The 60,948-nt window shown below is 49.9% G+C and overlaps 1 protein-coding gene across 1 annotated transcript; it reads right to left on the bottom strand.

Moving 5' to 3' along the window:
• Window positions 1-6,825: 6,825 nt before the first annotated feature.
• LOC144139066 (uncharacterized) lies at window positions 6,826-36,202 on the bottom strand. The gene is made up of 3 exons (XM_077671552.1): window positions 36,043-36,202; window positions 32,160-32,502; window positions 6,826-7,364 (listed from the first exon to the last, which is right to left on the bottom strand). Coding segments are annotated over exons 1-3 (468 nt in total). The 5' UTR covers window positions 36,045-36,202; the 3' UTR covers window positions 6,826-7,241.
• Between the last annotated feature and the right edge of the window lie 24,746 nt (window positions 36,203-60,948).

The following is a 60,948-nucleotide window of genomic DNA, read 5'->3' as shown; positions in this document are numbered from 1 at the left end:
CGCAGGTCTTAGAGACGCCCGAACGCAACACCTCCGAGGCACAGGGATCCATCCTCGGAGACCCCCAGGTCTCAAGTGCTGAAATGGGAGCCTTAGCCCCGGTCTCTTCTTGGATTTTTGCGCGTTGAGGGTGCAGTGCTGTGCATATGAAAAGTTTTTAACGACGATAGTCTGTCTTGGGCTACTTAAACCCAGAAAGTTTGGTCTGTGTCTGTCTGTCTGTCTGTCTGTCTGTCTGTCTGTCTGTCTGTCTGTCTGTCTGTCTGTCTGTCTGTCTGTCTGTCTGTCTGTCTGACTCAATTCATCCACCCGACCAAAGTAAAACAAGGCCTGCGCAATAGTCTTGTATAGTCACAGCTAAATCTACCCATCTAAGTCCGGTGTAATGTTCATACTTGTCAACATTGTTGAAGAAGAAAACGAGATTAGGCAAATATAAAACAAATTATTACAGAAGTAATATTTGCATTGTTTCTTTATTAAAAATCATACATGCTTGTTTTTTGCTAAATTAAATACTTCAACCATTGGAGAAAAAAATTCACTCCGCCGTCGCCTGCTGTCGCCAGCACCACTACAGCTTCTGGCACCATTTTAAGAAATCAACCGGCAACAGTTACGAAAGGTTCTACGAGATAGGTTCCACGTTCTGCTTGGAACGCACGTGGAGTAGGGCAACGTGGTTCTATCAAGGTTGAAGTAGGGCGCCTCGATTCACGCGCGTCTCCGCCGTACGTACGGCAGCGTTGTCATCGGGGCACCCGGCCTGGAGCAGTGGAACGCGGTAAATTTAATGATTTAAGCAAACCTTTGGTATCTTTACCTTGGGAGGAGCGCGACGCCAGTGGAACAACATGAGAGGTGAGCGAGGAAAGCGAAGGAAGGCATTTACTTGGCAAAAGTCGATAAAGACTATCGTCTTTTGTCGACCTTTGCAACGAAAGGAGCAGATACGCGGCCAATTTTTTCTTGTGCCGTAGGGCAACCTCTCGCACACACAAAAAAAAAGAAGCATCGCCTGCCGCAGGAAAGGTCCTTCTCTCCCTACCCGGTTTACTGCTCGGAAGCGCTTCCTGTTCGCTTGAATTTCCCGGCCAAAGTGTTAACCCCTTGCGAACGATAGCGCTACAACTTCACTGTAAAGCATCCCACTAGGTCTGGCAAAACGCACCTTGGTGTCCGGCACTGTTGATGGGGACGGGGCCTTGTGCGGGGCGGCCTGTCGGTTGGAGGGGTCGGACGTGCTCATCTGCGGCTCGGGACTCGTGGGCAGCGACGAGCCGTCGTCGGTTGGCGACGGGGCGGGAATGCAGAGCTTGGGTGGCGAGCACTCGACGCTGTCCGCCACCTGGTGCCAGTACCTGCGCGTGAGCAGCCACACCAGCACGGCTACCAGCAGGCCGCCCACGAGGACCAGGCCGAGGGCGAGCAGGTCCCAGTACAGCTGCGTCTTGTGCATGGGCGCCGCTGCGCTGTGAGGCCTCTTGCCGACTCTTGTGCACCTCGATCCTCGTCATTAAATGAGCTGTCCACGGTATGATTCTTCACGGGGATGATGATGATGATGATGATGTCCTCAAATATATTGGTACACACCCACAAAGGGGGATTGACCAGGGCTAAATCGGTTGTTGAAATACGTGTGGTCTTCAAAATACTAAATTATTTCCGGAAAGAGGCTGTAAGAGGAAACTTAGTTATGAATAAAACCCGAATTACCAATTAATTACCACCCTTCAGCAATTCAAACGACCTGAAGCAGAAAGAAAATTTTGAATGCAATTATACATATCCCTTTTTGCAAACCCAAAATTTGATGCGCCAATAGATAATTTTAGTGGAATCGATAAAGTCAACCCCAAACGCTCAATTGGGTCCTTCAAAAGCAGTTGTCGGGGAACGAACGCTTGCTTCCCCCGAGACGGCGATTTTCGTTCTCTTTGTCCGGCCGCCTTGGGCCACGAGTGTTATGGCGCATACCCACGTGGGGGATTGGCCATGAATGGGGCTTAAACACGGATAATGCGCCTGCGTGAGACAACTGAGATTAAGAAAGCTAACATTTTTATGCAGAAAGAGCGCATGATTACAGGAGACAATTGGTGAAAAATCGAAAGTAGAGATTGGAAGAGAAAAATGACCTTTTAAGGTAAACGCAATAAAAGCTAACAGGACCGACGCTTATTCCGGACAGGTATGCATCAATGGCTACAGGAACCCCTCTAGGATGCCCCAAACGATAGTAGTACGGGCATGGAAATTGGAAGACTAATTTGTTGTAATGGCGGGGCCAGGTTACATTGTCTCATCGTTGAAAAACCGCAGAAATACAAGAGGAAGTTCTCTAATGTTTCATTTTCAACGCGAACAGCACACAGGACCCCCGCACGGGGCACCTTGTCTACTCAAGCTGACGGTACTGGCGACACCGCAGACACCGAGCCCCCTACTCTCGTGTATTCAACCGTGGCAGGGAGTTTTAAGGTGAAGGGTAGAAGCCTTTAACGGTGGCCGTCGGAGCCCTGGTCAAGCTCCGGCAAATGGGCTCCCTGTCTGTCTAGCATGTAGGAAGCTCCGGGACCCCTGTGGTCATCAAGGTAACGCCACCAAAGAAAGAACCCAGGTCCCCTGCTTTTTTACATGTCATTTGGTTCTTTCAAAAATTTCCAAACCAAATGATCGGATCCCAAAAAGGGCCCGCACCGAAGAGATTTACCACCTGTTATCTACAATAAAATACCCCGAACCCGACAAACTTTCCTCGTTTTTTAAACAGGAAATCTGCAGAAAAATCTGAACCACTTACTGCTACGTCAGCCTTTCTCATTTCCAAGTTCCTTGAAAGCATTCCGGGAAAAACTACAAAGGAACAAAATCTATCCACTGGTGAAATTCTTGTGGAAATATATAATAAACAACAGCCCATAATCCTCCTCCAACAGAGCATGATTGGCTACTTGCAAATTAAGGTTACTCCTCACCGCAGGCGAAGGTATTATCACGGAATTCAACCTCAAATTCGAAACGGACTCTGATTTGCTGGAAGGACTGCGTGAGCAAGGCGTTACAGCTGTCACACCAATCACCATCCGTAGAGACAGCTGGGAAATAAAACCAAAGCATATCGCCCACACTTTCGACCGTTGCAACCTCCTGAATATGTAAATGCAGGCTTTATCTGTCGCGAAGTCTATCCGTATGTCCCAAATCCGCGTCGGTGCTTCAAGGACCAACGGTACGGGCATAGTAGCTACAGTGTCGAGAGAAACTGACGTAGGCCAAGTGTTCCGATCATGACCACCCACAGACAACTGGAAAGCCAGTAAAGTAGCACGGAATGCCGAAATTGTGCAGGACTCCATACTACATACTGCGTATACCTGTGATAGGTTCAAACTTGAGAAAAGTTTCATCAGTTTAAAGGTAACAGAAAACATGCAGTACCCAGAAGCCCGAAAAAGGTTTGCTTGCTTTGGTGCACGAGGGTACGCCGACGCAAGTTGCCGGGGGGGGGGGGGGGCGGAGCGGCGTCTGGTTTCCACAGCGACCCAGTTCAACGAGTGTGACCTGGTACGGTCCCCGGCCGCCCAACCAGTTGCCACACCACTTGCCCTACCGGCAGTGGATGCGGTATCAACTGCGCCTGTCGGGAGCGCTGCCGCTCCTACCATTCCCACTCCGGCGTGGAGGAAATGAACACGGAGGGGCCGCAGTATCTCCCGAACCTGCTGCACCGCCTGTGCCGCCCGTGGCACCCGTGTCAACCGCGTCGATGGCGGGTGCAGCTGTACTCAGGGACAACGTAAGAAAGAGAACGAAAATTGCCCCTGCGCCTCTTCCCCCCAGCTGTCTGTTACTCCGCGCCCCTCAAAAAGTGCTTTACTGCGAGAAATATGAGCGTAACACGAGTGGTTTCCTTGATTTCTCGCAATTAATCTGCTTTTAAATTCCTGCAGCAACTGCAAAAAGACTAGCTGCGAAAAAGAAGACGACGTTCCGCATTACGCGCAATCTGGTTTCAAAACGCGCGCCCGCGTTGTTAACATCGGGTCCGTCGCGTCGGCGACCTGATACACTACATGAGCTATTGCCGTTCTGAACTTGCACCCCCGTGTAGGAGCACTCAATTAGGTACAAAGTCGAAGGGGCCCGATTCGTCGGTCCCTTGGAGAATAACAGACAGCATGATGGATTTCGGTCCGTTCTTACCTGCGTCGCAGCGCAGGGAACGGGCTACGATGTCCAAGCCTATAATGAAACCACGGAAGCAGAGTCACAGCCCCGAAAGACATTACTACATGAACATACATTCCAGTCGGTCATAAAACAAAAGAATGGGAAACGAAAACATAATCCCATGGAGCTGTAGGGGCCTTATCAGACACCTAGATGTTGTACATGAAATATTACCGCCCAATTCAATCATTCCAATCAATCGCCCCGAACTAAGGTAAGAAACGGACAGCGCAAGCGACTACTCAGCCATTGCCTCCTGTTGTTCTGTGAAATATAAATTTTATGCAAACGCAAACACCAGATAACGAGAGAGAGAATCAGTAGGTGTGGGAGCTAACGTGTTATACAGACGTCAATTGCCCTGCACGGGAAAGAATGCAGTATTTTTAAAACTTTCGTTCTGAAAAGACGAGGCTGGTGTCGAGTTGTAACCTGGTTCGGTAGTCGGTTTGTGTCATTGGAAATTTTGAAGACGTGGTGACTAAAATCTGTTTGTATATAAAACAGTGTGTGTTAATTTAAAAAATGAGTTGAAGGACAGTGCTCGTCCAATCTGTTTCCTTCGCCTTTGGTCTCTGCTACTTCACCCTGTTCCCCACAATGATAGTACACCAACTCGTCCAATTAGACAGTCTGCACAACATGAATAATGAAAGATAAAATTTAGTACTTATAGGAGTGAAAAATTAAAACAAGTTCCACCCAGTGTGAAATCTTCTGAAACAGCGGAGTTGTGGTTGGAATTACCACCAGGCGAAACCAGGATAATATTATTGTCGTCGAGGTCCACGCACCACGAATGTTGGATAGGGTGCAGCAATCCAAATCGAAGGTGAGACATATATAAGCTCTCACCGCGTAGGTTGATAGCAAACATCGACCCAAACGGGACAGATGAGGATTGTTTGATTGATTGATTGCTTGCTTGATTGATTGATTGATTGTAGGGTTTAACGCGCTGACGCAACGCAGGCGATGAGGCGCGCCGTAGTGGAAGGCTCCGGATTAATCTTGACCGCCTGGTATCTTTAACGTGCGCCGAAATCTCGTACACACGGGCGTTTTCGCCTTTCGCCTTCATCAGAAAAGCAGCCGCCAAGGCCGGGAATCGAACCCGCGTCCCCGTTCAGCACAACGCCTTAGACAATGTGCCACCGCGGCGGGGGTACCCTAAGCAAGGGGACACGTTCTGCTCGTAGACAGGGAGTTCGCAAAACTGCAGCGGCAGCCAAAACGTTCTCTGGCAAGAAGGGTCTCTCTACGTGAAACACCATGGCCTCGAAACAACAAGTTATGTATAAAAACAGCTTAGCGGACGTGTGTGCCGACCGAGGAGCGAAAGTTTGCGAAAATTGTAAAAAAAAAAAAACAAGGGCACGATCATACGTGCGACGTCAAATGCGATATGCTACAGGAAAACAACACAATTCGTAACAAGGTAGGCGAAAATTCTAGAGCGCGCATATACTAACAGCAGGGGGAAGCCGCGCAAAACACGAGAGACCCTGGACCATGAACACAGGACGAGACTCACGTACACTTAAACTTCTACTTGTGAATAATCCATGTTCTGCCTTTTGAAAACTCACCTGAGGCTGTTCTTCAGGACGCTTTGCCGTGCTAACTTTGCGTTTGCGCACGAAACTGCCGACGGGTGCTTCGCGTGCCGGGAGATTGAGAAAGGTTGCCGAAATATCTGGACGACTACGTCGCTCGAATGCGCACGTTGCGAAGCTAAGCCAGAACACAGCGGTTCTGGAGGCAATGTACCGGAAACTGAAGTTCCAAGGCATCCCCACTTCATGCGGTCGCACAGGTAACACACTTGGTAAAAAGCTCACGTCCAAAGTGCTGTATGATGCCATGCAGTAATAGTGCTTGTCTTTTTTATAAAACTTTATTTGTTTCCACATCTAGAACAACACACCTGGCTAGGCCAAGAACGATTAAATCTAATCGAATCGAATCCAGTCCAGTCGAGTCCAGTACAATCCAGTGCAATTCAACCAATCAAATCCAATACAGTCCAGTCCAGTCCAGTTCAATTCAGTTCAGTTCAGTTCAGTCCGGTCCGGTCCGGTCCGGTCCGGTCCGGTCCGGTCCGGTCCGGTCCGGTCCAGTCCGGTCAGGTCCAGTCCAGTCCAGTCCAGTCACTGCTCCTCGCGCATGCGCAGCACGGCTCTCCAGGAGCCACGTGAAACGGCTATCAACGGCTCCGGCGCAGCTTCAGACTTGGCTACTGCGCAACAGAGGCGCACAGCTGTGCACGCGCCGGCGCCAGTACTTCTGCCGCGGCTATGACGTCACTCCTCTGGAATGCGCAGACCGGCGAATGTGCAGACCCAATTCTCTACACAGCCGTACTCCAATTGAATTGGATTTGAATACAATTTAATTTAAGCCAATTCAACCCAATGCTTCTCGCGCTTGTGCAGCACGGCCCTTCAACGTCCACGCGAAACTGCTCAACCTCGGTCAGTGTAGCTTACGCTACAAAACAACGACCATTGGACAATAAATGCTGTTTATTCACGTCTATTTAGTGGCAACAAAACAAATGTTAAGACGCAGGCAGTCCTAATACTCTTGCTGGTCAGCTTAGCCTAACAATAAATATACGTGAGTAAAAAAAGGGAAAATTCTTCTCCTGTTCCTATATTCTTAGTTATTCTTCAGGCTAGGTATATTTTTAATATTCTTAAATATTTTTCAAACTTGGTAGGCTTCCCAGGTCTCGCAAAAATGAGCGAGACAAACTACATCGGTCTCATTGAAAGGCTGCAATGTTCGTAGAAATGCACATTACAGTGTACGCCCAAACAAAAAATACCCATTTCAATAATACACGTGGAACCCAGGTGCATTCCCTAAAGCTAAAAACGTAGAAAAAGTTTTTTTTAGGCATAGCAAATTAAATTCAATTCGGAAAACGCCCCTTTCGCACTACTGCTCTGTCAACACCATTTACAGCATGTTCAGTCGTGTTTTGGGCAGTTCCTCGGACGTCAGTTCGTTGCCCCGGAGGCAGCTGCTGTTGGGCCCGCAACCACAGTGGGCACTGGAGCCGGGGGTGGAGACTCCGCCATGGACGAGTGCTCTCTAGAAAATGTATCCAAAGCAGGTGGAACCTGGAACAATGGGAATCTTTGTTGAGCAGAGCTGGAGATGATTACCCAAAGCTTCAAATAACCGAGAATGATTACCTCTTCCAGTCACGTCATCTTAAAGGGGCCCTGAAAGGCGTTTTGAGCACACTAAATGAACTAGCGCAATCGTTCGATTGGGTCGTACCAAGGGTTGGGTCAGCTGTACCAAGTATTACTCTCTTACGTGCACCGGAAAGCTCACACTTTTGTTGCAAAGTTTGTCGCCCTTTGCTCACCCTTCCCTGCATGTTTTTGGACGCCGCCATCTTCACATGTCTACCTCATCGATTCACAGATGTTCATCATGAGGTAGACATCCTGCTATTGGGCGGCTTTTTCACGCACTCCCGGCAAAGAGATGTGCCGTTTGCTCAGCGTCGGCTTGCCGGCTGATCTGCCAGCGGAGTGGCGGAGTGCTTGGACATTTTACGACAAACGATTGATTGATTGTAGGGTTTAACGCGCCGACGCAACGCAGGCGATGAGGCGCGCCATAGTGGAGGGCTCCGGATTAATTTTGACCACCTGGGGATCCTTAACGTGCGCCGAAATCTCGTACACACGGGCGTTTTTGCTTTTCACCTCCATCAGAAAAGCCGCCGCCGCGGCCGGGAATCGAACGCGCGTTCTCGTGCTCAGCAGCACAACGCCTTAGCCACTGAGCCACCACGGTGGGTAAAAAAAGCAGTTCTCAAAGAGAGAAAACTGCAGAAGAAGCAGAAAAGATGATCGCTGGGCGAATGGGGCAGTGTGATGTACCGGCCTGCCTTTCTGCACGTGTCATCTGCTTTATTACTATTTCTACTCCCAGACAACGTCGATGGCTGCAGTTTCTTGCCAAGGGATTACGTGCGCACCTTAACAGTTGTCCATGAAATATCTGTTGTTATTTGTATCTGTAAAAAAACTAAACTTGTCCACTGTACTGTCCTCAAAAACTGACCACGGAACTCACTTCCTTCGCATTGATGACACGTTTGGTTGTGAAAGGCAGGCCAAAGAAAAGTATAGAGCAATATCCACGTTTTGGTGCTTTTTTTTACTTATTCAGATTTACTTACTTTTTGCGTAATATTTTAAAACAACGTGGTTCGTCTTTTCTTTTTGTTGTTTTTCGTTTAAACACATTTAAAAAATTGGTGCATTTGATGCCCCGTGCTATATCTCTGCTCCGAGGAGCAGCTTATGATTCAGCCCGGCAGGCTTATTTTAACAAACGTGGATCAAAATCTCGATACACGGACATTCTCGAGTTCCATGTAGTTCATAAAAACGGTCATGGGGAAGCGAGATTGAGGCCGCTTGTGGTCAGCCACTGAGCAGCTCCTGCGGTTACACTTGTCAAGTATTAACAATCTGCAGGTGTCGGACCTTTTAAACAAATTATGAAATGCAAAAAGTTTGCACACATCGGGTGTGGGCTTTCGCTGTTGCGCAGTGGAGCACTCCTACAGCCTGATTGCTCCAAATAAGTCACAGCTAGGGAAGGGCAAAGTCGTTTTATATCCCCTGCAAGCTGCCAACAATGACATTTCGTTTGGTCAGCTTGCACTACGCTCGCGCTTCTAGCAGTAACAGACCATTGCTAGATTGGTGCTCATTCATTTCCCCTGTTCTTACATATATAAAGCGTGATAGTGTTCAGTTGTCTGGAGGGGAAAGTGTGCGAGCGGGTACGAAGTTGATGGTACGTGAGAGAAAAAAGGCGTGAATTGCATTGACTGTGAAATATCAACAACGGAGGCTCGAACCGTTTCGGCATGAACCGGTAACCGTTATTTTTTTTGTCGGTTCAGTTCCGGTTCTGGTTCAGCGTGCTCAAAAAATAACGGTTCGGGTTCGGGTTCAGTTCGGGCAAAAATACCGGTTCAGTTCCGGTTTTCGGTTCGGTTCGGTTCCGGTTCGACACCCTGCTAGAAAGGAAACTGAGTCATGCAGACTCCGAGCAGCACGATACGCAACGAAGGCATACGGTGACAAGCAACGGCGCCTACAAAAGCTGGCCTCTGCTTGTAGGTGACGTCGTGAGGGTTAGTAAACCCCGTTGTGACGTCACGAACTAGTGACAGTGCGGGAAAATATAGATAATAAATGTTAAAAAAAGTATGTGAAGAACTACCAAAACTGAAAATAATAAATGTAAAATAAAGCACCCAGGTTAGTTACTAGAGCGCAATGGTAAGCTTTATCGTGTGGCCTTGCGTAAACACCCATACCGATGCTATCCAGAACCGTCAAGACTTGGGACGTAGCCCATTTCTGTTCACGCTTACTCAGAAATACGGGCCTAATTGAAACATGTTTTACGCTGCTACACAGTAAGAAAAGGTGTTTTTAACAGCGGATTTGTTCTAGGGCTGGGCTTTGCCGACAGCCGGGAGTGGAATGGTACCGCGTCGCGCTTCTTTCGGAGAAGGTTTTTCCACCCGGAAAAAACCGGATCCCAGTGAGGAAAAAATTTATAAAAGCGGTCCTACGGCCTTCATATTTTATGGAAGATGGCTTATATTTCCCCTAAAGAAACCTCTGCGAACAATGCATTTGTGCTTAGATGAGAAGCCGCCTTTCAGAAGATCAGTGTAATCTTGGTCATTGTAGGCTGGCTTTCCCACATTAGCTTTTGCGCCGCGAAGCATGGCCATCTACTGAGGGAGAGAGTGAGAAATTTATTTATTTTAATTTTGTTCATTCATTTATTTATTTATTACTGTAAGCTTTCGTCAGGTTTATACAAGGTGGGCGTGCAAGTATGCACATGCGCGTACAGATAAAGTAATATAGCACATACAGAAACAGAAACAGAAATCGCTTCATTTTCCGAGCTAGTTGGCTTAGGAAGGCGTTGTGGCCGCCGGCAGGCGGCTGCCGGCGACGGTGGCGGCTCGGTAAACCTGAAGTAACTGCACCCCTACTTGCAAGTTGCGATTTTCGTCCCACGTCACGTCGTCCCACGTCGCGCGTCGTCCCACTGCTCCATGCTGCAGATTGCGGAGGGGGGGATAGCTTGAGACTCGAGAGGACAGGCTACTTGGCATGTGTGAGAGTGTCACGGGAGTCACAGAGGGTACAGTCAGGGGAAAGAAGCTGTGAGGGATAGACCTTGTGGAGCAGTGAATGAGTGACGCGGGAATTGGTCTTGAGGTGTCACCATAGGCGCTGTGTGGTCAAGGGGGATAGCGGCGGCGGAAGAGACGGTGATGATCCGTGATTTCTTTGTATGAGAGCAGTCGATCGCGGGCCGACTGAGAACCGGAATGAGGAGCGGGAGCTAGCCCAGCATGGCTAGAATGTTCTCGTGCTGCTTGGTTGGCCGCGTCGGGTATGATTACAAAAAATTGCTCCAAATTTGGTGTTATTGAGCTAACAGTAAATCTGTAAACGGTACAGAATTACTGTCTGCTATCCATCCACGGAGGAAGTATGGTTACGTGGCCATCCACGGAGGGAGGTTGCTTACAGAACACGGCTGTAACTGTTGCTTTAGCGGAACTATCCGAAAATAAATTATATGATGTGAGGCGGCGCTTTTTGAAGGCCCGTAAGAAGCGAAGACGACGAAGTGCTAGCCGAGGTTGGAGAAAAGTACGTGGAAAAAAAGAGGAAGAGGTGGCCAGCTCTGGAGGCAGGAAGGAGCAGGCGGTTTCAGAAGCGTTCGGCAGGGCGAGAACGCCTAGGAGATCTTTACGGAGCCGTACATTCCTCCTGGAAGCCCTCGGCTGCCTGTCAACGCTCAGGAGATCTTCGAGCCGGGCTACGCCGGGTCTCTTCCAGTCGAGACCGGCCACGGAGCACCCTGGCCGAGTCTGACGTGTTGTTCATCGGCCGCAACATCGGCATCGACAAGCGTGCCGAGCCCTACACACTGAGCCAGCTCACCGATGGGAACCCACACGTGCGCGCGAACAATTTGGAGTGGGACTGTTTTCATGGGACTTTTTGTCATAGGACTATTGTTGTTAGATTAGCTTGATTTTCATTGGTCCACCTTACTTTATAATTTGTGCCGTCAATATAATTTGGCCCTTTTCCGTCGCCAAATCTGCCTCGCTGCCTTTCCGCCGGGCAAACTTTATCCTCCTCAGTACAAAAACAACCTGCTTCACAGAAATGGAGTTCACAGCAGGACGTCGTGGTGCGAGCACCTCAGACGTTATTAGCCCCCATAAGCTCATTCCTGTTTTCAATGACTCCAGAGATGACCTGGACGCTTATATTCAGAGGTTTGAGCGTGTCGCTGGTGGTCAGGGGTGGCCGAAAGAAAAGTGGGCAACCACAATAAGTTTGTGCCTGACTGATGAAGCCCTGAGTGTAGTCGGTCGCATGTTTCTAGAAGATTCAGTAGACTACGACAAGGCCAATGCAGCTTTACTGCAAAGATTTCGGTACACCACAGAAGGCTACAGAGAAAAGTTTCGAGGGTCGGTGCCGCAGGAGGGTGAAACTGGTCGCCAATTTGCAGCTAGGCTCTGCGGATACTTTGACAGGTGGATGGAGGCAGGCCGAGTTGAAACGACTTATGCGGGCCTGCGAGAGAAAATTATCACCGAACAGTTCATGAACAGGTGCCCTAAAACCTGTTAGTCTTCCTGAAAGAAAGAAATTGCTCCAAGTTGGAGGAGATGGTGGTAGCTGCCGATAACTAACGACGCACAAGAGCACCGGAGAATTGGCTCTTGGTCGGCAGCGAACGCTGAGGACAGCCTCAATCCTGAATACCGCGGCAAGACCCTTCCTCAGAAGAGAGTTAACTCGCGACCGGAAACGTTATGTTTCCTGTGTGACAAACAGGGGCCCAGAGCTGCCGAGTGTTGGAAACGAACGAAAGCTTGTTTTAAGTGTGACCAAACTCGACATAGTGCTGATAAGTGGTATCAGTACAAAGGTGAAAAATTACAGTCATCGTGCGTAGTACAGCCTTGAGAAGAAAGCCGGAAGTTCGTCACTCTGGAGAGTGTGGAAAAGATTCCAGTCGTAAGCGCGGTCAGAAAGGAATGTCTGACATCTCTCTGCAACCTGCCTGTTGGTAAAGGGTGGCTAGCAAGCGAGAGTATCAGTGTGCTGCGGGTCACCGGTTGTAACACCGTGATCGTCACAAAGGAGTTGGTTCCTGCCAAAAACTTTACAGGAAAAATTACCCCTGTCCTCCTCCTAGACAGAACTATCAAGTTTCTTCCAAAAGCAGACATCGAGGTCGAAACTCCGTTCTTTTCAGGAAAACTCGTCGCAAAATGAATGCAAGATACTCTATGACTTTGTCATAAAAAAATGTGGCGGGTGTGTCGATGTCTAGCTCCTATGTGGAAATGATGTTTCTTCCTCACACGACAAGGGAGCAGGCCCATTTAACGAAAGACAAAGAAACACTAAAGGAGCACGTTCCTCAACCTGGCGTATTTAGGTCAGGAAGGCTTACACCAGATGGTGTTAAACCTGATCCGGTAAAATCGGTCAAAGAACAGCTAACGAATCGGCTGGAAAATTGCTCTGATGTCAACCGAAAGCCGGTGATCGCGCAGCCTAGACCAGAGGGAAGATCCTTTCTTCAGGCGACACAAAGTACCTTCTGAAGAAAGGCTTAGCCACTTGGTCTTGCCCAAGCCCCACCGAGAACGCCCGAAACGGTTCGGACGGGAAAGTGTGTTGGCGTGCCGCAAAGATGCCCAAAAGACTGCATACAGAGTTAGGACAGAATATTAGGGGCGAGACGTGCACACTGACGTGAAAAGATTCCTCATCTGTCGTGACATGAGGCTCAGCACTCTACCGGAATTTTCGGTTCGATGGGCGCCGTTTCGCACAATGTTAATAACTGGTGCATCATCAGTTTTTGTCCTGTATGAAACTTGCTAGCCTTATGTATTACAACGACGCTAGGCTTCACCCTTTTCTGGTCAGAATATGAATTCTGTGTCTTGAGTCTCAGGGTAGTAACGTGGGTTCGGATTAGTTAGGTCGTCATCAATGAGGGCATTGAACGGTTCCAGCCCGTAGGACTGTTGTTGTTTGTCAGTATTTCTGTGCGTTCTTAGTATTTCCAAGCATTTTGAGTTCATTGCTATAGTGTGATTGTGATGAAAGTGATAGTGTGGGACCTAGAAGTGTGGTAGTGCTACTAGTGACTGGAAGTAAAGTGTGTGTGGGCAAACAGACCAGTACCATCAAGGACCGTTAGCAGCCAACCAACCGATCACCGGAAGTGTTTTCCCCCAAAACACTTCTATCGATGAGGGCAACCTGGAGAGAGGCACTGAGTATCCTGTTGCGGACAGCCAGGAAGTAGCAAAATGGAGCCCGGGGCAAGAAATCCTAGAACAGCTTTGGGAGGAAGGAAACCAACTACTCCTACTATGGGCCCCAGAACCAGGACAACCAGCCAGCCAGGAGCTACCAAAATGGAGCCCAGGGCAAGAAATCCTACAAGAGCTGTGGGAGGCAGAAGACCAACTACGCTCACTCCAGACCCCAGAATCAGGACAACCAGCCAGCCAGAAAATACCAAACTGGAGCCCAGGGCAAGAAATCCTACAATGGTTTGGGAGGCAGGAGAGCAACTACTCTTACTCTAGCCACAGAACCAGGACAACCAGCCAGGCAGGAAATACCAAAATGGAGCCCGGGGCGAGAAATCGTACAATGGCTTTGGGAGGCAGGACACCAACTACCCTTACTCTGGGCCCCAGAACCAGGACAACCAGATAGCCAGGAACTACCAAAATGGAGCCCAGGGCAAGAAATCCCACAATGGCTTTGGGTAGCAGGAGACCAACTACTCTTACTGTGGGCCCCAGAACGAGGACAACCAGCCAGCTAGGAAGTACCAAAATGGAGGCCAGGGCAAGAAATCCTACAACGGCTTTGGGAGGCAGCAGACAAACTACACTTATTCTGGGCCCCAGAATCAGGACAGCCAGCCAGCCAGGAACTACCACACTGGAGCCAAGGGAGAGAAATCCTACAATGGCTTTGGGAGGCAGGACACCAACTACGCTCACTCCGGGCCCCAGAACCAGGCAACCAGCCAGGCAGGAAATACAAAAATGGTGCCCAGGGCAAGCAATCCTACAATGGCTTTGAGAGGGAGGAGGCCTACTACTCCTACTCCTATTGTGGGCCCAAGAACCAGGACAACCAGCCGGCCAAGAAGTACCAAAATGGAGCCCAGGGCAAGAAATCCTACAATGGCTTTGGCAGGCAGGACACCAACTACTCTTATTCTGGGCCCCAGAACCAGGACAACCAGCCAGCCAGGAACTACCAAAATGAAGCCCAGGGCGACAAATCCTACAGCGGCTTTTGGAGGCACCAGACAAACTACTCTTACTCTGGGCCCCAGAACCAGGACAACCAGACAGCCAAGAACTACCAAATTGGAGCCCAGGGAAAGAAATCCTACAACGACTTTGGGAGGCAGGAGACCACCTACGCTCACTCCGGGCCCCAGAGCCAGGACAACCAGCAAGGGAGGAACTACCAAAATGCAGCCCGGGGCGATTAATCCTGCAACACCTTTGGGTGGGAGGAGATCTACTACTCTTAGTCTGGGGCCCAGAACCAGGACAACCAGCCAGGCGGGAAATATCAAAATGGAGCCCAGGGCAAGACATCCTACAATGGCTCTGGGAGGCAGCAGGCAAACTACTCTTACTCCGTGCCCCAGAAGAAGGAACTACGACATTGGAGCCCAGGGCAAGAAATCCTCCAACGGCTTTGGGAAGCAGGAGACAAACTACGTTCACTCCCGGCCCCAGAACCAGGACAACGAGGCAGCCACGAACCACAAAAAGGGAGCCCAGTGCAAGAAATCTTACAATGGCTTTGAGAGGCAGGAGACCAACTACTCTTACTCTAGCCCCAGAAACAGGACAACCAGCCAGCCAGGAACAACCAAAAGGAGGCAAGAAATCCTACAACGGCTTTGGGAGGCAGGAGACCAACTACGCTCACTCTGGGCCCCAGAACCAGGACAACCAGCCATCCAGGAACTACAAAAATGGAGCCCAGGGCGACAAATCCTACAGCGGCTTTTGGAGGCACCAGACAAACTACTCTTACTCTGGGCCCCAGAACCAGGACAACCAGACAGCCAAGAACTACCAAATTGGGGCCCACGGCAAGAAATCCTACAACGACTTTGGGAGGCAGGAGACCAACTACGCTCACTCCGGGCCCCAGAGCCAGGACAACCAGCAAGGGAGGAACTACCAAAATGCAGCCCAGGGCGATTAATCCTACAACACCTTTGGGTGGGAGGAGATCTACTACTCTTAGTCTGGGGCCCAGAACCAGGACAACCAGCCAGGCAGGAAATATCAAAATGGAGCCCAGGGCAAGAAATCCTACAATGGCTCAGGGAGGCAGCAGCAAACTACTCTTACTCCGGGCCCCAGAACCAGGAACTACGACATTGGAGCCCAGGGCAAGAAATCCTACAACGGCTTTGGGAGGCAGGAGACAAACTACGTTCACTCCCGGCCCCAGAATTAGGACAACGAGGCAGCCAGGAACCACAAAAAGGGAGCCCAGTGCAAGAAATCTTACAATGGCTTTGAGAGGCAGGAGACCAACTACTCTTACTCTAGCCCCAGAAACAGGACAACCAGCCAGCCAGGAACTACCAAAAGGAGGCAAGAAATCCTACAACGGCTTTGGGAGGCAGGAGACAAACTACGTTCACTCCGGGCCCTAGAAACAGGACAACGAGGCTGCCAGGAACCACAAAAAGGTAGCCCAGGGCAAGAAATCTTACAATGGCTTTGAGAGGCAGGACACCAACTACTCTTACTCTAGCCCCAGAAACAGGACAACCAGCCAGCCAGGAACTACCAAAAGGAGGCGAGAAATCCTGCAACGGCTTTGGGAGGCAGGAGACCAACTACGCTCACTCTGGGCCCCAGAACCAGGACAACCAGCCATCCAGGAACTACCAAAATGGAGCCCAGGGCGAGAAATCCTGCATTGGCTTTGGCAAGTAGGAAACCAACTACTCTTACTTTGGGCACCAGAACCGGGACACCCAGCCAGGCAGGAAATACCAAACTGGAGCCCAGGGGCAGAAATCCTAAAATGGCTTTGGGAGGCAGAAGACCACTTACACTTACTCTGGGCTTCAGAACCAGGACAACCGGCCAGGCAGGAGAAAACAAAATGGAGCAACCTACAATGGCTTTGGAAGGCAGGAGGCCTACTACTCTTGTTCTGGGCCCCAGAACCAGAACAACCAGCCAGTCAGGAAGGACCAAAATGAAGCCCAGGGCCAGAAATCCTACAATGGCATTGGGAGGCAGGAGACCAACTACTCTTACTGCGGGCCTCAGAACGAGGACAACCAGCAAGCCAGAAACTGCCAAAATGGAGCCCAGGGCAAGAAATCCTACAATGGCTTTGTGAGGCAGAAGACCACCTACGCTTACTGTGGGCCTCAGAACGAGGACAACCAGCCAGGCCGGAGATACCAAAATGGAGCCCAGGGCAAAAAAACCTACAATGGCTTTGGGAGGCAGGAGACCAACATTGCGCACTCTGGGCCCCAGAACCAGGACAACTAGCCAGCCAGGAACTTCCAAAATGGTGCCTAGGGCAAAAATTCCTGCAACGGCTTTTGGAGGCAGGAGACAAACTATGCTCACTCCAGCCCCAGAACCACGACAACCAGCCAGCCAGGAACTACCAAAATGAAGCCGACGGCGACAAATCCTACAGCGGCTTTGGCAGGCAGGAAACCAACTAATCTTACTCTCGGCACCAGAACCGGGACAACCAGACAGGCAGGAAATACCAAAATGAAGCCCAGGGCAAGAAATCGTACAATGGCTTTGGGAGGCAGGAGACCAACTACGCTCACTCCAGGCCCCAGAACCAAGACAACCAGCCAGCCAGGAGCTACCAAAATGAAGCCCAGGGCGAGAAATTCTACAGCGGCTTTGGCAGGCAGGAAACCAACTAATCTTACTCTGGGCCCGAGAACAAGGACAACCAGCAAGCCAGAAACTGCCAAAATGGAGCCCAGGGCAAGAAATCCTACAATGGCTTTGTGAGGCAGAAGACCACCTACGCTCACTCCGGGCCCCAGAAACAGGACAACCAGCCAGCCAGGAACTACCAAAAGGAGTCCAGGGCAAGAAATCCTACAACGGCTTTGGGAGGCGGGAGACCAACTACGCGCACTCTGGACCCCAGCACCAGGACAACCAGCCAGCCATTAACTACCAAATTGGAGCCCAGGGCGAGAAATCCTACATTGGTTTTGGCAGGCAGGAGGCAAACTAAGTTCACAAGGGGCCCCAGAACCAGGACAACCAGGCAGCCAGGAACCACCAAAATGGAGCCCAGGGCAAGAAATCGTACAATGGCTTTTGGAGGCAGGAGACCAACTACACTCACTCCAGGCCCCAGAACCAAGACAACCAGCCAGCCAGGAGCTACCAAAATGAAGCCCAGGGCGAGAAATCCTACAGCGGCTTTGGCAGGCAGGAAACCAACTAATCTTACTCTGGGCACCAGAACCGGGACAACCAGCCAGGCAGGAAATACCAAAATGAAACCCATGGCCAGAAATCCTACAATGGCTTTGGGAGGCAGAAGACCAACTACGCTTACTGTGGGCCTCAGAACCAGGACAACCAGCAAGCAAGGAGATACCAAAATGGAGCCCAGGGCAAAAAAAACCTACAATGGCTTTGCAGGAGGCCTACTACTCCTGTTCTGGGCCCCTGAACCAGGACAACTTGCCAGCCAGGAACTACCAAAATGAAGCCCAAGGCAAGAAATCCTACCATTGCTTTAGTAGGCAAGAGACAAACGAAGTTCACTCGGGGCCCCAGAACCAGGACAACCAGGCAGCCAGGATCCACCAAAATGGAGCCCAGGCCAAGAAATCGTACAATGGCTTTGGGAGGCAGGAGACCAACTACGCTCACTCCGGGCCCCAGAACCAAGACAACCAGCCAGCCAGGAGCTACCAAAATGAAGCCCAGGGCGAGAAATCCTACAGCGGCTTGGGCAGGCAGGAAACCAACTAATCTTACTCTGGGCACTAGAATCGGGACAACCAGCCAGGCAGGAAATACCAAAATGGAGCCGAGGGCCAGAAATCTTACAATGTCTGTGGGAGGCAGGAGATCAACGACTATTACTCTGGGCCCCAGAACGAGGACAACCAGCGATGCAGGAAATACCAAAATGGTGCCCAGGGCAAGAAATCGTACAATGGCTTTGGGAGGCAGGAGGCCTACTACTCTTATTCTGGGCCCCAGAACCACGACAACGAGCTAGCCAGGAACTACCAAAATGGAGCCCAGGGCAAGAAACCGTACGATGGCTTTGGGACGCACCAGACCAACTACTCTTACTCTGGGCCTAATAACCAGGCCAACCAGCCAGCCAGGAACCACCAGAATGGAGCCCAGGGCAAGAAATCGTACAATGGCTTTGGGAGGCAGGAGACCAACTACGCTCACTCCGGGACCCAGAACCATGACAACCAGCCAGCCAGGAGCTACGAAAATAGAGCCCAGGGCAAGAAATCCTACAGTGCATTTGGTAGGCAAGAGACCAACTACTCTTACACTGGGCCCCAGAACCGGGACAACCAGCCAGCGAGGACGTAGCAAAATGGAGCCCGGGGCAAGTAATCCTACAACGGCTTTGGGAGGCAGGAAACCAACTACTCTTACTCTGGGCCCGAGAACCACGACAGCCAGCCAGCCAGGAACTACCAAAATGGAGCCCAGGGCAAGAAATCGTACAGTGGCTTTGGGACGCACCAGACCAACTACTCTTACTCTGGGCCCCATAACCAGGACAACCAGCCAGCCAGGAACTACCAAAATGGAGCCCACGGCAAGAAGTCCTACAATGGCTTTGGGAGGCAGGAGACGAAGTACTGTCACTCTGGGCTCCAGAACCAGGAAAAACACCACAAGGTTCGGGGAGCGACCTGCCCGACGAGAACGTTCGGGGAACCTCCGGTACGAGCCGCATCTTCCCCGTTGGGATCGAGGCAGCTCAGCCGAGGCTGGCCACGGAGCACCCGGGCTGATTCGCTCATCGGCCGCAGCACCGGCATCGACAAGGGCACCGCGGCCGCGCGCCCAGCCTAGCGCACGGGAAAGAGGAACCCGACTTCGCGGAGGTCAGCGCCAATGTCAAGGAGACAGCGCCTACGGCCATCACACCAAGCAAGTGTACCGCCACAGCTCACTGAAGCCGACTAGTGCCAGATGTGAGCGGGAACTCTTAAGTTAAGAACTTTGTTTCGTCGGACATCCAGTCGTTTGATTAGATTAGTTCATATAATTTGTGTATCTTTCTAATTTTGCTGTGTGAAGAGAGTCTGTACTTGTCTGGCGTCACGTGCCTCGCTTCTTTTCCGTTAGTTAAACTTAACCTCCTCATCCACAAAACAACCGGCATAACAACAAATGACAATTAGCCGCTAGGACGACTCTAACATTACGCACTACAGCTCCGCTGGTCCCCCTTCTTCACAGATGGTAAGGGCACTGAATTTTTATTAACTCCGCGTGTCGACGCATAAGCTAATTAATTTTTTCTTACTTAACCATCGACATTGCAACGACAAAGGGTTTAATGAAAAGCTGTAACCTTTCTTAACTGATAGATGGCGCTCGTTAGAAATAATAACACCAGTTTTAGTGAGGAAATCAAATATGCGCTATGTACGGGCAGGTGTTATAGAAGGCATTGATTGCAACTATTCTCCTTACAGTTGTCTAACACAGAGAATTTCTACCGCATGGGCATTTTGCATTTTCTTGGTTAAGAACAGACCTGAACTGAGTGGCAGCAATAACTTGGGAGAAACCCAAAATGAAAAAAAAATGGTGATTGAGTTCGATTGAGATTTTTTTTTTCGACCTATGGTCTGCACAGGTTCGTCAACCCCCTAGTTATAAGGCGAAAGGAGCCTTTTCTACTACGTGTACCTGAGCATGCGTTTGAAGTCACCGCTTTTACTTTTTCTGGGTCTCTTTTATCGGAGTGTCCATTTCTGTCTCATGTCGTGAGCACGGCGGGACCAACCCCACACACGTTTTGCTTGGTATTCCCTGGCCGCAGCCAAAACGGTTCGTCATCGTGCGACCAAGATTTAGCATTGAAAAACGTACTTAATTTTGTCAGCAGTGCAATGAAAGAGTTCACCCATGAACCTAAAAAAACATCCCCCTTGCGAGGGGCACGGTCAAATGCAGAGCAATTTCGGGGGGCGCACGACGTTAAGTAGGTTGGGTTACGTTAAGTAGGTTAGGTTACGTTAAGTAGGTTGGGTTACGTTATCAACCGGTGTTGCGACGTTGGTGTTGGATTGGGTCGCATCACTGGTTGAAGGTCTCCATTTCATCCCGTACAACGCTGACTCCGACGACAGCATCTGAAGAGAGCGCAGGCGATGACTGAATTGGAGCCCCGCACATACCCGATTTTATCTGGTTCGAAAGAAATTGACAGCGAGAGCGAACGCCGAGAACCGCCCCATCACGGCACGACCGCGCCACGACCACGTCACGACTACGTCACAATCACGCCACAACTGTTGCTCCCGCGCCAAACTACGACGCCTGCGCGCCCCACCTGTTGCTGAACGCGATTCGAGCACGCAGAGAACACGCGAGGAGCAGCGGAGAGCAGGCGAGGAGGAGTGGGGGAGAGGGCGCACCTGGAATGGCTGTTGCGGACGCCGAGGCACGCCAACGCCGGGTGACATCGTGAGTTAAAGAAATGCTCTGCATTTAAAAAAGGATAATGTTGGAAACGGGATTTTTTTTACGGATAACAAAAGTTTCTGTGAATATGCTTTGTATATTGTCCAGGGCAATTTTGTTGTCGGATTACAATGAATTATATCGCAAAGACATGCTTTGACAGACCGAGGCGGCCTACAATTTTATCCCTCCCTTTAGAGCCCGCCACAGGCACGTTTCCGAGCTCGCCTAACTTGGTCCAACTCAACAGCGGCAGATTCGGTCACCGGTGATGCCTGCGGGCGGGGCCTTAGTTCAGCCACCGCTTCCGCGCTGCGTTTACGTCTGCGCTGACCTGTACAAGTCGCGGAGAGGGAAGGTGCCGACTGCTTAAGAATCTACTGCTGCACTTGTGACCATATGGCCCGTAGTTTGACACCACAAAGATGAGATGACGTTCCCTGGACCCTCCAAACTGCGGCCAGTCCCGTGCTTTCATCTTCTGTACTTCGCCTGTTCAAACTGTACCACTTCAATATGAACACTCACCAAGTTGAGCAACTATCCATTTTGTTGGATTAATGATAATTTAAAATTGTCTCCAAATACCGTTTTTCTCTCTCATAAGGCCAGGAATGCATTTCCACATCTTCATAAACTGCACAACGTCACTTTTTTTTGGAAATCGCACGTCATTGCCAGTGCCCAATTAGGTTGCTGGCAGAGGAGATTAGGAAGACGTGACACGGCGGAATTGTTTTAAATGTGCTTTGACTATTGCTCCCCTTTCCGCTATTCTATAATTTCAATTATGCAATCTCGATCGTTAAACTGATCCAAATGTTTTCGCTAGATTTAGGCCTAAAAGGGAAACGCCGCCTAGCACTGTGCTCCACTCACTCGACGGAGATGAAAAACTGTAAGAGGCGTGGCCTGGCTCAGCCTTGCTATTGCCGCACTGTAAATAGACGTTTCACCAGTACTCACTAAGGTTTGTCGAAGTTTTGCTGTCGCCACGTAACAATATTTGCCGCATGAGTGAATTTCCCGCTATACTACGGCGGGGCAGGACGGTAGTATGCTGTTCTTGTTCTCTTTTCTTTCCTTATCACTGAAAAAGATAAAGTAATGGTTAACAACGTCAGAAACAACGTGCGCAGCACCTTGTTTATGACGTTGTTCTGACAGTCGAAGTTGAACATAGAAGTTGACCTCGCAGTTGCGCAATGTAGTGAGCCCTACCCGTGGGAAAGCCACTTTTTTTATTTTTGTTCTCTTCTCGTAGCGCCGCATATCTTCCACTGTAGCTCCTAGAAGACATCCACTGTCGTGAGCGAACCACCAGTTGTTACGCAAGTGATTAATACCATCGACGTTACTACCGCTGCGAGCACCACCGGCGTCCTAAAATTAGCTTTTCCCTACGGTTGAGTGCGTATTTGCCTTCCCGCCCACAGCGTATAGAACTGGTTGCCGCTAACGCTGATTTTCTTTTTCTTCATCCTCTGCCCTATCGCTGCGTCCTTCAGAGTAATAATCTTCAACTAAGTGTCTTCTCTCGCTCACTGAGTCTGTGAACGATTTTCTCCACGATTCATTCTTTAGATTTTGTCGCACATTCTAGCTTCATTTCCGTAGGGAGAGTTCTTGGGTACCCTCATCGAGGGCTTCACTTTCAGGCGTAGCGTTATTTTGGGCCAACGCTTTCGTGCGTGATCGCTTTGGCAACGGGTGTTCATACTTTCGCTGCCGGCGACTTGCAGCAATTGTAGAGTACTAACGAAATCACTTTCTGCGGGTAGCCGACGATTATTACATCTCGCGTTTAAGTGTTGGAAATGGCCTTAGACCGCTGACGCTGCATTGTTGCAAATAACTGTGGTTGATTCCTCTGTCACAGGAATCGGTAAAACACGAAAGGGAGCGAAATATGCTGCTGAGCATGATTTGCGGCGGGTCGGCGGCTGTCTTGGGGGTGTGCTTGGTGAGCGACGTCCTGTTGTCGGGTCGCTTCGGCAAAAGTGTACTGGCGTCATTTCCGTGACAGATATGACACCAGTGAAATCTTGGTGTATCCCGGAATAACACACTTTGATGTTAAAAAAAGGTGTCAACCACTGCGATCAGTTCTGCTTGAGTTCCTCCATTTTCGCTTCGATTGCAGGCACTGCCGTCATTTCTCTGCCATGGTCTCTGATAGGAACTGATGATGATGATAGTTGGATTTTATTGGCGCAAGGCCGACTATGGGCAAAGAGCGCCAAAGAAGAAGTTACTGAATTGTGATGAGACCGTACATACTAAAAGATGTGAATAAAAGTAAAAGTGATGCAAAACAAAAGACAATAGAGATGGCTGGTGTATAGGGCCAGGATGATTACACGTGATATGACAAGAGCTGCAGAAAGTTCACCTCAGCTAAAAACTTAAAAACACGCTGACTAGAAAACATTGGTTCGTCGGCTAAAAAATATGATGGGTGCAAAGGAATGTGTCGTCTGCATAATTCAGGGAAATGTTTGTGTCGTGTTGTGTCAAGTGCCTTGCATGTGATTAGTATGTGGACTACAGATAGGCCCTTTCCACACCTGCTACACGTGGGTCCCGAAGTTCCAGTGAGCAGGTGGGAGTGTTTCGCATGTGTGTGGCCTATCCGCAGCCTAGCCAGGGCGACTTCGGTGTATCTGTTGTGTGAGTCAGTTATGTAGCGTCCCAGTTGTTGTTTTATTACGTGTAGTTTGTTGTCTGTTTGTTGACTCCAGTGTAATTACCATGTGTTACGAAGCTGTCGTCTGATGTGTGTCTTTAGGTCGGTGTAAGGTACTGTTGTAATGTCAACTGTAGTCATGAGAGCAGCAGCGCCAGCCATTTGATCAGCGGTCTCATTTCCAGGGATCCCACAGTGACCTGGTACCCAGCATATAGTTATTTGAAGATTTGAGGCATATGCAGTCATTAGTACCTTGAAAAGAACATGTATCACATAGTTTTTAGATGACTTTCCGGATGACAGTGCCTGTACAAGGTTTAGAGAATCTGTGTAGATGAGGGACTTTGGAATTTTATGTTCGAGGATGTGGTTTGAAACGAGTAAAATGCCATAGGCTTCTGCCGTGTAAATACTGCTATGAAAATCCATTGTTTTAGTTACGGTAAAATTTGGTCCGTGCGCTTCACAAGATACAGTAAAACCAGTTTTCGACGCGTCGCTATAGAATTCTGCGCACCTGTACTTGTCCTGCAGGAACAGGAAGTGCTGCAGAATTGCACTTCTGGGTACCCTATTTTTTTCTACTAATGTGAATGATAGGTCGCATGATATAGGATGTAGATGTCATGGTGGAATTAAATTATGGATGGGTGTCTTGTGCGTGTCTGAAAGAGGGACCGTGAGTGCAGAAGCCTCCTCCCTAACTCTGAGAGAGAAAGGTAAGGAAACGGATGGCCTGTTTAAAAAGAGTTGCAAGTTTGATGTATTGTTCATGATGGGATTAAAAGGATGGTAGGTAAGGGATACAATCTTAGATGCATATAGCAGGTCAACATACTCCCGCTGATGCCCTAGACACCACTTGTCGCACTCGACATAAAGGCTTTCGACAGGGCTAGTGCGGAAAGCGCCGCATGAGAGGCGAAGGCCAAGATGCAGCACTGGGTCGAGCATTCTCAGTGCGGTCTTTGTCGCCGACCCATACACGACACTGCCGTAGTCGAGCCGAGACCCCACCAACGCTGTGTACAGGCGCAGCAGGAGTTGTTTGTCGGCCCCATAAGATTGATGTGAGAGAACCTTAAGAATATTCATTGTTTTTAGGCATTTACATTTGAGCTGTTTGATATGAGGGATGAATGTAAGTTTTTCGTCGAATAAAATGCCTAAAAACTTGTGCTCCTTGTTCACAGGAATTGGCACATTCGCAAGAGTGATGTCTGGGTCCGGGTGGACCCCACGCTTCCTGGAGAATACAACACAAGAGCTCTTTCCGGGAATAATTTTAAAACCATTCTTGTCTGCCCAGCCGGCAAGCTTCTTGACGCCGAGCTGGACTTGACGTTCGCAGATGGACATGTTACATGATTTAAAGGATATCTGGACGTCGTCGACATACATGGAATAAGAGATTGTAGGTGGCAATGCCTTTCCAAGAGAGTTCATCTTAACTATGAAGAGCGTGCAGCTCAACACTCCACCTTGCGGTACGCCATTTTCTTGCACATGTACCTTTGACAGTGCAGAACCAACTCTGACGCAAAAGGTTCTCTCCGACAAATAACTAGCAAGAGTGTTAAACATATTACCAGAAACACCGAATGACTTGAGGTCAGTAAGGATTCCAACACGCCAAGCGGTATCATAAGCCTTTTCGAGGTCGAAAAACACAGTTACGCAGTACTGTTTATGCACGAAGGCATCCTTAATATACGATTCAAGAGCTACGAGTTGATCATTCGTGGATCGCCCCGCCCTGAAGCCTGCCTGGCAGCTCTCGAGAAGGCCGTTGTACTCCAAAAAGTACACGAGCCTCCGGGGTATCATCTTCTCGAGAAGCTTGCACAGGCAGCTGGTCAGGGCAATGGGTCGATAGCTAGCGGGTGAAGAAGGGCCCTTCCCTTCTTTCAAGAATGCTACAACTATGGCATCCCTCCAAGACTTTGGAATGTGCCCCGAAAGCCATATCTTGTTGAAAAGGTGAAGAAGTGTTACAAGAGTGTCTGTGTGTAAGTTCTGTATCATTGTATATGTAATGTTGTCTGGGCCTGGAGCTGAGGGTGTACACGTGCTCAGAGCACCCCTCAGCTCATGAAGCGTGAACTCGGAGTTATAAGAGATGGCTGACCTGTCATTGTCATGTAAAGGCTTCTTTTCGGCCACAAGTTGTGTTTCATGAAGGTGTTTGTCTAGTGTGCTGAACTGGAAACGTGTTGGAAGTGTTGTGCGAGTGTGTCAGCCTGGTCTTCAAGTGTGTCCCCTGTTGTACTGACCAGAGGCAGGCTGTGTGTTTGATGTCCCTTGAGTTTGCGTATTCGTGTCCATACTTTCCGTGTGTCTGTGTAGGAGTTAATTGATGTTATGAATGTACGCCAACTATCGCGTTTTGCCTCACGGCGCACACGTTTTCCGAACGCCTTGGCCCGTTTGAACAAGAGGAGGTTACTCGACGTGGGGTACCGACCGAGGATACCCCACGCCTTGTTCTGGGCCTCTCGCGCCCGCCTACAGTCCTCATTCCACCAGGGCCTCCGCTGGTTTCGCGGGGCAACAGAGGCGTGGGGAATGGACCTTTCGGCGGCGTCGAGGATGTGCGCCGTGAGCAGTTGGGTAGCTTCTTCAACGTGTAGGTGTGTTATGGACGTGTAGTGTAGTTTGGATGTCTCTGTAAATGTATTCCAGTTAGCTCTTGCTTCATTAAACCTTTTATGGGAAGATGGGCTGCTCGGGCCTGTACCTATATGCGTTAATGAAGTGGGGAAATCGTCACTACCATATGGGTCTGTGCCCACGCCCCATTCAAGAAATGGAAAGAGAATTGCAGAACCAATAGCCAAGTCAAGATGTGAGTATGTGTTGTGACCTGTGTTATGGTATGTCGGCTGTTTCTTGTTGGAAAGGCATGCTCCAGAGGATGTTAAAAACTTCTCTATCAGGCGACCTCGGGCATCCGTGCGAGAAGAGCCCCAAAGAGAGTTGTGAGCATTAAGGTCGCCTGTTAGGATGTATGGTTCGGGCAGCTGGTCAACCAGCGCCTCGAAGTCAGATCTCGTAAGTGCTACATCAGGAGGAATGTAGATGGAGCATACCGTTATCAACCTATTAAATAATATTGTGCGGACGGCTACAGCCTCAAGGACGGTGTTCAAGGTGACGGGGTGGAATGCTAAGGATTTGCAGGCAATAGACCTTATGCGAAATTGCTTGGTGATCTAGCAACACTGATGTAAATGAGACCGTCGGCCATATTGGTACGGGCGCCGATCGGGAAGTCTCGTATTGTTTACTGTGGAAGAGCAGGTGACGGTAACGCGGTATCGCTCAAACTGGACAGCGTTTTCCGGCTCCCGACCGCGGATTGCGGACGAAGGACTTGTCTGCGCTGCCGACTGTGTCTGAAGACTCATACCACTCGGGGTGCCGCGCCAAAGACCCATCCGAGCGGCAGCGGAGCAGGGCATGCCGCCTAGCCACCGAGGCGCATTGCTCGCCTTCATCGGTGCGGACAAACACGTGCGACTCGCAGTAAGTAAATCCTTCTTTGTTTTTTACTTGACGCGAGTTAACCGGTATGAGCATTTGTATAGCACTTTGTTCACCGTTGTTTACCATGCAAATGCGTAGCGGCGACCTTGTTGCAGTAACCCTGAAAGAGGAAATAGACAATCGCCAGATCGTACCGCTAGTGGGTAGATTAGGTATTTTCAAATGCTGTACATCGAATTTACGGGATGATTTTGGCGAAGATGTTTACGGAAAGGTTGCGGCCGTTTTCCGTGACGGTCGTCCGCCCGCGCGTTTGCCGCAAAGCAATCGCGCTTTGCGGCGAAGTCAACTACAAAAGCGCACATACGCCTTGAATTTTCTTTTTTTTCTCATTATTTATTGCTCAAGTTCTGCCGCAAAAATCTGTTTGTGTGTCTTCTTTTTCCTTTTTTGGCGGTGGGGTGGTTGTGTTTGTTTCTAAAGCGCATGTTTTTGGTGTGCACAAGTAGATAATACAGTAAAACCTCGTTAGCTCGAACTCACTGAACTAGAATATTTTTTAAATTCTGTGGGTCATCGGTATAGCCCGAATGTTTACCTGTTTATCTCGAAAGGTTCTGGAAGTGAGTTCCAGATAATCATAATATTGCTTGCGTAAGTTATGACGAACACGATTATGCGGGTACTGGTATCATTACCCAGGGTGAGGTTTTTAAATGTTAAACTTCTTTCTCTTGAAAACGCATTAACAAAGCATGCAGAGATACTTGCACGCTCCAACTTGACAAACAACTTTGACATCATTGCTGTTTGAGGTGTAGATTATTGCCCTTGCAACAGTGTTAATTGCAAGACACAAAATCTGGTCATTTTGAGTCTGTTCCTTGCGGCCACTGTTTTCTGCTCGGTCCCTTTACCATAAACTGTAGCGGACTAGTCCTGTCCTTCCCTGAGTGATATTTACTGTTTCTCTCTGTTCTTGCAGGTTGGGCCTCATCCATGTGCTCAGCAGCTGCTTTCGCTCCCACAAGAAAAGTGGCCGGCCCTATGTTGTATGCCTCACCTTTGAGACGGACAGTGGGGCGATTGGGGAGGCATCGTGCAAGTGCCCGGCGGGTTGCAGTGGAGCATGGAGTCACATCCTGGCTGCTGTGCACCTACTCGACCTCTTGCAGGCCGAATGTTTTAAGAGGCGCCACCGGAGCTTGCGTGCACTGAGCTGCCACAACAGTGGGGACGTCCGAGACAGCAGGCCATCAAGCCAGCGAGTGTCCAAGACATTGACTGGAGAAGCCCGCAAGAAAATGGCCCCTCCCTTCCCTTGCCAATGTGTCTGTTCGATGCACGTCAAGTACAGGAGCAATGCGAGCAGCAACAAAGTGCCGTGCAGGCGCTTGGGAGAAAACTTGGTAGCCTTGGGAATGGGTTTTTTGCCCCAGTTTTGCTGGCCTCACCCCGCACAGTGACAGAAACAAGGACTGGCATGGCACCTGAAGGGTCACCTATGAGCTACCAGCAAGCATTCATGCCACATTTCGCCGTGGTCATCTCGCGAGCACGCAGAGGCTGAGCAACGTCGGGATTACTAGACCGCGGCATGCAGGGGTGTGCGAATGCTTCCCTTTGTTCCATTTATATCCACAGTTTGCTATAATGCACGCGCTATAAATCAGCGAAGTAGTTTAATTTACGAAGGTTTTCACTGTGGATACAAAAAATGCAAAAGCCCTCAAGCTGATGCGCGGCGGCCTGATGCAACTCTGCAGGCCCTCTTCTTTTTTTTTGAATAAAACTTGAAAATTGTCACAGCTACCTACATCAATGGCCACTATCATTACGTCGGAGGCATGCATGCAGCATGTGACAAACTAGAGGAGTGAGTGTGTATTTTAGTCGCAAAATATTCGACAGTAAGTACATCGTGGCTGAAATGACAATGGGCACCAAGTTAACTTGACGTAACAACAAACCTTTCAGCCCGGCAAATCGGGAACCAAGGGCATAAGCTCGAATTTTCCACTGTTAGATCATCATAAAACAGTGTACGCCACTTCTGCAACGACACGCGGCTAAATGCAACGTAAAAGAAACCAACAACACACTCCCATACCGTGCGCGCCCGCCACAGAGGAAATTTTCAACAGCGCCGTGACGGCGTAGTGCGGCAAGAAAAGTTTGTTTACAGCCCTAGGTAAGATAAAGGCTCGTGTAGGGGCTAAGCGGTACCATTTAACAATGAAAAGAAGCGGGCGCAGAGCCACAGGGACGAGTAAAGAAACAGCCTAGTTTTGGCAACGTGTGGTACTGTTTTCCCGATCGAGCGCCGCTGTCAGTCGCGTGAATATGTGGCGCATTCTCAGGCTTCATTTAGAATACAAAGGCTGGACCACAGAACTCCAACGCAGCTGTATTTTTCATCCGGACAGCGACTACGGAATCCCGCGCTTAGCGAACCAACGACAAATATTCGCTCCGAGCGCACCGCGCCGAGGGTGTCACAAAGGTTGCTCGCGACGGCATAGTTCGCGTCAGAAAGTTCATTCAAAAGCGTGGAACTTCACGTACCTTTTCTCTATTTGGACCGGTATTTCCGCATTGCGTGCACTGCGGCACGAAGCAATGCTCCGGCATTGTAGTCCATCACCAAGAGCGGTCAATGCCCGCCTTCTATGTTTTGCTAATTGGTTTCGGTTTCAAACGACCGTACCAAAATGGCGGACCTAGTTACCGGAGTCGACGTGAGATGGCGGGGCGCATTTTGCATAGGGTCTATTATGCTCACACCGCCAGAAGAGTGTGTGCAGCCATCCCTGTCTTTCCTGTATACCAGGTAACTATTGAAGAAAGTTGTGTGTTTGGAATTCAGATGTGTTTCCTGGACACACATTAAACTTGGCTGATTGGCATGCAGAATCTCATGCACATCGTCAAGATTATTCAGAAGGCCTCTGCAGTTCCATTGAACTATGTTTTCTCTTCCCATTATGATGTGTTAGAGCTACTGGAGTGTGATTATTTATGTAGGGTCTTTCGGGGCTTGCACTCTTGGAAGGGGTTTTCTGGCCTTCTCTACTGACCTGGACGTCGCAGCCCGTTCCTTCCGCTGCGATGAAGGCCGGGAGGGCTCGACGTCCATGTCGTCATCTGATGGCAAGGGGGTGCCCAGCGGACTGGGCCCCCTTGACGTGGTACCCTTTCGGGTGTTCTTTGCCTGCGCTGCCAGTGCCGAAGGCGTGGGGAGCACCACAGGTGGTACAGGCAGTGAGGCGGGGGAGGGGGTCGCTGCGACTGCCTCCGTCTCCATCTCCGTGCCCTTGCGTGTGCTTTGGGCCGGTGGAGAGGAAGCAGTGGATGCAGCGGCATCCCCAACAGACGTTGCCACCACAGCCGCTGCTGGGTGAGCGAGCGATGCGGAGGCGGGTTGGGCTGCCTAGGCAACCCAGGGGGGGGGGGGGGGGGGCGGAGGCGGGACCAAGTCCGACTCGCGGTACTGGGACCCCGCCGAAACCAAACGCCGCTCCGACCCCCGGCGAGCTGCGTCGGCGTACCTGCCCAGAGGGAAGGAGGCGAACCTCTTTCGCGCCTCTGGTAAGGTGATGTTAGTCGGTTATCTTAAGGTTAATGATTTTTTTTCAAGATGAAACTTTTCACAAGCGCGAGAGTATGCTGCGTGTGGACCCTGGCAATTCGGGCATGTGAAGTTGGTTGCAGTGCAATTGCCGGATAGATGATCGTGCTGGGCGCATTTGGCACATGTTGTTCTGCCTCGACAGGAGTTGGTACCATGCCCGAACCTCTGGCATTTGAAACAGCGCCTCGGGTTCGGGATGTACGGCCGGACAGAACAACGGATGAAACCTGCGTTGACATGCTCGGGCAGTGTGCAGCGGTCAAAAGTCAGGATCAGATGTTTGGTGGCTATTTCTTTGTTCTCTCTCCTGATGACGATGCGCCTTACTGCTGTCACGCCTTGTTCTTTTAGGCCTTCGAGCAGATCAGTCTCTGTCTCGGTTAGGAGATCTGCCTCAGAGATCACACCTTGACAACTGTTGAGGCTGCGGTGGGGTGTGACCCTGATCTCCAGATCTGCCATGCGGGTTTGTTTCAGGAGGATTGTGGATTGCTGCTGGGTTTTAACTTCAACTAGCACTTCACCAGTTCTGAGTTTTTTGGCGTCATATGTTTTGCCGATGATACCTTCAAGGTATTTAGAAACAAGAAATACTGATTGAGAGGAAACCGGCTTCGATTTGTCCACAGATTCTATGATCAAAAAACGAGGGTAGTTATCTGGCTTTTGGAGCGAGATAGAAGGCAAAGAAGGAAAAGATACTTCGGTGCGGCCCCTTTTAGGGGGCCGATCACGTCTGGGGGGGGGGGTTGATTTATCCATATGGCATAGGAAAAAGCAGGGAGACGGGGGTACTTTCTTCTTTGACCTTACCCTGGTAGTCAAAGAGGTCCCGGAGCTCCCTCCCTGGTGAACAGACAGGGAGCCCATCCGCCGGAGCTTGACCTGGGCTCCGACGGCCGCCGTTCGTGGTTTCTAACCCTCCACCTATAAACACATCGCCACGATTGGATCCAGCTTATGTTTGGGGGCTCGGGGTCCGCGGTATCACCAGTACCGTCACCATGATTGCTCAAGGTGCCCCGTGCGGGGTCTGATAGGAACTGCTGCCGCCAAACTGATACGAGACGCCATTCTCTTTCTCAAAACTACACTTTAGTGCGGATCACTTTAGCGTGCTCATCACACCAAACCTATCCTTTTTGTTTCTTTACCTCAATACCCCAATAAACTCCGCGGCTGTATTCTCTATTCTGTCGATTGGTGTGCGTTACAACACTCCAACCCCCCTCCTCCCCAACAATCCGTACCTTGGGCTCGTCACCCACGTAGCCCGGGGGCCGGTTCGAAGGATTCGAAATCTTCGAGTCAGTCGATGGGCGGCGACTCAGACGGACAGGAACCGGCAGAAGCTCCGACGGGCTCTTGCTTCCAGCGGCTGTCTCTTTGACTTTGCCATCCGACGAGATTAGCGAGCTCTGCAGGGAAGCCAGCCTCGATGAGTGCCTGGAACCGCCCGCGCTGCCGCTACCCCGGCGGTGATGCTTGCGCTTCCTTTTTGTTTTCTCCGATGTGGTCGATGTTTCCATGGAGGCAACGTCGGGTGTCTGGACGGGGGAACAGCCGTCTTCGCTGTCGTTAAGGCTCGACCGCCTGCGAACGACGTTTCCCGTTTTATTCCATTCCTGTTACAAAAGGAGCTGTTGCGAGCCTAGTTCTTGAGGTCGCGTTCGACGACGCCTCGAAAACTACCACGTTCACCTCAGGCCCACGCAGACACACCAAGAAGTAACTTACTCAAGTAAAGGAAGAATGGCAGCTTCGCTCTGTGAGCAGAATATTTAGAATCGTTTATGATCCAATCGCCGAAAAAATTATTCAATCAGTCCACTAATCAACTGAACATTTCGGCCACAGTTCCTATACGCCAGTGGCTTATAAGGTTTACTTATAAGGTTCACTTTGGTGTAGTGCATAAATCATGGCGCCTTTATTGGTTATCTGCATCCTTTTTACAGCAAAGCTGCATATGGCTAGGATCCAGCAGATTTTCTCCGCGGGCTTATACCAACAATTTTCCTCCTCTCCACCGCCGACACCCCTGTCACACGTTAAAATTTCGAAATGAGAAGGCTATACAGGCAAAACGTTACCAAACAACTAAAACTGGTACCACACTTTATACCTGGCAACATTGGTGAGCACAAATAAAACAAACAATATCTGAGGCACGACATAACTACATAGCTGGTACTAGCAGAGTCATTTTAACTGAAAGTAGATGACTGCTTGATTTTTGCGATCGTAAGTTTAAAAATGCATACTATAAATACTCGAGGAAAAATTACACCATCTTCCCGTAGAGAAACCCTGAGTAGTATGCAAAGCCGCCATGGGGTCGATTCAAGTGCCCATTAGTTTTCAGTTCGTCGTTTCCGTTAGGTTGAGGAACGTAGCTACCTTGATATTTACAGTTTGGTTTCCATGGTAACTACCACACTTTTCACTTACCGGAACTACGAAATGGGAAATTGCGTTGAGCCCTTGGCTGTTTCGCATACTACTCAGGGTTCCCCTTTGGGAAGATGGTGTAATTTTATTAGATGCGACGGGGCTATGTCCCTCCCTTGTCGTTGTTGCGCCGTCCACACCCCCACTGCGCATGCTTGGTTTGCTGAATGCCCGGTGGTGTCTTAGCCTTTAATGGCTCCTGGAGCGACAGTGTTACCGGTGTCTTCCTGGGCCGGCCCGAGATGAGCCGAGCTTGCGCAGTGGGGGTGTAGACGGCGCCACCACAAGGGAGTGACATAGCCCCGACCATGATATGCTGGAGCGACAGTGTTGCCGGTGTCTTCCTGGGCCGGCAGAGACGAGCACGCTTCCCTTTAAAGGGCTCGTGGAGCGGCATTGTTGCCGGTGTCTCCCTGGGCCGGTGGATGGACGGACGACGGACGACGGACCCGAGAGCAAGAGATGCTTTGCACCTAAAATATGCAGAGGGTTCGCGGCCGAATCTAGCCTTCGTGGCGGCGTTCAAAGCACAACAGTGACAAAACGTTCCGATAGATTTCAACCAAATGAGTAGTTGGGCGAGTTGGTGGGTATTCATGTTGAAGTGTAATCGCGCAAAAAGGACGAGAAACGCAGAGGAGTGCACAAGACGGTCGCTTCCCAAGCAGCAGAAATTGCCAAAACCAAGCATGGCAAATCCTAGGTGGCCAATGTGTCAGAGCTCGGCAATACCTCGGCCACAATTATTGGCTGGTACTTGGGAAAGGTGACAAGCCAACAATTGGACAAGCTCTGGAAGACCAATATTGGACAACGCTTGGCAAAGTATGTTGCCATGATAATGCCTATGGGTGGACCTCACGCTATTTTCATGCACATTTTTGGCTTTGTGGCCAGTCCTTGTGACCAATGCCTATTTTATGAGTTGCCTCGCGGCCCGATTTCTGCTTTATACATGCCATTATACAGGAAATTATTTAAAGAGAAAACAATCCGGAATTTCAACGAAAATGGGCTTCACTCTGTGGGGATCGTGACTTCCACGCGAACCCCTTTCTGGCTAGCTTCCCATCGCGGCCGGCGTGCACAACGCGCCTCGCTCACGCGACGGGAACCATACGGGAGGGCGCCAGCGACCGGACGGTTTGTTGTCGCCCTGGTTGAGGCGTTGACCCTTTTCCCCTCTGCCTTACCCGAGAACCAGTTCTTCCTCGATACTAGCGCCACCAAAAGGCGAGGTCTGGTAGGTTGTCGGATGACGTGAGGACGCTCTCGAGTCTTGGGGATCCGGTAGCGCGCGGACGTTTCGGCGCGCTTGTCCTGACCTGGGGAAAGCGCCACAAAGGGACGCGTCCGGGCGAGCTGGGAGGCTGCACCCGCGCTCGCACGCACAGCGCTCCGCTGCTCCGGTATGCAATTGGTGAGTCGAACCATCTTGATCTCTAGCATTGTTTAATGCCTAGCGTTGTTTAATGCCGTCCGCAGACGGCGCTGGCAAGGCATGTTTGCTGAGCGCGGATGGCTGCGGGGTGTTGATTTGATTGATTGTAGAGTTTAACGCGCCGACGCAACACAGGCGATGAGGCGCGCCGTAGTGGAGGGCTCCGGATTAATTTTGACCACCTGGGGATCTTTATCGTGCGCCGAAATCTCGTACACACGGGCGTTTCTGCTTTTCGCCTCCATCAGAAAAGCGGCCGCCGCAGCCGGGAATCGAACCCGCGACCTCGTGCTCAGCAGCGCAACGCCTTAGCCGCTGAGCCACCGCGGCGGGTGGCTGCGGGGTGTGAAATCACTAGTGTGTGAAATGTAGACCCACAACTCTTATTGCAGACGCGCAAGGTAATATGATAAAAAAATTCAATTGACAAAGCAACACGCCAACGGTTCCGTGAAATTTGGTTGTGACTAGTGTAGCCACATAAACAATTAATCGCGACTGAAATGTCATGCCGTCAACGTTTTATTAGCGTAAGTCTTGTATTCTAACAACGCGGAACCAGTGACTACAAGGCAACGCCCTACACAATGGGTGCAGAACGCAAGAACGTTCACGTTTTCTTTTGCGCAAGACATCTATGCCAACTTGGAAATTGAATAGAAACATTGTGAACTTTGAATGCGTTATATTTTAAGGGATAACCAAATAAAGCGACAATTAAAGCGACGCTACAAACCTAACTGATTGGGTATTAAACTGGCTACGGAGTTGCTGTCGCCGTCGCTCACTTCTGCCTCGTCAGACGCGCCATATGCGAACGGAACCGACGGAGAAGCCCAACGGCAGTGTAATTACCTTTGTCGCTCGACAATATCTTTACGTTGCTAAAGAAAAGAATGAAACTAAAGCTTCATTTATAGCTGGAGTTTAATGAAGCCAGCTTAATACATCCGAAACTTTTATACTGCACACGAGTCTTGCTTGAACGAATGCTGAACGTCCTGAACCTGCAATGGGAGCACGGCCGCTTGTTCGGAAAAGACAAAGCCGGAAAAAGGGTAGCTAGAACTGGCTTCACACAAATGGAAGTGCATGTATTTTACCATTTAATTCTTCGTAAGAACCAACAACGCTAAGTAGCACACACGAGCGCCAGTTGTTATAAACGACAGCTGAAGTTTTGGCGGGAACGACCGCGAGCTCTCCCGTACCGCGCAAGGAAAAATAAAATGGTGGCTTACATTTTCAGCGGTGGCCGCAGCAGGCAAACGATGTTATTCCACCAGCAAGGTATACTTCAAACTCAGCCACCGACTCCAGAACGCACCTCACAGGCACGCACCGGAGTACTACGGCCGTTTGAATACAACAAGAGACGCAGACGTCGGAGCGACGCGTCCGTTCACGAGCCCCGCCACGGAGAAAGAGAACGCGCAAAGGCACAACGCTCAAGTAGTCCGACGGACACCGTTGCGTTAAGACACACAAATGACCCATTCCTACTGAACGTGTAACACAATATCTCACGCTCTTTTGAATACGCTGCACTTTAGTTTAAGTACGCTTTGTTTCATAGCCTGGTGCTGTGGCTCTTTAGGTAACTACGTTTTCCTGCGTTGTGGCCTGTTCACCCGCTCTAACCGTCGTGTTCAGACTCGCTACGCGCACGGCAAGTGCGTAGAAAAAATGCGCGTTTATCCGTCAGCTGAAGCTAGGCCTGCGATGAGCTTTCGGTGTGACGTTACTTTCCGCCGCCGTTTGCAGGACGCTCAATCAATCTTTTAGCCGAGGTACCGATGAGTGGCCGATAGCTCGGAAGACAATGGGGGGGACCCATGGGACTTCCAATCATTGGCAATCGGCCTCTGCTGCTTGGGTTAGTCGCAACTAGTAGGTTCTAAAAAGAAGCACGAATGGACACGAGTCGACATGTACAATCTGGCGTGGTGAAAACCCAAACAAAATTTGCAACATCAGATAAAACCGAATAAAGGCATCAGAACCGCTCATATGGCATGGGGAATACAGAAGCGCATTATCCCCCTTTTACTGTGCATCAGAGGAGGCTGCCTTACACATTTGTCCCGATTGCCGTTGATATGATACGCTTCAACAAATTCTCGTGTCAGCTGGTCGTCAAGGGTTAACTATTGTTCACCGATAAATACCAGGTAACACGAAAAGTCGCGTTGTTTTAAAGCGCAGCTTTCATGTATCAGTACGTCACATAGAAAAAGCACTGCCGGAAGCGAACTTTCTGAGACGATGATGATGACCATAGATGAAGTGAAAGAAAAAAAACGTGGTCGGAATCTAACCTGGGTTCCTGGGGTTATGAATGTGATTGCCTTCCGATTGCGCTGTTTCGGCACGGTAGAAGTTTGAATTTGGAGAGGACGCGAATTTATAAAAATTATGCACCCCTGTGTCTAACGACTGCAGTGGTTAAACGCGTGCGAAATCAAATGGCGAAAGGTCAAAGTCAAAGCGGCTGCAATCAAAAATTCAAACTGCCCCCGAGTAAAAGTAACATCTGAACGAGTCAAAGTCCAAACTGTCTGCGAGTGATAGTGGAAACTCAGACGACAAAAAAGGAATCGCTCACGTGAAAGCTTTGCACTCAAACATCGTCACCGTGAGACAGAAATGCATCATTATTTCGACGTATCGCGAATGCTTTTTATATCTCATAAGTGAGCGTACCTTAAAAATCGAAACATTGTAGGCGCCCTAAGGCACAAGCAGAAGGTTCAGTACGTCGTACCACAACATTATGTGGCCCCCTTCCCCATCTCTCCATGGCGTGCAGGCAGCTGATGTTATTGAGATGGCAAATGCCCAGTGTCTTCTCAAGGTCGCATAATGATTATCATTGTCCTGAGCATGCGGCCAGCACACACACGCCCCAGCCAGCACCCCATGAACATGAAGGGCCTCTCCCGGCTCTCATTATACATTGTTCCCTGAGCTGTCACGCCAGGAATTGAGCTTACTAAGGCACTACATGCGCGTAAGTATGCTATTGAATTTTGCAATAAGACTACGCTCTCTAACGGCAGCTGAATAAGGGAATTGAGGCAGCGACAGTGCGCGGGGAATGACTACTGACTCAGCTTTCTGAATGGCAAATAACCGTTCCCTCCGGAAACCAGATCACTTTTCAGACGAAGTGACCCCGAAAAGCTTAGAAAATCTGTCCTTGCCGAAGTTAGAGATAAGATGCGGTGAGAAGAATGAAGTGAGGAAAGCTAATATCCCTTGATCGCCATATTCGCAGCGTATATCTTTTGGTTCTTGAGGCACACATTCTGGTAGCTGGATATTGAACGAGAGGGCGGCTAGGCAAGCGATAAATCGGAGTTTCTTGATAACGCGGACTGATAAGCCGACAGCATGAGCTCTCTGGGAATTATCGCAGCTGTACAGTGGTGTCTTGACCACTGCTTTTGATACAATACGTTGACACATCACTGCTCCCCGTTCTTTCACCCGACCGAGGTGTACTCGCGAAAGGTGGGTGGTATGCAATTTGTCGTTATATGTGACCACAGGTGTTCCAAGATATCACTTGTTCTCTTTCATTTCCTTGTCCAGAGCAGTTCTAAGCGGTGCCAGGGCAGTCCCAGAACTGCTCTCGCGATAGAAATATTGTGCGCAAACAAAATACCGAGCCGCTTTGGAACAGTTCTGGAGGAGCTGTCCAAAAGGACCAATACAAAGCCTGTTCTTGCAATAACTTCAAAATATCCTTAATTAAACCGGGAGTTATTTTGTAGGAATGCGAACACGTCGTTTGAGAAACCGTTAAGAGTAACGGCAATCCAAGCGATGGACGCTGTTGCAACCCACAACCACCTGCATAACCAACAACCCAGGCATCCTATCACGTAGTTACTGAAACTACGCCGCACTGCTACGTGAATCCTTCCTAAGAGTGAGTAAGTAAGTAAGTATTGTTGAATAAGGCGGACGTAGCCTTGCATAGCTGCCGGCAATTGCTCCGCCTAATCGTCCCCAATACCATATCAATACTCTCAAAGTCACCACACCTCACTTAATCCTAAAATAACAGACACACAATGTCACCACACCTCACTTAGTCCTGTGGACTGCAAGAATCCGAGTAGGAGATGAGACACCTCTCTTCGCACAATCCAGTGGTCCCTAGGAAAAATAATGTCCTCCGATGTAACATGGGGCACTCCTAACTTCTGGAGATCACGAAAAAAGTACGTCCGCTCAGAGTTGGTTTTGGAGCAGTTCATAATGAAGTGATAAATGTCACCAGTCACACTGCACGAGGGGCACAAAGGGGATGAAACAACGTTGATTTTATGTAGCCAAGCTGGTGTACGGGCTGAGTCTGTTCTTACTCGGTGGAGCAGGCAGGCTTCGGCTATCTTAAGGCCTTTCGTCACGGCTGGTTGATAAGAGACCGCTCCTTCGAGCGGGTGTTTCAAGAGCGCGACGCCTCGTTGCTCGTGCCCGGCAACGTCTATGCCCTACGCGTTTTAAGGGTAAGGTGGGTGGCCCTCAGTTGACTGGTGACCTATACCGCTTGCCTCAGCATCCAACGCACCTCGCGGTCGTGCGTCCGGCTGTTTTGGAAAACACATCAATTGCGCATGCACACGCCACGGGAAAATAAAGCCAATAATTCATGAATAATGTCCTCCAAAGAGCACTTGAACCCTTATAGTCACCATTAAAGCTAGACTGCAGGTTTACAAATGTAGCAAACTGTAAACTGGATTACCGATCCGATCTCCTTGCTCTCACCTGGAGCTCTTGTGTGCAGCCCGTGACGAGTGTCTTTTCGAGGCCGATGTGCCTGGCTGCCCTGTAATGTCCTCTTGAAGTTCGGAGGAGTCGGGTGTGGGTTCTTTAGAACGCTTCTGCGGACGAACGTAAAAAAATGGTGCTCTGCGTCCTTGAAGGCTCTATAGGTACAAGTAAATAAAGACAAGCAGCGCTACATAAACAATGAGATAGCAAACAATGGGTTTAGGAGTGCTACATTGTAACATCTACCGAGCTGATCAGCACCAAACCCCAGTGTATAACCTAAACCCCGCCAACTATTTCCATATGAATAGTTCTCTCTGGAATTGTAATTATCTCCTGCCTGTGAAAGTGACATTCTTATATGCAGCGGACATTTTGTTTTATATATCACGTACATAGTGCACAGCAGGAGCTTCTTAACGTCCTGCCAATTATTTAACTTTGCACGACAGCTAAACGCGTGAGCATTTTTACACGCCATTCCTAAATACATGGGCCGCAAGGAAGACCTCGTTAGTTGAGAAAGCGTTTTCATGCGTGATGTTTCGACAGCGATCTTGTAGTATCCGGGTGTCATGTGTCAGGGTACCCCCTGAGAGGGGGACGCATCAAACCCCCGAAAAAATGGATGAAAAGAACAAAGGAACGAGAATTTTAAAGTGCGCGCCAGGAGCGCGCCAATAAGCAAGCGCCAGCGCCGACGCACCTAGGAATCCTGGGAAAAGGTGGCAGCACACTGTTCGGCCAATCAGGGGAGGCCACGCAGGGGACAAGTGGCGAGATGGACATATAAGGACATAGCAGAGGCGAGAAGCCAATGGGAGTGCGCCACGGGAGAGCCCGGAGGATATAAAAGCGGGGCGCACGAAGAGAGCGGGGGAGGCAAGAAACCGAAGAAACCAGGAGGCGGCCGGAGCACGTGCGCTTCAGCGAACGAGCCAGGGGGACGCGGCCAGGCCATCGACCACGCCATCCGAGCCTGGGCGGGAGCGGGCCGACTTCGCATCGGCACCGTCATCCTCGGTGCACCAGGAACCTGTGTCTTCGTGGCCCCAGCGGCATCGGTCGGGCACCAGCGGCCAGCGTCCACGCTCCGTCGACGTTCGTCTCGACGGCCCCGAAAGGCTACGTTCGGGCCGAGCCAACCTGGAACCTCCAGCGGCAGCGGCTATCAGGGGGTAGCCACCGAGGAAGCACGCCGCCGAAAGGATGACCGCGCGCGTCGAACGCCGGCATCAAGGACCTCCAACGAGAGTGGCTACCAGGGGGTAGCCACAGAGGAACGAAGTGAGGACGCGCGGAGCCCACGCCGTCCAAGTAGTGACCGCGCTCATCGAACGCCGGCACCGAAGCGAGAGGAGGACGGCTCCCACCGGGTCGCGGCCACGCAACGGGTGCGACACGTCAGCGCCGACGACAGCGGGGTAGGCCAGTCCATTAGGGATATATTCGTAGGATACAACTAGGGAGTTGTAGTTAGAAAGAGATGAAGTAGGACTTGACGTAATGGTTGAATTTGGGCTGAAGGTGTAGAAGGTTATTGTAGAGTGTTTTGAGTTTTGATTTGAATTGTATATTGAACTGTTAAGTTAGGGGTTTCTATGTGAGTTGTATTTCGGGATTGTAGAGGTGTGAGTGTTTATCGTTTGTGTGTAGTTTAAATATTGAGTGCTTTGCATGAGGGTTTTTCTTTGTGTGTGCATTAAATGTATGTTTTTAAACTCGCCAACGGCTTCCCCGTGTCCATTGCTCCGAGCTGGTAAAGACCACCCCACCATCCGTTCACGTGACACCGGGGGTTTCGGCTTTGGTTTCGGTTTTGATGTGAGCTGTTTCTACTACCAGGGGGCTAACCCCAGGGTATATATATATATGACGCCACTAAATAAATTATCCCCTTTTGACTTGACTCTTCGACTCGAGCGTACGTCTTCTGCTTTGCCATTCGGGGCCGTAGCCGACGCGACACCACAATGGCGCAGCTGACTCTTGAACCATCAAAAATGTAAGCACCCCACATCTCTTGAGTAACATATAAGCCGCCGTACTTGCCGGAAGTTTTTCTTTTGTGTATTTCGGCTGAAACAGTCAGCCTAGAGAGATAGAGAGTTAAGCCTACGTGGTCGATTGCATCGGGAAGAAGACGGCGGCCAGCGGCATAGTTCCCAAATCGACTTTCATCGAGCAACGCGCAGCAAATACGTCTAGCAACAGGTCACCGTAAAGAAACATTCCATGATATCGAAAAATGGCACCAGGTATTTCTTGCACCACGTTCATATAAACTACAGAAAACAAAGCGGCAGCACTGTGTTCATTATCTTGTCAAGATGGCTGACACAGCCACGAAGCCAGCTCCATTTCTGTCGTGCCCGGGGAGGCCGGATATTCCATGACGCAAGTGGCACCGTTAGTTCGAAACATACCTTATCACAGCAGGCTGTGAAAAATGCACCCCGCGACGCAAAGCAGCCCTCATGAAGACCTTTTTGGGAACGGAAGCAAATCGAACTGCGCATATGATCGAGTCAGCCAGACCGGCGGGCGCAAGCACCGGCAACGACTATGAATATCTCGTTCAGGGCCTCGCGGCTCACTTTGACGTCTCGACAGACATCACAGCGGGCGAACAACATACAGTTCCAAAGTTTATGTCAAGCAGAAACGGAATCAGCGAACGACTTCGCGCACCGTGTGGAATACGTGGGTCGACAGTGCAACTTCGGCTCCCACGAAGCCGCGTCACTCGTGAATCAACTCATCGTGGGACTTGCGTCCGATCGCATCAGCGAACGTCTGCTCACAGAAGGCCCGGCACTCACGTTTGACAAAGCCATCCAAGTCATCCAAAACGTACCTGAAGTCCAGGATCTGCTGCAACGATATGGAGCAGCCAGAAAAGAAATAGTTCAAGCGATCGACGGGACTCAACGAACTCGACCGCTTCGATTTCCACATCGTGAATTTCGATCCGCTACGTTTAGAACCAGCCACAGAAGTTTGCCGCCGACAACTTGTGACCGTTGTGATAGAACATTTCATCCACTTCAACAGTGCCCCACCCGTTTTCCACGTCACGAGTTTCGCCCTTCAAACTAAAGAAACAGAAGTGCATCACCGTCACATCCGGCGCTTAGGTTAGCCCGGACCAGTGCACGGGGTTCTCTTCCAGCCTGCGGCCGCTGTGATAGAATGTGGCACCCGCTTCAACAGTGGCCCGCTCTGGGCAAAACGTGTTTCCAGTGTGGTAAAATCAACCACTTCAGGAATGCCTGCCGTACGCCACGTTCTGCAACCACGCATCCGTCGTCACGCCATGTGAAACGGCACACCCGGTCACCGTTCCGAAACATTGAGGCTCCACCCGACGACGAGCAGGACGTTTTCGTCGTCAACCAGCTCGGGCAGCATGCTACGCCAACACGCCAAGTATCGTACTCTGATGTCAAGGTGAATGACAGCTTACTTTCCCTGTTCGTATCTGAGCTAGCACAAGGCAGACGTAGAGAATCGCCGCTGGCAGAAGAGATGCGGCAGCTAAAATCGCAATTAGCAGATCTTCGAGAGAAACTACCAGCAAACTCGCCGGAACTTGAGGAGAGCACAAGTGAATCTCAAGAGGTTCAGGTTCAGGAGGTTCAAGAGGAAGAAGCTGACAAGCCCGAGGAAGACTGCGAGAAGGCAGACGAAGCCGACAAGCACCAGGGAGACGCCGAGAAGGTCGACAAACCGAGGAAGGTTAAGATCCAGGCCGTCGAATATAACGACGAGTCCGCCGATAAGGACAAGAAAAAGAAAAAACATCCCCCTCGCGAGGGGCACGATCAAATGCAGAGCATTTCTGCGGGGGGGGGGGGGGGCGCCTGCAAGTCGTATGGATTACGTATTGGTTGTTGTTGTTGTAATTGTTGTCTTCCAGCGTAGACATTGTCGATGAAGTCGATGGTGAAACGTGCCGTGAACCCCCTGCCGCGGCTATGACGCAATGTGGAGCGGCTATGACGCAACGTGGCGCGGCAATGACGCAACACAATCCAACACAATCCACTTTAATCCAAACCAATCCAAGCCAATCGAATCCAATCCAATGCCCCTCGCGAGAGAGTGTTATAGCGCCGAAATCGCCACCACACGAACGCGTGATGCTGACGTCACGATCACGCCACAGATGTTAGCGACCGCAGCGCGCGCGAACGACATATGTGGTTTAAGCGCGAACCGACCGCGGCGAGAGAGCGCGAGGCGAGCGCCCCCACCTGTTCTTGCGCGCGAACCTAACGCGGCGAGAGAGGGTGTTGCGCACGTCCCCACCTGTTGTGCGCCCGAACCGAACGCGGCGAGAGAGGGCGTTGCGAGCGAAGAGAAGGCAAGGAGGACGCGGGGGAGAGGGCGCACCTGTGGCCGACGCTTGAATGAGTCAAGGATATAAGGCACGTTCGTAACTTTCCGTTCTGTGTCGGCTTTGTGGCTCAGTTGGTAGAGTACCATGTACCTTGCGTTCCGCCCGCAGAATCGTTGGATCGAAACCTGGCGCCGGCAAGTATTAATTTTTTATATAGTGTAGGGGGAGCGATGCGGACTACGGACGCCAACGCGGGTGACATCGTGAGTTACTGAAATGCTCTGCATTTAAAAGAGAAAAGGAAACAGTGCAGTGTGTGGACTGTGTCAGTTGTTTGTGTAGGGAATGGGAATTTCATTTGCTCATTTTGTCCTTTTTTTATAAGTGGGGAAGAAGTAGTACAAAAAAAATTAGGGGAAGATGTAGTATCCGGGGGTTTTGGTTTCGGTTTTGATGTCAACTCATTCTACCACCAGGGGGCTAACCCCAGGGTATATATATGACGTCACTGAATAAATTATCCTCTTTTGGCTTGACTCTTCGACTCTATCATACGTCTCCTGCTTCGCCCTTCGGGGCCGTCGCCGACGCGACACCACAGATCTGAAGGGTCCCAATCACAGCGAGCGCCACAAAAGATCACTTTTCATAATTTTAGCCATTGCCTTGGAAAAACCTAACCCTCAACTTTAGCTAATAAAAACAATAAGGAATAAAATGAACTTAAGAACTGCCTTGCAAACACATGCTTCTGCAAGAAAAGCAAGACGTGCAGTTATTTAAGACCAAACGCATCAGCACACAAGTTGAATGCATTACCCCTACATCATGAAGCCCAGCGAGTTCTTCCTAGCTTATGTAATAGATAGTGTGCCCGTACTTGTAGGTAAATTGTCCTTCCTGAAAACCATGTAGCGAAAAGAAATTTGCATCTCTGTACTCCAGTTTATAATCCATTCCTCGTATACCGCTTTAGTATCAGGGTTTTTCACATGTCGGCGTTTCGGTGGTTCTACCACCAGGTGGCTAAGTCGCGGGTATATATGTGACGTCACTCTGAATAAATGGTCTCTTTCAGGGTTGCCAGGTATGGGGATTTCTCGCCATGTTGGCTCCTTTTAGCGGCTCCTGGCGCCCGAAAATTCTGACTGGCGCCATGGCGACTTTGTGGCTACTTTTGGCAGTGATTTTAATATACGAAGGCTTTAAAATGTGTCCTGCAGCCCTAACACATAATTGATTTTCGACTTCTGCAAGCACTTCTGCCGCATGAAGCCAGCTCTAGCGACGGTGGATCAAGCACGGCCTTTGAGATCTGAATTTGTATCTGCCTTCCAAGCTCAGTGTCATTACAGTCCGCATATTGAGAGCGATAAGCCCACAATAGATTCTAGGAGCGCATGCTATGCGGGGACTCAAAACGCTACCAAACAGCCTACCAAAGCTGCTGGTCTTGCCCTTGTCAAATGCAGAAGTGGAACGTGTATTTTCGGCCGTCACATTGACGAAGACGGACTTGAGAAACAGAATTCAACCACGAGCTGCTTGTTGCAATCCTCATTATAAAGTTTGTACTACGAATGGCAGGTGTCACCAGTGCTTAATTTCAAGTGCCGCGAGATATGGTGGAAAAAGTGCGACATTTATCAGTGACATAAGGCAGCTGATTGGTTTCACAGTTATGTTTGATGTTTTGTTCGATTGTTCCTGCTGAGTCAGTGCTGACTAAATGCCGCCATAGAAAACCCCCCAGTCTCCTTAGATTGGATGGGATCAATAAAAGATACTTGACTTGCACGATGGGTTCTTTATTGGCTAGCAACTTATCGCTTTATGCAGGTGTGACATTTACCTTGTTCTTGTCAACTTCGATTTGTTCACGATGTTCACGTACTGTTTTCCCGTACCATGGAAATGAAGGAAATGGTGATCGATTGTGCTGATTTTACGAGAATTGTTCGCTTTTTTTCTAGGGAAACCGCTGAGAGATAGCCTTGCCAAAAATTGCGCTTTTTTTTTGGCGACTAACGAAACTTTCAGCTAAAGGTGGCGCCTTTTCTGGCTCCTTTCGACAAATTTCCGGCGCCTTTTCACTCTGAGGACCTGGCAACCCTGGTCTCTTTTGACTCGAGCGTACGTCTCTTGCTTCGCCCTTCGGGGCCGTCGCCGACGCGACACTACAACCGCTTTACGATATTTATGACCAATCAGTCCTGAGATTACTTCTCCTACCACTTCTGATATTACCATCGTTGCAGGAGTCCGGAAGCGGTATGCATTTCAGGTCAACTGAAAGATGCACCAGGTTTGAATCCGCAGTCACTACTTACCCTTCTAGCAGCTTTTCTGGATGTGGGAGGCGCCTTTTCGTCGGGAGAGAAAGTAGTCACTGTCACCTCTGCTGAAATCCGCACTACGCTCGCCCTTCGGCTTCCGGAAGTGACAGGCGTTCCGTCCAAGGGAGACGTCGGCGGGTCTTCCGGTATCATCCACACCATGCTCGTTCGGCGGACCACAGAAACGACGGATCCTGCATCCGAGGTAGGCGACATGGGAACTCCGCCAGCGATATGCATCAGGCTGGCCCTCCGTCTCCCAGATGCGACAGCAGGCGGTGCGTACAAGGAAGGGGTCATGCTCCAACGTCTGGCCTCTTTCTCCTCGGCCATCGTCGCCGCATATTGGCTTTGTTGCAGTTCGCGAACGAAACGCCGGTGCCGGCGCAGAAACAGCCACAGAAGAAGGGCAACGAGCGCCGCGATGATCGTGAAGAGGATTATGGACAGCAATTCACGCAGCGAGTCACCGTCCTCGGAGGACATGGCGGGCGGAGCTGAGCAAGGAACGGTGACTGGTTGGTTGGTTGGACCCTTGAATCTACACGCATACCCACGCGGGGGATTGGCCAAGTAGCTGCCTCTAATAAATAGGTTGTGACCCGGTTTTTTTAGAGAAAAAAAGAATAAAGTAAGAGGAAAAGATTCAGACCAAAAAAGAAATGTTGGGATATAACAGAAGAGTCAAGAAAACAATCACGAATGAAAAATAGCGGTCTAGCAGGGCTCAGAGCAGCGCGGCTACTTCTTCTTACTCTACACCTTTCCCGTGCACGCGCTTCTCGGCCCGCTGTGCGATTTTCTGTACCACCCATTTCCTGTACAAAATTTTGTACCTCACCGCGTTAAATGCTACATACGGGTATCACTGTTTTGGCCTTATTATGGCAGTTTCATTCCCACCGTCATTTCAGACTTGACAGTTTCGTGATAGTCAACCCTAGTGTCCCGTAGACGTGCGGGCTCAAGGAAGTAGCGCATATAATGCTCGCATAAAAAAAGTCACAGCTAGTTGTGCTGCACCCACCTCTTTGATTTGATACAAAAATGGCTGCGGCTTAGCTCCGCTAACCTTGGATATGTAAAGCAATAGCTTGGCTTAGCCTGCTGACTATTGGTTTCGCTTGGTTAACCTTTGATGTAGCTGTTTTACGGACCGCGGCTCAAAGCCGTTTGGTCCCGTGAAACACTCACAGAAGGAGGCCCCACGAACGCGGCGTTCATTCACGGTGAACGCGCCGTTCCTGTTCGCCGGGCGCGAGATGAGTCACGTAGCACGAGACGACCCAGCGGCGCGCCCATGGTCGGCTGCGGGGGTGGTCGGCTGCCGATCAGCTGATCGGCCGCAGCGGCGGCGGCCGCCGCCGTTCGTGCTGAGCAGAACGGCTCAAAACGGATCCTTTTGCGCAGCGCTGAAAGCGGGCTCGGCGAATCACACGATGCGCTTCGAGGGGTGTGTAGCCGTGGGTGTGTCTTCTGTCAAAAGGTGAAATTGCGCATCAGCCGCGAAACCGCTCGACGGAAGTATTAAAGCTTTGCTTTAATAGGCAATCATCTTGATGATTATTTGTTCGCACTGTCTATTGTGCCGTTCGCCGGCACTCTAGCTCAGCGCTGTAAGCATCGCTACAGTGCTGTCCTACGACATTCCAAAATTTACAAGTCTAGCACAGGTTGAAGCATCTGTCGTACTGGTGTAGTGCTTCCTTCTTTGCTTCTTGATGCAAAGGACAGTGATCGGTGGGCGGTTCTTGCCTCGTTTGTTTCTTTGACACTTTTAAATTTAACCATAATTTTTCTGGCTTAAGTTACATTTTGGTGTTTTAAATGATTGCTGTGTGTTCGTTAGGTCATATTATGTTAGCTTAGGTTAGAGTACCCTGTCTTACGGTATGCGGAGCGATACAGTGCCACAAGAGGAATTTTTTTTTCAAGGCGCCGTTAGGCGTCGAGATAGCGGAGTCTTTTTAGTACCACCGGATGGCACTGTAAACGCACCCTTATTCCTTCAAGGTTGTACCAATACGAGACTGGCGTTCTTTCCAGACCACCCGGAAATATTTAAGGTTTTCTGTAGTTAAGTTGTGACATTTTCCTATAATGCTTCTGACAAGTTGGTTAAAGAGAATGCACCGTGGGCGAACTAGCAAAAGCAGAAAATAATCGGAACTTGCCTTCTAAAACCACCGCCTTTTGATGCACCAAAACGCGTTTCGGCAATTACTAATGACGTCACATATTTCATCCTTTACACCAACATACGTAGCCTAATGCCGAAGCGCGATCAAATATCCGCCGTCATCCAATCATCTGACGGTGACATCGTCATTCTTACAGAGACATGGCTTTCGCCACATATCACTGACGCTGACGTTGGACCGTCCATGCCTGGATTGACCGTTTACCGCCGTGATCGCTTGCTAAACCAGGGAGATGGTGTTCTCATTGAAATAAAAAGTTCGATTAATCATTTTAAAATTGATTGATCGATTATAGGGTTTAACAATGGAGGGCTCCGGATTAATTTCGACCACCCGGGGATATTTACGTACGCCGAAATCTCGTACACACGGGCGTTTTTGCTTTTCGCCTCCATCAGAAAAGCAGCCGCCGCGGCCTGGAATCAGAAAAGCAGCCGCCGCGGCCTGGAATCGAACCCGCGACCTCGAATAATTTTAAAATCGAACTTGATAACTCATTAGAGATAATTCGCGTAGCATGTAGAACTCGATGAGGCCTTATAGCAATTGGAGCGTGCTACAGCCCACCAAAACCAGACGGTGATTTTTGGAAACACTTGAACGACTTACTGGACTATATTCGGAAAAAAAATATATCTACTTTAATTATGTGCGGTGATTTTAACTACCATGCTATCGATAGCACGGATCAGTATCGCGCAAACACCGGGGAATTCGGTTAGTTTACGAGTATCCTGCAGGATTTTCAGCTAACGCAAATTATAACCCAAACTACGAGACAGACCACACATATACCTCGAATATTCTTGATTTATTTCTGACGTCCGATCCGAGCAGTGTCCAAACAGTACATACCTAGAAGAAATTAGTGATCATAAAATCATCCTAGGGTCTTTTCACTCTTCATTTCAGACAGAAAAACCCATAGAGAAAGAAATTAAACGTTATGACAAGGGAAACTGAAAGACTAGTAGCTGAGTTGAAAAACTTCAACCATTTTTTGAACAATGTTGCCACGACCGCTCAGTAGAACAAAAGTGGAGCTTGTTTTTCCAGAAAATTCAACAACTAACTGACAAATATGTTCCGATGGTAACAATTCAAAGCAAACTATTTGCGTCGTGGTTTTTTGACATAATGAAAACGAATTAAGTAGGAAGAAGCGATTGTTAAAAAAGCAAGACAGAAATAAACCGTCCACGAGGCAAGCATATCAAAGCGGGTTAACAAAAACTATCCGTATTTCCCAGCGAAACTGTTTCTATATAACACTGCCCAATGTGCTACTTAATAATCCAACACAATTCTCGAAAGCCATAAACCCATCTTCTCCTGTGCCAGTAAGAGTGTGCAAAAATAACAACGTGTAACTTAGTGATAGTGAATCGGCTATCGCACTCAACATGACCTTCTCTTGAATTTTCACGAACGAAACCCGCATGAATACCGCCGTTTCTTCGGAACTCGATGTCGGCGGTTGGGGTGGAGGTCAGGGTGCATCTTTTTAGGTGCGGAGTACTTTAGGACCGCACAATGTCCCTCCGCGTCCATGCGCGTAGCATTTACAATCGCAAGAAAATCACACAGGCACCGACAGGATTCGAGCCTGTGTCTGGTAGACCCGACAGAGTTAGTGCCAGTCGTCTTACCCATTGGGCTGCGACCGTGAGTCAGCACGCGTGAGTCAAACGGCTTACTCCCTCGCCTGTAAAGGTGCGGAGTACCTTAGGACCTCCCAATGTCCTTCCGCGTCCATCCGTGCGCACCCCACCATCAAGCGAAATCCGATTTGAGCCGTGAGTTTCAGTGTAATTTAGGGAATAATCAATGTGCAACTCACGGCTCAAATCGAATGACGGTTGGGACGCAAATCGGATGTCACTCGGGGTGCAACTTGGATGTCATTTCAAGTCCCCGTACTCCGCACCTTCACCATCATCCGCGGAGTGGAGATGCTGCCATTTTTTTTTCTGATTTCATGTTTTCTTATATTTTTTTGTTATTTCTGTCTGCATCGCTCTCAGTGCAGCTGGAGTATTGGAGTGTTGCATACTCACATTATGTTGGCATCTGTGCCTTTTGTGTCGCATACACTGCTCCTTTGTTCTTTGTGGACCTAGTAATACAAATTGTACTTATTTTGTACAACTGTACTGCCATAATTTTCGTTACAAGGTGTTTCAATGCTTCTTACATCTCGATTGAAACGCGCTGAACTAAGTAAATTTTCCTATCAATTATTTTTGAATCTGTCGGAAATTTTGTTATGACCTCGAACCCCCTTTCCCTCGTTTCTTGTACTAGTCTACCAGTTATTGTACCACCCCTCATGTACCACCGCCCAGGCCCTTGACGTACGAAAATAAAAAATAAATAAATTTATATTATCGCTTTTACAGAGAGAACTAGACATCTTTTTAAGGCATGTTCCACGCGGCAGCTATATTGTGAGCAGTGGCAAGTTCCCTCAGTTGGACATACAGTCAGTGTATTCTGAACCGCCCCATAGCACGAAGACAATGACGTGAAAGTGCGTAATTCGTTCTGCGTACTTAAATCTATCATCCACTTATGCGTTCGCACGATCATAACGCGCACATTTTTTTCGCTAAAAGGAAGCAGGATGGACCAAACACCCTCAGCCCTCCAGAACGCATAATACAGGGAAGGCGTTTCCACGCGCAGTCCTCGATGCGGGTGGTCCTGGGCTCTTGTAGGACAGGGAGGACTCCTCTTGCATCGTGGGTTCCGGCAAGAAAGTACCTGGCTTTCAGGCTACGTGGGAAACGCGGAGTGTACTGTGAGTGTACATCCTCCAACCAGGTGTCATCCTGCATGATGCCTGTGGTTACTCTTAGGGAAGAAAACCCTAGCAAACAGCAAAGTTCACTGCTTACAGAAAGAAGCGAGTTCTGTGGGCGTTTCAATGTTACTACGGCTATGCTACGAAGGTTTGCTACGGGTTCATTACGTTTGTGCTTAAATTGCGACAGTAACTGCAGGCGATCTTAACGACGGCACAGGGTAGCAATATTCTGTCCCATGATAGGTACACGGCAAGTACCTCCGGTGCAATGGATAACTGTAATTAAGTGTGTTGCTATTCCTCGCCCGCCTCCAAACCGACCTAGAAGATACCGGAACACTCTTATTTCAGAAAACAATGTCCAGAATTGGGGCAAGAGAATGCCTTAGGATAAAAAAAATTCACCATCTTCCCGTAGGAAGGAAGGTAGGAAGGATAATACAGTGCATGAAAGGCAGGGAGGTTAACCAGGTTACAGTCCGGTTGGCTACCCTACACATCGGAAGTGGGGAAGGAGGGATTTAAAGAGAAAGAAAGAGTATTGAAAAGACAGGAATAGAGCTTGAGAAGCAAGAAAAGAAAAATTAAAGATAACTAAAAAAACAAAACAATCGGCGCTAATAAAGCCTAAACTGAAACGGTAAACTAACCAAATAACAAATGAACAATGGTGCACAGTGCTCTACAATCGTTCAGACAGGCCTGTGTCCTTTAAGAACCGACGTAGTGCTTTTGTGGCCTTTTCGGACTGTGATGGGCTACGTCTGTGACACAGAACAGTTTGCGCAGCTAATGGCAGGTTGTCGAGTTTCCGGAAAGCGGTTGACAGGTGCAGTCTGCGTTGCAAACCGGACACAGTGACACAAGAGGTGTTCTATTGTCTCGTCCGTGGCGCACACGTCACATGCAGGGCTGTCAGTCATGCCGATAGTGAATGAGTAAGCTTTAGTGAAAGCAACTCCAATCCACAGTCGCCACAGTAGGGTGGCATCTGAACGCGGCATGCTAGTAGGTAAGTGGCGCTGCAGGTCAGGGTCGAGCAAGTACAGGCGGGGGTTTGAAAACTGCGGCGTATTCCAAACGGTCAGCGTGATTTCGCGGGCGATGGACCGCAGTGACCTTGCTGCATCATGGCGCGACAACGGGATGTCGGCCAATTGGGCACTTTCATGGGCATGATGAGCCGCTTTGTCTGCACATTCATTCCCATAAATGCCGCAGTGGCTAGGGAGCCATTGAAAAATAATATTGTGCCCATGCCTTGTTAGGAAGTCATGCGCTTGACGAATCTCGGCCACAAGCTGTTCGTACGGGCCGCGCCGAAGAGCAGAATGCAGACTCTGGAGAGCTGGCCTGGAGTCGCAAAGCAGAGCCCATTTTTGTGGTAATTCTTGCTTTAGGTACAGAAGACCCTCGCGAATAGCTGTGAGTTCGGATGCAGTTGAGGTTGTTAAATTCGATAGCTTGAATTGAATGTCTACCGATCTGGCCGGCACAAGTACAGCTCCCGCAGAACTAGAGTTCGTTACCGAGCCATCGGTGTATATATGAATCCGGTCTCTGTAGGCTTCATGTAAAAGGTGCATGGAGAGCTGTTGGAGACCTTGTGGTGGAACGTCCGATTTCTTGGTTGTTCCCGGGATGATTAGGTGCACTTCTGGCCTCGAGAGGCACCAAAGGGACGATGATGGTCATGCCGCAGGTGGGTATCCTGAGGGGAAGCTCTCGCAGTGAGCGGCGACTATCTTACAAAAGGATGCCTGTGGTCTAGTTGACGGCAAAGATGCAAGGTGGTGATCAGGCAGCCAAGCGAGATGTCTGATGTGAGCCCGGAGTGCATCCACTGCCACGTTAGGTCGTTATCGGATGGTCTCTTGCGGTGCATATGGTTGCCACTGTAGAGGCGCAACGCGGTAGACCAAGACACGTTCGGAGACCTCGGGCTTGCATCGCCTGAATTGCACGCAAGTTGGTTTTGCTTGTATTGGACAGAACGGGCAGGCTGTAACGTAGAACACCGAGAAATAGTGCATTGTAAAGATGTAGCATTGAGCGAATAGAAACGCACCACGTCCTTCCAGCCAGAAATGTGAAAAGTTGGATAATTCCAGTAAGCCTTTTTTTCAGAGATGAGATTTGTGCTGTCCATATAAGTCCCGATCGATCACGATTCCAACAAAGCGGTGACTGTTCACGTAAGAAACGGGGTGTCCATTTAAATAGATGCCATACTGCGACATTGTGTTACGAGTAAATGCCACCAGTGCAAACTTATCTGGTGCTGTTTCAAGTCCTTGTAAACGCAAGAATGCGCATGTGTGGGTCGCGGCTTTTTGAAGGTGTGCCCGAACCTGAGGACGTGAAACTCCTGATGCCCAGATGCAAATATCATCAGCATACATGGAGAGATGTACAGTGGTTGGTATGGCTTTTTGAAGCCCGATCAACGTGAGATTGAACAATGTCGGTCTAAGAACACTGCCTGGTGGGACCCCCGAAAAACGTAGTGTTTGGAGGTTGTGCAATCGGTGGTGTCAACAAAAAATGATCGTCCAGATAGAAAGCTTTGAATCCATCTGTACGTTTGGTCACCCACTCCCGCATCCTACAGGCTATTTAAAACGGCGTCATGTAGTACGTTGTCGTAAGCCCCTTTAATATCGATAAACAGCGCTGCAGATAGACCTTTGAGCGATTTCTCGTGCTGCACCGATGTGACAAGGTCAATAACATTGTCGATGGAAGAACGGCCTCGCCGGAATCCAGCCATAGCGTTTGCGTAAATATTGTGGTGCTCAAGATACCACTCCAAACGGAGCAAAACCACTCTTTCCATTATTTGCCTATGCAACTTGCTAGTGCTATAGGGCGATACGACGCGAGGTCCAGCGGAGACTTGCCTGGTTTAAGGGTTGGCACCAGACGGTTAGATTTCCACTTTTCAGGGACCGTGCCATCTTGCCAAGACTAGTTTATACGGCAAAGAAGGGTTTGACGGGCTCCTTGACCAAGGTGGCGCAGGGCGGCGTATGTGACACCATCTGGCCCTGGTGAAGATGTACGTCGACACAGAGATAGTGCAGCGTCTAGCTCTTCCATCGAAAACAGCAGGTCCATGCGGGAGTCCCGTGATGTTGGAACAACGCGTATATCGTCTTGGCTCGGCAAAGATGGGCCCTGGGCGATTCTGCGACAAACGTCCTCCGCAACCTCCACTTCCAGGCGTTTCTGATGAAGCGCCAAGGCACTAAACGGGCGTCGTTGCTGCGTCGTGCTTCGTAGACCCCTAACAGTGTTCCAGATCTGAGACAAAGGCTTTCGAGGATCTAATTTTTCGCAGAATGACTTCCATCGTTCTGCTTGCACTTGGGCTATACGGCGTTGAATTTTCTTTTGTGTACGTCTGGCCTCCCGAAGGTCATGAATAGACTTTGTGCGCCGGTATCTCCGTTCCGCACGACGGCGAATAGCTCTTAGGTGTTCTAAAGCTTCGTCGAACTCCGTAATTTTCTAAAGTATTCGAACACACCGCGTTGTGTCCTCCGCAGTGCTAGTTAAGGCGTTTTCGAAGCTCGAGAAAAGTCCTTTGCTGCAGATGTCTTCCATGCGGGATTTGAAAATTTTCCAGTCTATCCGCCGGATAATTTTCCCTGGACACAAACTATCAAGGCCCTCAATCTTCAAGTATGTCGGAAGATGATCGCTACCATGGGTTTCATTATCTCTAAACCACTGAACACTGTCAGTAAGACTTCTGGAGACCAATGCGAAGTCCAGACAACTGTAATATGTTGCTCCACGAAGAAAAGTTGGGCTGCCGTCATTTACAAAACAAAGCTCGTGTCGGGACGCCAGTGAGACAAGTCTTCGGCCTCTTAGATCATTCTTCGGGCTACCCCAGAGCATATGATGTGCGTTGAAGTCTCCCATTATAATTCATGGTCCAGGGGTGTCTTGGATAATTTTTTCTAGTCTCTTGTAATCAAAGCGCCCGGATGGAGATATATAAACCGCTATTAGCGTGAACGATAAGCCCTTCTTTTTCACTGTGAGGCATATATACTGGTTACTGTCATGTGGTTGAACAGAGTGTAGAACATATGTGAGCTCTCTTCGGATGAACACCAGCACTTTGCTCGACACGCCAGAGGTTAATGAGGTAAAAGTTTATTATCCAGAACGTTTCGTTTCCTTATTTGCGTTTGGCTCACAGATAACGATGATGGGGAAGTTATTTATGAACACAAACTGACGAAAGTCCGACAAACGGGGTTTTAGGCCTCTAGCATTCCATTGTAAAATAGTGGCGCGTTTTACTTCATCCCGAAAAGATCTTGAATTAGGGGCCATGATGTTGACTAATTGGTGACTCCGGCAAGGCATTGAACTGTGGAAGAAGTGTCGCAGAAAACCCCAAAATGACATGTTCCAGGCTTCGCAGGGTCTCAAGGATGGTTTTGCAGAAGCTTGGAGCCATAGATGTAAGGTGGGACCGGAGGGCGGTGAAGAGAGCTCGCACCATGTTGGAGTAGTCATCTACACTGGCTGTCCTGGAATGGACACGACGCTCCCTTAAGACTTCGGCATATTGACCACGCCCGCGTTGCACGGCAGCAGGCTGGAACTGTGCATCGTGAGGAACTGGTGTAGCGGGGAGATCCCGTCGTTTTGGTTGCTCAACACTGGTCGCATTTTTCGTGCTTTCCGTCACCATTACGGACTCCTGTGCAATTAGGGCCGGGAAACTGTCCCTGTCCGGCGGCGTCTGCTGTGGCGGTGGAGGGGATTTTGGTCCTTCGATGAACGCCTTCCTCCTGTGTAGCGCGCTAACGCGAAAAGGACACCCGGTGAAACTTGCGGGGTGATCGCCGCCGCAGTTGGCACAGGTAAAGTTTGCCTTGCATTGATGAAAATCATGTGGGCCTCCACATCGCTTACAGCGCAGGTCTCCTTTGCCGAACTTGGCGATGTGCCCAAAACGTTGACACTTGAAGCAGCGGGAAGGGGTCTCCGTCTAATCGGCTGTTGTGTGCCTTGTAAACGCGAGGTTGATCATCGTCGGTCGTTCCGTGTTTGGCGCAAACAAAAGCACCACTGCATCAGATGGAGTGGTTTTCCAGTTGTCCACCGAAGAGGCAACGCGCCGCATAGGCCTTCGAACGTGCAGCACACCTTGAGGCCCGAGATAGCCTAGAAGGTCTTCCTCGCTGTACCACTTGGGAACACCTTTAATGATACACGTGTTCTGTACGTAGGAGTGAGGCAGGCGGGCGGACACAGGAATTCCCCCGACCCGTTCGCATCTATGAAGAGTATTCACCTCCTTCTCCGTGGCCACGTCGAGAAGCAAGGCACCCTGAGCAGTGAACCTGCTGCGAAGTGGGGCCTTGTCCAACACAGACTCGAACGCTGAGAAGAGGGTGATAGGGTTCACCTTTCTTAGGTCCTGGTCGCTCTTAGCTGGGGACACAACCACAGGTATACCAACGGTACGCTTTTTGCGGTGACTCACCAGCTTGAATTCTGCCTCATCCGCGTCAGTCATTTCAGCGACGACTTCTCCTTCACCCACAATAGTAGTATCGTTTCCTTGGGAAGTGGTATCATCAGTGTTCTCGTCGTCGCCTGATGCCGGTGGAACGAACGTGGAGTCCTCTGTAGAGGCAGCTAAGCGCTTCTCGGCACGGGGTATCATCAGTGTTCTCGTCGTCGCCTGATGCCGGTGGAACGAACGTGGAGTCCTCTGTAGAGGCAGCTAAGCGCTTCTCGGCACGGGGTATCATCAGTGTTCTCGTCGTCGCCTGATGCCGGTGGAACGAACGTGGAGTCCTCTGTAGAGGCAGCTAAGCGCTTCTCGGCACGGGGGGCCATGGCGTGATCTTCGGTGGCAGCGCCACTCGGTCTGCGGTGCCCTTTCAGGCCGGTGGACTCCCAGGGGGATCCAGGCGACGCATACGGAGAGAACCTCCGTAAAGAGGCAGGCGTTCTTGCCGAAATGATAGCTCAATTCGTGAAATACCAAAGAAAAGGGACGAGATACGAGGCAGCTAACACACAAGCTTCTTCCATGTTCCCGTAGGGGAACCCTGAGTAGTATGCGAAGCAGCCATGGGGTCGACTCAAGTCGACTGCGTTTACGTTGTCCGCCGACACCATGCTCACCTCGTCTATGATCGCACATTTCACGTTGCGGAAGGCCATGCGGAAGGTGTTCAACTCGCTGGCGCTGAGGCCTCCGTCTTTGTTGGGGCTGGTGGTCTTCCGAAAGAGCTTGAAAGCCCCGTGCACCGTGGTTCCTCCCACCGCCACAGCCGCCTTTCCGGTGCTCGCGCAGATGACAAACGCGTTGTAGGCGGTGTTGTTGCCGGTGAGGCTGTACTGGTTGTAGAAGTCCATGGCAAGCCGGAGGACGAACGTCTTGCCGAAACGAGCCGGTCCGGTGAAGAAGACCCGTAACGGAGGTGTTGCGGCGTCGTCTGCCGGTGGAGGAGGAGGATAAACTTTATTGGGAGCATCGTAATGTGGTGTGGGGCCCTCATTCCAGGACTCCATTGGAGACCCCTGCCGCTACGGCCCTTTCAACCAGCCTAAGCTGGGAATCGAGACCGGAGCTGGACAGCTCCTTCTCCCACTGCTCACGGGAAGGGTGCGCGATTCTTGGAATTTTGGGGTTTGCCGAACACTCCCATACCATATGGTACAGGGTGCCCGGGGAAGCGCAACATTTGCACAGCTGGAAGTACTATGATCTCGCGCAGTAGCTCATGCTGTTCCGCGTTTGTCATCCTCATCAAGTTGTAGTATTCGTCCCGCTCCATGATGTCCTGGCGCTTGCGCACGGCCACACACGGACTCGCGTGTTTGATCAGGCGCACCAAGTCTTGGCTCGGGATGAGGTCAGCGTCTTCGTGTTCCGGGTGGACGATCACGGCAGGAGGAGGTGCTGCTCCTTCTTCTTGTTGTTCCTCTTGTTGTGCCCTCTTCTCCGCGGCGCTGACACTGGCGTTGACGCTGGCGTTGCAGGTGGCGTTACCGGCGGCGTTGCCCGTGGCACTCATCGCGGCGTTGCGGGAGCAGGTTCCCCTACGGGAAGATGACGACGGTGGTTGAACGCGAAGCTATCTCGTGACGGATTCTTTGGTTGGCCAATCCCTAGGCGCATCCTGCCACAATCATCATCAGCGGTGTGTGGCCAGGGATGCGCAGTGGGGGTGTGGACGCCTTGGCTTTGAACGGGTGCATAAATAAATAGGAGTGCTCCATGGGAAGCAGTAGACGGGTGCGCTGAGTGCGCACAGGAAATGTCCGGCTTGTACCCAGGAGGGAACGGAATCTCGTCGCAGCGGATGATGGTGATGGCTCCCTATATTAGTGCCGTGCCCTCTTCTGGAATTGCAAGGAATTCTGTAGTTAAAACAGGGTACGTTAGGTTTTTGGAAGATGGGTCCGAACGGGTTGGACAAACCAGACAACATCGGATGGGAAGGCAAAAAAAGATGGAAAGTAAATTACAAGAAATCCACCGACGTCTGCTTGCAAGATGGGAAGAATAAGAAGGCAAATAAATGGGTTAGATAAAAACGGCTGTGAGAATTTTTTGCTGTCCTGACGAAGTGGCTGGGTAATTTGGGAAGCTATTCATCCTGTTCGCTGGATAGAACCTGTACACACGAAATTTAAACAGGTTCCTGAAGTAGTAAACGTGCCTTACTATTTTAGTAGTAGTAGTATTACAAACGACCACGATGAAGCCATTGCGACGGAAGAAGTGAGAACAAACAATGAAGCTACAAGAAATTCATAATATATTCACAGTTTCGGAGCGAAGCTTGTTTGTATTGGATGATTTGCAACGTTGGTGGAGGAGTACGCGGAAACGTCTTGCGGCAAAGCCAACTTGATCCTCGTGCTCTAATGACGACGATAGTGATGATAATAGTGTCGCTAGAAGTGTTTGGAACCTACCCACTGGGGGGGATTGGCCAGGGATATAGTGTGACTGTGGCCCCATTGGAGCTTATAAATAGTTTGTTGGAGCTCACCGTTCGAAGCTCGCGCAGGCGTGCGTGCACAACTGTCAGGCATACCACGCCGCAATGGCAGCCAACCAACATCGTCGGTCGCACCACGCGACATCGCCGGAGCGTCGCTCGCGATCATCGGTCAGTTTACGAGCGTTTCCTAGTCAGTACAGCCAAGCGACGCGTGGCGCCATCTAGGGGCAGGTTTGAAGCTATGTCCACGTGCATGAGGCCCTAAATTTAATCGCTCAGGAGTGACAACCGTTTAGTCTCGCGGTGTACTAGTTCAGCTCCTGTGAAGCAAACATCGTAACCAGGGTTGAAATCTCACTACCGCTTTTTTTTCATTTTTGATGATGATGGTTGGATGTTTATGGCACAAGGCCAACTGGGACAAAGAGCGCCAAAACAATAGTCATATATGAGGGGTGAAACCTTAAACACTAAGTAAAGTCAGCAAAAACAAAAGTAAAATCACAAAACGATCAATGAGCATGGCTGGTGTATAGGGCCAGATTTCATTATGCGTGATAGGAAATGAGGTTTAAAAACTTGACGTCTGACAAATACTCAAACACACGTTTCACGGAAATAATGGCATCGTCACCTAGAAACATTGATGGATGTAGGGGAATATGTTGTCTGTAGAGTTCTCTGAAGTGTTTGTGTCATGTTGTGTGAAGTGCCTTGCATGTGATTAGTATGTGCACTAAGGATAGGGCCTCTCCGCACCTGCTGCACTCGGGTCTAGAAGATCCCGTCAGCAGATAAGAGTGCGTTGCATAGGTGTGCCCTATCCGCAGCCTACCCAAGGCGACTTCCGTGTGTCTGTTGCGTGAGTTAGCTGTGTACCGTCCCAAGTGTGGCTTTATTACGTGTAGTTTGTTGTCTCTCTGTTCACTCCAGTGTGTTTGCCATGTTCTGCGCAGGTGTTGTCTTATGTGTGGCTTGAGGTCTGTGTAGGGTATCGTAATGTCTACAGTGTTCCTTAGTGCAGCAGCAGCGGCCCTCTCGTCTGCCAACTCGTTCCCAGCGATCCCTGCGTCTCCTGGGACCCAGCAGAGGACCAGCTCATGCATTTGTGCATACACGGGCATGATAGTGTTAAATACAAGATTAACTATGTGGTTTTTGAGGGCCTTGTGCGATGACAGTGCGCGAACAACACTCAAAGAATCTGTATAGATGAATGAATTGGCAATTTGATTTTGAAGAATGTGTCGTACAATCAGTAAAATTCCATACGCTTCTGCTGAAAAAATTGTTGTGTGCACGCTCATGGTTCTGGCTGCATTGAAATTAGGACCATGAGCACCGCACGACACCATACTGGAGGTTTTAGAAGCGTCAATATAAAATTCTGCACATGTGTATTTAAACTGCAAAGACAGAAAGTGCTGCAGTATTGCAGCTCGTGGTACCTGATTTTTGTCAAGTTTCATAAAAAAAGGTCGCACATCACAGCGCGAACTTGCCAAGGCGGTACAATGTTTGAAAAGGATGACCTGTACACATCTAAAAACGAAGCACTGAGATCCGAGGCTCGCTCTCTCACTCTAAGTGAAAAGGGCAGAGGAACCGATGGGCGATTTACAAAGAGCAGAGATGTTGATGTATCGTTAAAGACAGGATAAAAAGGATGATTATTCAGTGATG

Source organism: Haemaphysalis longicornis, unplaced genomic scaffold, assembly GCF_048455015.1.
Source record: "Haemaphysalis longicornis isolate Haplotype H1 unplaced genomic scaffold, Haemaphysalis longicornis Haplotype H1 scaffold_5, whole genome shotgun sequence".
NCBI classification, from domain to species: Eukaryota; Metazoa; Arthropoda; class Arachnida; order Ixodida; family Ixodidae; genus Haemaphysalis; species Haemaphysalis longicornis.
The sequence above is the reverse complement of the archived record's forward strand: the minus strand, read 5'-3'. Positions and strand labels throughout refer to the sequence as shown.

Bases quoted from the DNA above. Each gene is read 5' to 3' on its own strand.
- LOC144139066 (XM_077671552.1), bottom strand. The intron at 7,365-32,159 runs GTACGGATTGTT...CCATTGTTCCAG, and splicing joins ACGTGGGTGACGAGCCCAAG to GTTCCACCTGCTTTGGATAC.